Source organism: Corvus moneduloides, chromosome Z (genome assembly GCF_009650955.1).
Source record: "Corvus moneduloides isolate bCorMon1 chromosome Z, bCorMon1.pri, whole genome shotgun sequence".
Classification (NCBI taxonomy): domain Eukaryota; kingdom Metazoa; phylum Chordata; class Aves; order Passeriformes; family Corvidae; genus Corvus; species Corvus moneduloides.
Window position 1 is genome coordinate 17030310 of NC_045511.1, and position 71333 is coordinate 17101642.

General features: G+C 45.7%; 2 protein-coding genes across 2 annotated transcripts in view; both read left to right on the top strand.

Moving 5' to 3' along the window:
• Window positions 1–22140: 22140 nt before the first annotated feature.
• On the top strand, window positions 22141–35650 carry AQP3 (aquaporin 3 (Gill blood group)). Its single transcript, XM_032096977.1, has 6 exons — window positions 22141–22326; window positions 30569–30695; window positions 30855–30992; window positions 32332–32450; window positions 33154–33371; window positions 34066–35650. The coding sequence occupies exons 1-6, from the start codon at window positions 22219–22221 to the stop codon at window positions 34238–34240; spliced, it is 885 nt and encodes a 294-aa protein (XP_031952868.1). The 5' UTR covers window positions 22141–22218; the 3' UTR covers window positions 34241–35650.
• Window positions 35651–69681: 34031 nt separating this feature from the next.
• The window catches only part of LOC116438384 (phospholipase A2 inhibitor subunit gamma B-like), a 5463-nt gene continuing 3811 nt past the window's right edge, over window positions 69682–71333 (top strand). Inside the window, exons 1-2 of the mRNA XM_032097259.1 lie at window positions 69682–69809; window positions 70871–70987. Coding sequence (XP_031953150.1) covers window positions 69761–69809; window positions 70871–70987 — 166 coding nt within the window. The 5' untranslated portion in view covers window positions 69682–69760. The remainder of the gene's footprint in view (window positions 69810–70870; window positions 70988–71333) is intronic.

Below are 71333 nucleotides of genomic sequence, written 5' to 3' on the forward strand. Positions count from 1 at the left end.
CTCTGGCTTGTAAGGTTACCTGGACACTGGACTCCAGCTCCAGCTCTACAAGCAATGGAAAAAGCAAAATAATTGCTTCACATGACCCAATTCTGGCTCTCCTGTCCTTACCATCCACATGAAAGCCACCCTTTTCCCCTGGGCACTACAGACTTTTAGTTTGCTTTAATAAAGTAATTTATATTCTACCTGAGCCTGTTCTCTGGAGCCCTCCCAGACTCACTGTAAGGTTCCTTTCTTTTTCTGCCTGGGAATCAGTAAAAGTACAGACCAAAATGATGCCCAAGCCTGGCCCCTGTGTGTATTCTTTTGAGATAATCCTGTATTTGAGAGTGCATTTTGCAGAAGACAGTTTCCCATAGCAAATCTCTTTTAACCAGAACTGCAGCTGTACTCTGCTGATTTTGCGTTAGGATTTCATGCTGGAGAATGCAAGAGTGGTACTTCATTTCCCGCCTCCTCCCATACCACAAGATTATCTGACAGGAAACAGGTTTGATTTGATGTGTTTTCTCCTCAATAAGCCCATCTTACCTGCACCAATCACCTCATTATGTTCCCAGCACTTACAAATGGATCAGTCTACAGGGAGGGCAGGGGTCTTTCCCGGTACAGAAGGTGGCTTGACTGAGCTGGGATTTCTGTTGTCCTCCTGGGCCTGCTTTTTAAAGATGTTGTGTTTACCCTTCATCTGTCCTATGGGAATGCCAAGAGTTCTCAAAGATAATTACTAATGGGTTTGAAGTGTCTCTGCTTCCTTAAGTACCCCTGGTTTATTAAATTCTGCCCACTGGGATTCAACCCGTGTTTATCCCATTCTGGACTCTTCTCCCAGCCCTTATTAACCTTTTCTGTTGTTGGTATTACATCCCAGTTTAACCTTTTCCTACATCTGGAGCACGGTAAGGGATGTACCAGCTTTCACTCAGTCACACACTCATCCCAACACTGGAAAGAGTCTGCCCTCATACTCTGACACCTTTCCTTAAGATATTTGTAAACATTGAGAGATGTTAACATTTTCTTCAGGTTAAACAGGTCCAGCTGCCTCAGCCTTCCTCATAAGAAGAGAGGTGCTTCAGTCCCCTCACCATCTTTGTAGCCCTCCGCTGGACTCTCTCCAGTAGTTCCATGTCTTTCTTGAACTGGGAAGCCCAGAAGTGAACAGAACACTTGAGATGTGGCCTCACCATGCCATAGTAGAGGGAGAGGATCAACTCTCTTGACCACTGGCCACACTCTTCCTTGTGCACCCAGGATCACTTCCTGTGTGTTCTCATTTCCTGCTAAGAGTAGCTCTGCATTTCTTCGTCTTCCACTTACTTCCTATGTAATTCAAGAACCTCTTCTATAGAGCCCCTCATATATCCCACTAATTTCTAACTCTTGCAGGTACTTCAGTCTATCTGAGTTTATCCTTGCCTTCTCTGCCCTTACTGTCATAATCATCGTTACTCATAGGACAGCATTTCCATTTGTTATAAAATTCCTTTCTGATTCTCATGTCACCAGCTGGTGTCTGCTGTCACTGTCATCTCTCACTGTACTTCCTCTCTACCCTGCTCATCAGGACAGATTGCCTTTGTGTGCTTAATTAAGGGCATGTTCATGTGATTGCAAGAGAATTAAGTCAACACATCATCAGAAATTATTACCTGTCAGATGAAACATAGTAACTGACTCGCTTCATCTGTTTGAGCTTGTCCTGGTTGTGAAATTAAATGGGTGAGTTTAAACACCTTCGTGGCTGGGTTAAGCAAACTCTTTTAATCGCATTTGAAATGAATTAGTCTTTTGCATATAGTCAATTATTACATTAGTTGATTGGCATTAATGCCTTCTGATGCGCTAATTGGTCTCTTGTGATGAGTAAACACATCCACAATGTCCTCTGGTAGCACATAGGCTCTCTTTCACTTGCATTACTGATTTAGAGTTTTTTCCCTAAGGACAATTCCCCATGTTTGCTGATTATTCCTTTTGTTGAAATCTATGAACCACGTTTCAAATCTTCTCTTTGGAAACCACTGTCCTTATTCCATTACTGCTACACAGGATCCAGTAGTACAAGTGTGGCGGGAGGGCTGTTGGAGGACAGTTCAGTTTGAACTGGGAATGAAACCCCCCACACTATCTTTTCTGCTGTGGCCTCCTCCAACCTGCACAAGAGAGTGTTTCTACCTGGTGCCCTGAGTGCAGCTGTTAGTCCTGTCCCTTCTCACGCAAAAGCATCTTCCAATGCGAAGCCTTGGTCAGAACCAGTAGGAATCTCAGAGAGAAGAAAGATGTGGGATCTGATAGATGGTGGAAGATGAGGATTAAGTGGCCTCACCTTCACAAGCCCCCTTGCATTTCCTTTCTCCTTTCCTCATTGTGGCATGCATCTGCCTTACAACTTTCACTGTGGCATGAAACCAGCTAGAGCAGAGATCCATGACATGAGGGCTTCAGATGTTTGCAAGATTCCAGCCTATGAAAGAGTCTAGGACAGCTCACAGATGTGTTTTAGAGCAGAGATCCATGTCACGAGGGCTTCAGATTCTTGCAAGACTCCAGCTTATGAAAGAGTCTAGGACAGTTTGCCGATGTCTTTTGATAAAATGTGCCTAGGTCTGTTTTGCCACATGAGCAGATCTGTTTTGGGGAACAGAGGAATGCTAAAAATAGGTCCCCTATTAGGACTGAATCTGTAGCACTGGTGAGACCTTGTTTCTGGTGGGTGCCCTTGCGAGGGCAGTTGTGGGTGTTTGGCTTCTCTGCTATGAAGAGAGGTCAGTTTTTCCACACACATAGGGCCAAGGAAGGAGATACAATGCTGCAGAAAGTGTGAGAGAGTGTAAAAGTGGTGAGTGTGGGAGCTAGGACAAATAAGACAATAGATGCAGACGGGGTGGAGTTGCCCAGATGGAAATCTACCTCCTCTTGGCTAAAGATGCATAAACAGGAAGATGCTGTGACTCATCATTTATTTATTTATGCTTCTTGTTGGACAATAAAAGACAGATTGGATGTCTGAAATATACTTTTTGACTCTCCATTCATCAGGGACAGGAAAGTTCCTGCCTTTAAAGATCCCTGACATAATCTCAAGTTCAACACCCTGGAGTCAGGAGTGTTTATGGGTACTGGTATGTCTTCTCACAGGACCTCCAGGCAGAAGAGACAGCATACAATCAGACTCCAGGTCTAGAGTGAGGCACAACACCTACCTTTTAATCCATTTATTTCTGGCTAGCAGTTTAGTCCTATTTATTCTGAAGCCATTAAATCTGTTGGTTTAGGTCTAACGATCAAGCTAGTGTTACAATGTGGACATGACCCACATTAATTCATGGCTATGAAACAGCTCTGTTAAGAGGCTGCAGTAATAAAGTCTGCTCGTTAAGACTTAAATTTTTAGTCAAAGCTGTTAAATGTACTTATCACAAAGATAAGCAGCTGTTTTTGTAAGAAGGCAACCCAATAAATGCGGTTCATTTTTGTAGATCTGGATCCAGACATGGTTTTTAAGTGTTTAAAAGTTGGTTGTTGGAGATCTTTTGGAAATACATGGTTCCAGGAGCTTGAGGGATGGGAACAGAAAGCGCTATAAAATCGTTTTTCACTTCTGAAAAATAAGCCTATATTTAACTTGTTTGTTCTCTCTGAATGGTTGAAGTCAATGGAATCCTGACAATGCAAGAGCCTTAGCAGAACCTCAAAGGGATGATTGAAAGCACTAGGAAGGATATTGCTCCTAAAAGAGATATTGCTACCAAGAGCAAAGAGTGCTCCTGAGAGCACTCAGGAAGCAGCAGAATATGTCGTGATGTTCAGGCTGCACAGACTGACTCCACCATAGCCAGGAGTCATTGGGAAGCAATTCATGAAGAGCAGAATGGATATAATACACTCAAAGTTATCAGTGTGGTGGCTCAGGTGTCAGACAAAAGGCATTTGAGCTCCTGACTCTCTGAATAGCTTTGGGCAAGTACTCTGACTGTTCTGAACTTTCATCTGCAAAATAAGGAGACTTCCCCATCAGACTTGGGCCTTCCAGATTGATGATATCTCAGAGACACCCTGAAGCTTAAGTGTATTTTCTTAGGCTAGACTTCTTTATTCCAGGTGAGGATGTAATCAGGAGCTAGATCATGACACCAGGATTGGAGAGGAATGATCATTATGTCAGTGTGTCTCAGAGAACAGCTGTGATTTTCTGATGGGAGCTGCTTGCTGTACATCTCTCTTGTTAGAGGAGTTAGGCAGAAGTCATAAATCAGCAGCAAAAATGTTTGATGGTTGCTTTTAGTCTGGTTCTCTACCCTGGTGAATGGTGGATGAAATACAGGACTGCTGCACTGAGAGCTGCATTACATCTCCAGATCCCAAAATGGGGGCTCTAGGGAGTCCTCTGGCTTTGATCTGAAGGACGTGTGGAGGACATTGCATCATTGCACATTTTAGATTAGGCTTGCTTGATTTTGGGCTGTGGGTGGCAGAGAGGGAACAGCTTGAGGACCCCATGGACATGGGCATAAGCCAACTTTGTCCTGCTGATACTTTTCCATGTGAAGGGAGCTGCTGCCTGCTGCCATTGACCTATACACATTCCTGCTCTGTATCTTGGTCCCATGGCACATCAGGTGCCCCATCTTTCACCTCACTGAGCAGCATCAACTTGCATAACCTTCTTGGATTTGTATGTCATAGTCACTTATGTTATCTAAAGACCCCTGAAAGCAAGTGGGCTTGGACTTGTGGATCCTGCTTTTGTAGCTCCTAACCATTCTTGTTGTTCTAAGGACCCATTTAGGGAAGTGCATCCAGCTCCCCTGTGTGCATTTCCATGGGTGTGTGAATGGTAGAGCTGTTCTGGTTGCTGACAGTGGATACACCTGGCTCTGAACTGACCTGTAGAGAAAGTCACCATGGCCCAGAGGCTCCTGGAGCTCTGCAAGTGGCCAGGCAGGAGACTTTCAGGTCACCCTTTCAAGCCCTCAATTTTGCATGTCAATGGAAATGCTAGGCTGCAATTTGAGATGTTTAAGGATACTAGAATGCCTAAGAGATTTGGTAGGTCCTCTGAAGTCAGATGGTAATTTGAAGACATCTGAAAATGCCTGAAAAACTTTGTAATGTTAAGTTCTTCATCATTGCTGGCATGGATTTCCCAAACCCAAACTCTGCTCTCATTTTCCCAAACGTCTATGGTCTTCCATGTTTTCCGCTCCTCTCTTCCCCCCTGCACCTTGCAAAGCACAGTTCCACAGAGCGCTTCACCCCTCCTCTGAGACCTCAGCAAGCTGCACCAAAATCAGAGCTCCTCACCACTCTTCAGGGTCCTTCCTAAGCCTGTCTACTGGAGGTTAGCTGGAATTGTTGCTTTTCCAATAGAATCAATCCCTTTTGCTTCATCAACACAGTCAGCCCTGAACTGTTAATCAGAGGATATCACCTACGTAGCTCTTGTTTGTGGAATACTCATCCTGCTCCAGTCCTCTGACCACCAGCTCATTCAAAGCTCAACCCAAACCCCATTTCTATCATCCTGCAAGGGTTTGATGAAATACGACAAAACATTGAGCTCAGCTACCTCTCCATTTTTCTGTCAAGCTCTCCATTCCTGGATGTTGCTCTCCCTGCCTCTTTCTCTTTTGCCACTCAAGCAGGCTTTGGGATCTTTGACAATGAGGTTTTCAAGCACAGCAATTTTTTTAATCATTCACAGTAATTCATGACAGTTTTTTTAGAAGAGCTTTGGCTCTTCTAATTCTCTGTGACACATGGTCTCTCATGAACATCATTTTCAAACACATGAATCATTGCTAGACATCCGTTTTCCCATCTGGGTCTTTGGCAAGGTGAGTTCTTGCTCATCTCCATGAACTTTCAGCTTGCATGGCTTAGCCATGAGTATGGCCTGCTTTGGCCTGGTCCCTGCTGTGTCAGGTGCCTTTGCACATGCACACACACACGCACACACAGACATACATGTGTGTCACTGTACAGGCTTAACTGGACTCTGTACCTCTATCTTGATCAGCCATCATCTTCCTTCTGAGTCATGGCTGAGGAAGACAAGCAGCTGGTTTTGGTATTGGCTTCATGATAATAAGTAAACAGTAATTAATATTTTGCAATTATGTATGTCTTTGAATTGGATGATCTGAAAGCACTTCATTAACGTTAATTAGTCATCATTGCATAGCCCACATGAGGTAGATAAGGTTTTATTGTGCAGAAGGGAAAACTGAGGCGGAAAGAAATACCAGGATCAGGCAGGTCTAACATCTGTCAGAAGGGTTTGCAATGTCTTGGCACTTCTCAGTCTTGGCACTTGCTGCAGCCTCATTTTGAAGACACCAATGGCAAAATTTGGGCTAAAATGCAGAGGGCGAAATCCTAGATGTTCAGGACAGAGTCCCACGGGATTAATCAAGACCTTGATTCCTCACAGGTTGTGCCTGTCCACTGTTTTGGCTTTTCCTGCTTTTGCCGCTGTTTGATACTTTGCTAATCATCAAGACTCCAACGCAACAGGTGACATGGGCATCTAACAGAGCCAGAGCAGTGGAGTGGATCTAGACCCTTTCTGGATCTGGTCTGATATCTTAGAGACATTTTTTCAGTTGCCCAGAAAACGTTTACCAAACCATCCAATATTATTAGGTTATAAAGCCCTTGCAAAAACACTCTTGACCAGCCGGAGGACCAGACATAGATCAAAGCATTTGGGTAAAGGGAGATGTGTCTAGACATTGTGTGGGTTACCAAACTCACACCAGTGTCTCACATCAGGAGCTTGATTCTGTTACCTAAATGACCTGGATGCTCCTCCTGACCTCCAGATGACTTTTGGAAGGACAAGGGTCTCCTGAAGGTCTCATGTCAGATCTGCTGACTGGTTTAGGTACCTCAGGGCACCTTGAGACCTCCTTGTTTTGGATAACTGAATCATGCCCCAAATGTCCAGTTTTATGGCCTGTGTTGGCAGTGCATGCCCAGCACGTGTTTCACTACATCCAAGTCTTTCTCTAGGCAGGTAGCTCGATGCCCAGAACTGAAGAAATTAATCTGAGCACCCTCTGAAAAATCTTTACTGTTCTCTAGGTAAAAGAGTCTAAGCACTCTGTTGCTTCCAGTTCCTGTGTTTACCTCCCACTTTCAGGCCCAAGTTATTTAGGAACTTTGGAAAAGATCTCTATCTGCCACCTGATGCTACAGCTGTGCAGTAGGAATAGGGTCACTGCAGGATCTACTGTTCCCTCAGAGCTCTCAGACCCCCTGTTATCATCCTTAAGACTCACTGCATACTGAGTCTCCCCTCCAGTATCCTTCTCACCCCAATGCTGGCTCTGTAGAAATCAGTACCACCAGCAGGATTTAAAACCAAGTCAGACACTGTTATCCCAAGATCTTCACTCAATGGTCCAAGTTTCCTATAGTGCCAAGCAATTGGGTTTAATTAGTTGCTTGTGTTTATGTCTTTCCCAGTTAGAGCAGGTCTACATGACAATGGTGTGAAGAGATCAAGGATAGCTGAGTGTCCCCACACTTTGTAGCTGAGCACCCACAAGACCTGGGTAGATGTGCTCTCTTTTCAAGCATCTTGGTGGTTCCAACTGGACAGAGGCATGTGCCAGGGAACCTGCCTGCTGCGGTCAGGCTCTGTCTTCTTCCTCAGGTGTTTTATGTGACCTCAGTGATGTATGTGACTGACCTCCTCCAAGGGGGCTGAGTTAACAACATCTCTTTATGTTGCTGCTCTACACTGTCAGTGGTCAGTGCTGGATGTCGAGATAAGCTGGGCTTAAATGTGCAGCACTGGGTCCTCTGATACAATGGACGTGGGGAGATCAAATGGGGGACCTATAAGATTCTATTCTGTGCTCAGCTGAAGAGGGGGTGATGCCTCCCTCTCATGCTCCCCTCCCAAGCAGTGACAGGACTTGGAGGAGCTTCTCCAGCTGGAGAGGCTGTGACAGACCTGGGAAAACTGAGGTCATGATGTTGTCCTTTGGAGTGGAATTGAGGTGTTTGAAGACAGGTGAGGAGCAGCAGGAGGGAAACAGAAGATGCAAGATCTGTTCATCAGGTGAGCTCTGCCTGTTGTACACCCCAATGGAGATATAGTGGAGACTACAGAATCACGTGTAAACTCAGGGTTTTTAAATCCAAGGCTGTGTGGGTGAACTGCAGGCTGGCTTTTCTTGGTGGAGGGCTGGACTTTAAAGCTTTAACATGATTCTTTTAATGGATATATCTGGAGCAGTTCTCTGTGGTTGAAAAAAGCCACCCAACTGATCAAAAGCTGAGTCTTACTCAGTTTTCATTATTCATTACAGCCCCTCCCCTTCCTCCAGCCAGAACAGAGGGAGTCCAGGGTGACCAGTTGGTGGGAGGCCCTGGTCTCTTTATGAAGTGGAATTGAAACATGTTTTGCCTGAAGGTTTTATATGGGTATTTGCTGACAGCAGAGGACAGGGTGAGACTCATAGATCTTTTGGGTCTCATGGCAGAGCTTGTAATGGTTGATACATGCTCATTTCCCTGGATTAATTCTTTTTTTGAGCATCTCCTCCTGTCCACCCTAGTCTTTTTGCCCTTCTCAATGTTCTCCTGCCTGGTTCAAGGGTCACAGCCCCTTCAGCCCTAAGTTAGTTCTGTTTTTCTTTGCCTGTCTGCAGAGACATTCCCCCTCTCCCTCTCTTAACCTCAGGCCCTTTATCTGCTGTCTTAACTCGCAGTTCAAGCTCTTGTTTAAATCGCCTCTGCACACAGCTCACTGGCCCCAGTCCCTCTGCTGCTTTTCCTGAGTCCTTATCAGCTCCATGCATGCCTCCTCCCCATTCCCTGTTGCAAATGCTGTGTCTCTGATATTAGGTCTCTCTGTGACTCTCTCATTCATCTCCTGTCTCTTCCCATGCCCTCCACAGGCTGGTAGTCCCTGTCACCAGGTCCAGCCACCTCTGGGTTCCACCACCTTTCTGTCTGCCTGGGTTTCTCTCTGGGGAACCATGAGGTGGTCTCTCCAAGAATGGCTTCCCATGGCATCATACCCCAACACTACCCTAAACCCTTTTCTTTCCATCTCCATGCCTTGTCTTCTCCTCCAAACACCAGAGCTTCCCTCCACGTTCCCAGTTCTGTTATGACTAGCGTTCATTTAATATACCTCCCCCCTCCACCCCAATCTGGCATTGTTACCTCCCAGATAACCCTCCTTCTACCCAGACACCATCTCACAGAGAAAACCATCATCAGGGGATGTTGTCAGTCCCTGGCTTTCACTTCTGGTACTCCCTTTCTGTCATGGGGCCATCAGAAACCACCAGTATGAGGTGATGCTGCTTGAACAGGGAAGTTGGACCATGTGACCCTGGACTGTGGTCCCTTCCAGCCTTACCTATTCTGGGCTTCTGTGCTTCTGTGAGCATGAGGGAACAGATCCATTTCAGCTGTGGAGAAGATGTGGTGAGCGATCTTGTCCTCTCTAGGAGCTGCAGAAATTTCAGGTAAGAGGTGAATAACTCCCAAAATTTCTGAGAAGTATCGTCAGCAAAAATTTGCCAAGTATCTGCTGAGGCCACCTGATCTGCACTTGGACCACACTGGAAATTTTCACCAGTGGGCCAAAGCACTTGCCTACTTGCATGTCTGTCTTCCAGCCATCTCTCCAGTCCCAGAAACAAGGCAGGGCCACCAGGGCCATTAAAACTATGATTTTTAAGATGGGGAAAGCATAAATTTGTTACTAGCCTACTTCTGGAAGTGCTTGAAATAAATACATAATTGAGGTAAACAGCAAGTGAGAAAACATTCAACCCCCAGCAGTGCCAGTTTGGCAATGCTCTGGGCAAGCTTGGGAGCAGAGCAACAGGCTGTGCTGGCAGATGTGCCAGTGAGGCACAGTAGAGGAACTTGTGCAGGCAGATGTTTGGGCCTCACAGACAAAAACACCCCTGGCCCCTTTGCCCAAATGTGCTTGGTTTGAGACAGGTCCCTCATCTGCCTGTGGCAGCCAGGCTAAACACCACAGCACAGGAGAACCCAGTGCATCCCAGTGCCACCCTGGTGGTGCAGGCACAGCTCAGCTCCCAGTGCCGCAGGCAGGACGCCCACTGCTCCCTGCCCAGCCCTGGGCTGTGCTCCTGCCCTGCCCCTGCCCACTCAGGGCTTGGGGGCCGGTAGCCCTGCACCAGGCAGTGGAGGAGGAGGGCAGTGCCTGGCATGACGTGCGTGCTGGGTGCGTCTGTGCCGGCGCTGGGCACCGGCTGTGCCTGGGGCAGCATGTGGGAGCGTGTTTGTGTGGCTGTATCCTCCTGGTGCAGGCAGTCTGTGTCCCATGACACATGCATGGTGTGAAGGGGGAAGGGAGGATGAATGGAAGATGACTGTAGGAGCCTGCAACAGAGAGGATAAAGAGGAAAATCAGCTAGACCTGCTGGGTTGGTTGAAATTCTTGCTTTGGGCTTGGATAAGGTATTAAAGCACATTTCTCATTCCCTTGTGGGATCAGAGAAATGTCACCCATCCCAGTGCATGGCTCTGCAAATGCATCCTGCCCTTCACGCAGGGGCAGTGGGAGCTGTCCCTGCCCTGCCTTGTGGCAGGAACTCTCCCCCACCTTGGGACCCTGTTCCGTGCCACGCAGCTCCGCAATCAGCAAGAGATGACTTGCCCCTGGGCACTGCCATTATATAAAGGGACAGGAGGCAGGTTTCCCAGTCATAAAGGTGTTGCACAATTAATTATTCTGGCTTGGCTCCGGATCCCTGAAGCTCAAGGATGCCACGCTACATGACTAGTGCAGCACAGGCTTGGCCTGGTGAGCCTCAGGCTAGTAAATCACTTCTGCTCACGTCTCTCCCCTTCCCCTCAAGTGTATGCTCTTTTAAAGGGGGACTTGATGGAGCATGCTCTAAAGCAGCAGCACCTGCAATCAGGGGACAGCCAGAAACATATTCCAGCTCTTTGTTTTGGTATCTTCCCTCTCCCCCAAGGGACACCCCCATGCTGAGTCCCCAGCACAAAGGAGAGCCAGCACTGCACTGGGTAAGAGCAAATCCCCATGCCTGGGCTTCTTGTTTGTATTTGCCTGGCTCAAGGTTAAAACCCATTTGTCTTGACATGCCATTCTCCTGGAAATTAAAGACCTTGTATTTTTCTCCTCACAGTTGTATCGTACCCTATAATCAAGCTGCCTCTCCATCTTCTCTCTGAAAGGCTGAACATGTTGAATTCTCAGTTTCTCCCTGCAAAGTGTTATTTGCTTTAGCCCTCAGGTGAATTTCCTGGTGCTGTCTTCACTGTCTTTAACTTTTAAACATCTTTCAAAAGTGCAAAAACACCTGAAACCCTACAGACCCATACTCATCAGGGCTGGGTGCAGATATTCCTGTCTTGTTGATCTGTTGCCATATGAGTTTCCCCTCCCCTCCCCTCCCCTCCCTCCCCTCCCCTCCCCTCCCCTCCCCTCCCCTCCCCTCCCCTCCCCTCCCCTCCATATCCACTACATAAGCAATATCTTAAGTGAGCTGGTCATTCACATTTCAGTGAAAACATTTCCATTGCCATGGCCTTTCAAAAACTGGTTCATGTGGCCAGGCACATTGCAGGGCTGTCCATCTCTTGCAATTAGATGCTGGTGGATTTGGCAGTCCCGGTGAGAGATGGGAATGCAGAGCCAGAACATCATTATGGTTGGTCATCCAACACTAAGAAACGCATCTTATGTTCATACAGACTCCTGAGCAGGGGTCTTTGAATATTATTGGAGCTAAAGTTTGTAGCCAGCTTTGGTACACATGTATCTCTGCTTTCCTTCATCTTCTTTGATGTGAAAGGAGGCAATAACCCCAGTATAATCCCAGGCAGTGGCCAAGGCTCTTACACATGCTAGGGCAGAGCCCAAACATGTCTGAAACCACCTGTGGTGTTGCTCACAGATCAATGGTGCAGAATGCAAGCAAGGGAACATCCCAGCACCCAGGGCAATCAAGTTTTAGGGGCTAAATTCTCTACTGCTGAAAGCTGAAGATACCTCAGTTTACTTGCATGGAAGATTTATCCTGGCATTTGTTGTTACCCAAATTAGCAATAACCTTGAGGTGTTAGCTTGGGGCCCATGCATTACAGGATGCATTGTCCCAGAAACTGGATGGAAAGTTGCCTGTTTACCAAGCGGCAAAAACAACAGTGATGAAAGACAGAGCAGTGACCTGAGTTCAACAGCTCCAGCAGCGGGAAGTAATAATAACAGTTGTGATCCTTTACCACAGAGGTCCACAAGCTGGTTTAGAGTTTCATGGCCCAGAGTCATCCTAAGGGCACTGTACATTCCAGAAACCTCTCTGAAGCACCTTACAGTAAGTGGAAACAAATAGAAAACCATCGGGGCTGGTGTTGAGGGAGCAGTGTTCCTCCCAGACTGACAAAACTCTGTTTCAGAGAGCAGAAGTTAATTCCTTTCTCAATATGAGGCTTTGGGAAGAGTTATTACCAGCAATTTGCCCTGGTTCTCAGATTGCTGTGGTCCAGATTGACGTAACCCACCAGGTTGTTTAGCCCGAGAGGATGTACCTCCCTTCTGGGACACCACTGCTGTAAAGGACTGGTGTAAGGGATAGGACATGTGTCTTGATCTCCCATTTGATATTTTTCTGAATGATATGCCTGATCTGAGGGGTACCTTGCCTCTAGAGCTTGGGCAGCATCATTTGTAATGAGTACACACTGCTGAAGACCTGTCACTTCACTGAAATGGGCAAAGTTTGGGTCTGTTTATGAAGGAGCAGGATTAACTGCTGTGACCAATCTTGGGAACAATATGAGATGCTGCAGCGAAGGGCTGTAATCCCAGAAGCAGGTCACACCACCACCAAGACAGTTCCCTTTGCTACAGCTCTGCCCTCTTTCATGCCCTGGGTCTGGATCCTTGTGGGCTGCTCAGAGCCCACAGCCCTTGGCTGAAAACCCAGCAGCTATTGCTGGCTCTCCACATGAGCAGACTCTGGACAGCTCATGGTTGGGGGCCTGCTGAGCTCAACCACCACCCTTGCACCTCAGTGGTGTTTCCACAGGGTATCAGGGATGCCCACTGGAAGACATGCACGGTGCTCTGCTTCCTGCTGTGGAGCCACCTATTCCAGCAGTGGGAGAGTGGGAGGCATAGCTCCTGCCTCTTGGGAATCTCAGAAGTGCTGGGATGTCAAACCCCGCCTGAGGAAGACTGCCGCCTCTTCTTCCCCTCACACACACCTTTGCTCTCCTAGATGAGAAGCAAGGCAAGAAGTTTCCTATATAGGTTAATAATAGTCTCAAGTTCAGACTTCCTGTGATTTCTGTGGCAGCCACTGGGACCAAGTATTCCTGGCACATCCCTTACAGAAACCTGCCACAAATGACTGGCATGCTTTATTCCTCTTCAGCGGTCCACACTGGGATATCCCACCAGGTTTTCCCTAGCTCTTTTACCCTTCCCTTGTCATTGCTGACTTGATGTGCCGGTGGGAAGAATGAATGAACACGACAGCCATGCCAAGCCCCACTCCCTCACTCTGTGCATTGTCATTTCTGCCAGCTGAGTGTATTCATCATGGGAAGGGTGGGAGAGCATGTGTGGAACCAGGGTTGGTGCCTCTTCGTAAGGGTTTTGCAAGGCTGAGCGGATGCCCCAGCTGGGTGCCTGCAATAGATCCTCCCCAAGCCACAAGCAGGATGAGTGTAAGAGATCTTATCTTGCTTTTCAGTAATAGGTATCCAATTTGCTGACTCCAGTTGCCCAACTCATGTCTGATTCAGGTCTCTGGGCTTCCTGCAGAAAGTGGTGGGTGCGATGTCTGAGTGGCAGGCTCAGGAAACAGGGCACATCAGAGATCCGTCACCTGCACCTCCCATAGCAGGCTGGAGGGTTCAATACTCCCACCCTCGAGCTGAAGAATGGGTATATCAGTGTGTAGGTTAACAGGTAAAGCAAGAGAGTCTGTCCCCAGAGGATCCAGAGCTCTCTCCTAGGAAGCCCCAGTCACACACAAGAGACTTTCATGGACAATTTTTTCTGGGAAATGATTTCCCAAGTGGGGTGTGTGGCAAGACACCTTGCTACAGCATGAGCATTTTGGTGCCTTGGCAGTATTGCCCTGCTCCTGCCACCCTGCAAACTTGGTGCAACAAAGTGCCTGTGATGGGAAGATTTGGGGGTGCTGCCAGCCTAGGGAGGGGTAATCTCCTCTCTGTGTTTTTTGAGCTCCCTGGGTGACTGCTGCTCTTGCCACCTTCCCATTACTCCTTCTTCTCTAGTCTGGAAGTGAACAAGAGCTGTGGTGGGATGGGACTCCACTGTTGGGATTTGCTGGGAGATATGGGCTGCAAGGACAATGGTAACCGATTGCCTCTGCATCCCAGAAGGACACAGAGACACAACAGCTCTCCGTGGGTGGAGGGAGAGGATCTCCTACTTGTCCCCTACAAGAGCTGTGGTGGGATGGGACTCCACTGTTGGGATTTGCTGGGAGATATGGGCTGCAAGGACAATGGTAACCGATTGCCTCTGCATCCCAGAAGGACACAGAGACACAACAGCTCTCCGTGGGTGGAGGGAGAGGATCTCCTACTTGTCCCTTCAGAACACCCAGTGCTTGCCTCCACCTGGTGCTCCTTTCAGGCCTCATGCTGCTCTGACTGGATGCTGGCAGCTGACAGGGCTGGGGGTTTCCTTGCCTAAGGGATAAAGAGTGTCTGACCCCAGGAGGAGATGGCTGGGACTGGAAGCTGCTGCCAGCACTGGCTCCAAATGCTCTGGTGGCTCAAGGGAAAGCATCTGTTCCCATCTGCCAGCTTCTCATGCCTGGCCTCCCATCCTGTGCCAGGACAGGCAGATCCTGTGGCTGCTGGCCTGGTTGTTCTCAACACCCAGCCCTGCCCTTGGGTGTAAGTGGTACAGGGAGGTCCTGGACTGCCCGTCTGGGGTGGGATTGCCTCTGCCATGTGCTGCTCCCTGCTTCCACAAACTACTTCGACTTGACTCTGGGCTTCTCAAGATCAAAAACCACCCACCCCTGAGCCATGAAGCAAACCGGGGCTTGGACTTCCTGTGTCCACACACAGGAACCAAGGCACAAGATTAGCTCTGTTTCAGTGCTCCTAGTTTAGGACTGAAATTCTGAATATCTCCTGGATCCTGATTTGGAATCTGCTTGCTGACTCTTCTTGGGCTTTTCAGCGTGTAAATCCCCACTTTAATTCCTGCTGGTCAGGCCAAGAAAAAGAGGTCAGGACATTTTCATAAGGAAATGTTGGGTCTTTACTCTTGGGGTGTTCCAGGTCAGCCACAGTGTCTGTCAACCATTGTAACTTCATGCTTGGGGAGTGAGGGAAAAAGAGTGGCTCTCACCACAATGACTTTCAAGTTCTCTGCTTTTCTCCTCCCATGAGACCAAGACTTCCTTGAAGATTCCAGAACCAGTTTAAAAGCTATTGCCTCAAACCAGCTCATGTCCCATGCCCGCTGATGTCTGTGAAGGAGCTGCCAGTTCAAGGACATTATTCCTTTCTTTGGGAGAGGGACTCTTCTGGTGGATGAGGAGGTGGGTGCCTGCTCGTGTCTCCTCAGACTTTGGGTGTTGCATCCACTGCACAGCCCAGCCCTTCTGTTTACAGCCCTGTTATCTCCACACCCGCAGGCACTCGTCTCAGGTGGCTTGTCCATGCCAAATCCCTGTTTCATTATGGAATCTCAGAAATGCCCATTACAATGCAGTTCCTTAATGCCTGTTTGCTAAAGGATGATGTTTAATACTTAAACTACCCAGGGGAAAAAAAAAATAGGTCATTATGGAAATTTCCCCAGGATTCAGGCTGGTTTAAAATCAGCTGGAGGAAAGAATATCCCAAAGAGGACAGCAGACTCTGTTCTTGTTTGAAGCAAGTGTAGACAAGCTCACTTTGCTTTTGCAGAGGTGGATTTAGGAAGCGTCCAGGTGAACTGATAGTTACAGTCCTTCAACAGCCCTGAAGACACAAGAGGGAGAATGTGTAGTTTGCTCTGAAGGTGCTTTTTCAGTTCAGGAGCCCAGTTCTCTTCTCTGAGGGTGCAGGTTAGAAGGAAATCCCCTGCAGGGACCATGAGAGACCCAAATGAGGTTTGGGGGTACAGAATTAAGTCAGGGTACAGAAACTGGGGAAAAAGAGGAACACCACGTGTCCTTTCAGATTTAACCCTCATACTTTCTGCCTTTGCATCTCCTGGGAAGGAAAAACATGTTACTTGAATTGGAAAATACTCAATATCCATGCTTCTAGGGTTTCTACTCCCTAGCCTAAAATTATCAACAGCTGGTTCATCCCTAGTTGAAACACAACACTTCTTCTTCTTCCTGATGTGCCTACTGGCAGCACTATGTCCCAGCATGGTTTTGGGTTCACTGCCTTACTTTATTTGAGCCCTTCTGAGCCATACTGGAATGGTGAGACTCCATTCACCCGTTTGTTGTTCTGACATTCCTTTGCACCTTTTCCACTTTCAGTTCACCTTTCTTGAACAAAGGTGATCTGGAATTTGTGTGGCATTGCAGAGACACCCCCTGACGTGAATTGTGGAATAGTTTTAAAGCTTTCCTGATCCTATTGCAAATACCTCACCCCACCTGTAGTAGAAACATCTTTGCATCTTGCAGGTCTACACCCCCTTAGAAACTGGGGTGGGTTACACCAGTTATGTGTAGCTTTCTCCACCTGGGATAATTGCTTAAGTCTTCCTTTGTAGCCTGACAAAGAGACGCTCCTAAAGTGATCTCATGGAATACATGTCTAAAATTACATCTAGGTGGGTTCTTCTGCTCTTAAAGTGATTGTTTCTGTGCTGAAGAACAGCTCTAGCTGTGGTTAGATTGGAGAGCAGGCACACTTTCCATTCTGGGACATGTCCTCATCTGGTAGGGAAAGTTCTTGTCATTGCTCCTGACTCACACTTTGGGCTGGTGGAGTTTCACACCATTTCTGTGTCTTCTGCCTTTGGGGTCTTTGAACTCTCCTGCTGTGGGCACAACAGCAGCAGCGCCTCCAAGTCAGGACTGGCTCTGCAGCTCTCAGAAGAATGACTGTCTACACAGAGCAGTTTATGAGAGAAGCCCTGAGAAGTTTATGAGAGAAACCCTGTTTCAGGAGGGCTGTTTGTAATAGCTTTCCCTTCAGATGTGTTATTAAAAAGCTTTCTTCTGGAGCAATTGATGCTTTTCCAGTGTGGAGTAGTTATTCTGGCATGCAACCACTGAGAGTGGAAAATGGCAGGAATGGCATGTGATGTACGTTGTTTATTCCTGTAAATCAGCACAAGCTTCAGGGTGAGGAGGGAACTAGTCATGACAAGGAATCTCCAGTGGCATGGGTTGTAGGTCCATGTCCAATATAGCTCTGGGGGATCCATACCTATGAGATACTGCTGAAGGATATGAGGCATAGACTCATCTCAGGACACCCTTTCCTTTCCTTGGTCCCAATTAGTGGACTTCATGAAGAGCTATTTAATGGAATTTAAAATATTATTCTCATTATTATATAGTAATTCAAGTCCAAACCCAGTTTGCCGGGTCTCAGGAACCCAAATCAGGATTGCAGTTTCATCTTAAGTGTCTCCAAAACCAGGTGTCATAAACAACTCTGCTGTGTAGGTTATCATTCTTTCCTGGAGGAATTTCTTCATTTTTCTAACTCAACTTGGAGGGCTAAGCAGACCCAGATGTGAAAAAAACACCTGGCTCTGCAAATCTGGAGATTCAAGGCAGGATGTTGAAATCTCTGTGCTTAACCCTCCAGCTAGAATGGCTTAGAAAGCTTATAAACTTCCCACTCACTTCCTACCCGGCCTTGCTAGGCAAGCTATAATTTTTATTTTTAATGAAATCTAATGAACATGTCACCATACTGCTCTGTCAAGTAGATCACGGGAAGGAGATGGTCCCAGGTATCTTCCAAAGGGAGATTTCACAAGGATGAATCCTGCCATGCCTTGACACAGTGACCTCTCTTGGCATAACGGCTTTTGCACCAGGTGACCCTGCCATCAATGCAATGAGTGACTCATTACAGAGTTCAGTGATTCACACTTTTCTCCCTATTGGATTGCACCATCCCTCGTGGGATGAGTGAACAAATTTGGCTTGGACAAGCTGTGGAACCCACCAGTCCGGGTTTATCCATTCATTTACTTAAGAAAAAGTCTTGTTACCTTGTTAAACTTGGATTTTAATAGGAGAAATTGCATTGCTGGGGGGTGATTCAGGACTCTGCAGAAGCCAAGGAGTTTATGAGTCTGAATTTATTTTGTGCCACTATAGCCAGTAGGAAAACAGCTGAATGGGAGCAGACGGGAATTAGTTCTTCCTTTACAATTTCACCTGTATCTTTCCCCTGGTATGGAGCTATGAGGGACAGAGCCAAGTGGCAAGGTTGAAACACAAACAGCACACTTGGAACCTGGGTGTTAGTTTTGGATCATGTCTAGAAATAACAGCCCAAGCACACAGTGAGTTTCTTGTGGCACATTGCACGGTTCTGCTGGAGAGAAAGGAAGGGAATGAGAAAGTGACAAACGTCACAGAGAAGTGATCCTGTTGGACCAGGATCAAAAGACATAGGTTCCAATTCTGGATAATTCCAAGGTACGGCTGTATTTGTTGGTCCCAGAAGATACTGGAAGAAAAGGTTGAGGTTTATGGCAGGAGCACAACATAACAATGTTGTCTCTGACTTCCCTGCTGAGTTGAATTTCCTTTTCTCTTGGAGTTTCCTCTAGGCAACCAGTAGATTCCATAAACTGGAGTGTTTCATTGCCTTGATTTTTGTCACTGTACAGATTGATAGGAGTAATTCGTTCTAAGTACCTTAATACCTGATATTTGAATCATGCTTTGATTGACAAGAGAAATCCCTTGCTTGCACTGCAATAGCTCTGGCACAACCATCAGGAAGTCAAGCACGAGTTCTTTGTGACAGAGTTCTGGAAATTTCCTTTTGTTGAGGCTTTGTGCTGTGAAAGAACTTCTTTGGATGTTCATGCAAGGCAACCCTAAAGGCATGGACGTCTTTCCATGTCCACCCAACTCTAGGAGAGCCCAGCAGCTCTGAGGTCCTGTCTCATTATTCTTAACTGCTACATCCTACCTTGTTTACTTCTACCATCCTGCAGATTTATTGTAACCACCACAATGGGTACAAGTACCCTGTGCACCAGTTATTGCAGGAGATGGGCTTGCTTGGAAATCTATTGCTGCTCAAGCACATCTTTAATTGATTTGTGCTTAGATCATGTGTTCTTAAGTCCAGTGGATTGATGTGGCATGGCAATTCCTGTATTGGCACAGAGAAGCTCCAGCACTGGGATCTTTCAGCCCTTGCCCACACTGTGATTAGTTATTGCTTCTGAAAGGATGTCCCGCTTCTTCTAGCGTTGCATCACTGTCCTTTCCCCAAGCTCCTTCCTAGATAATAACATGGCTGCCTGTTGGGAAAGCAATTTCATAAGTCCCTATTGCTCATTTTAAGTCACTGGATCTTGGGCTGCAGTGATTCACCCTCACAATGCCCCAAGAAGGGAATCTGATATCACTCTCCAATTTACTGACAGAGAAGCTGGGGTGTGGAAAGGTGAAGGATTTGCTTGGGGTCAGGCAGTGACTCAGGCAAAGAGCTGGTGTCAGGGCACCCACCCCACCCCAGCTCCTCAGGCTTGCCTCTGTCTAGACTTCCCCAAGCACCAGCTTTGATGCTGGTCTTATCACCATCTTTTACCATGTCGTGGTTCAACCCCAGCCAGCAACTAAGTACCACGCACTGCCCCCTGCTCACCTCCAACAGGGAAGACAATAGTAAAAAAATGTAAAACTTGTGGGTTGAGATAAGAATAGTTTAATAATTGAAACAAAATAAAATATACTACTACTAGTAATACTAATGACAATGAAAAAGAGAAAGATAGACAATAAAACCCAAGAAGGGCATGTGATAAACAACACAATTGCTCACCACCCACTGACAGATGCCCAGACTGTTTCCCAGCAGTGATCACCTGCTGCTGGTGAATTCCCCCCACTTTATGCACTGGGCATGATGTTCTATGGTATGGAATAACCCTTTGGGCAGTTTGGGTCAGCTCTTTTGGCCATGCTCCCTCCTGCTCACTGGCAGAGCATGGGAAACTGAGCAGTCCTTGATATTTAGGGTAAGCACTGCTGAGCAACAACTGAAACATCAGTGGGTTATCAACATTATTCTCATACTGAATCCAAATCACTAGTAAGAAATAAATTAATTATTCCAGCCAAAACCAAGACATATCATCAACCTTGGAACCTCGACATCTCCTTTCCCTTCACCAGTTTTGAGAAAATGCCTGTATCCTCAACTTGTAACAGAGGGCCTCAGATGCCACAGACAGGAGAAATGTTCCTACCTGCTTGGAGAAAATCACAACCCTCCATGCTTTTTGCATCTCACCTTTCTCTCTGGTCTGACATCTCTGTTCTCACCACCTGGGAAGGAATGGGAACTAGCCTAAATAAATCTCAATAAAACTAACCCACGGAACACAGTCTACACATTGGTGGCCACCTGTTTTAGCTTGGAACTGCCAAAAGGGTAAAAAATCCAACACACAACCTAATTTCTGGCTGTGATAGCTTTGACCGAGCAACAGGGTGAAAGGACAGGGAAGAATATAAAGGAGAGGGGAGTGCAGGAGGAAGTGAGGAGCCTCCATGGCTCTGGTGATGCACTGCAAGATGTGAGGGGAGAGATATGGAGAGAAGGTTGAAAATGAGCATCCTGAGCACTGGTTTGCAAACCCCAGCCACAGCAAGCAGGCATGGGGCTGATGGAGCACTTGCTGTAGCTCAGAGGACCCCATTGATGCTGGCAGTCCTGCACTGGGCTTGAGCACAAAATAAAGTTTCCTGCCCCTGTAATTATGTTTGGACTTGAGTGTTTCCCTGTATTTGATTCCTCACACGTTACTGCTTTCTTAGCCACATTCCTGACTGCTTCTCATGTTGGCTGCAGTTTCTGTACAAAATAAAGGCCCATTCACCACCGTACTAAAAAGCTCTGGTTTTTCCACAGGAAAGTTGATGGTTAAATAAGGGGAAGAGGAAAAGCTGGGCATCTGTGGCTTTGCAGAGAAGGTGGGGGAACAAATCAAGGAAAGGGGTCCCTTTCAGTCCTGCAAATTCAGCCCTGCTGCTCTGCATCAAGCCCTGGTGAGTCAAGGAACCCAGGGAATTTTTACTACTCACTTAATAAAAACCAGATGCCATGAGTTGCACATGTTCTGTTAGCAGTCTTCACCTCAGATGGTACAGACTGGGACTGTTTTCATCCAGGACATCTTGTGGAATAGTCCCAGAGTGATACAGGATGATACTAATGATGAAAAGACAGCAAGGTTTGTTCCCTTTGTGGCTCAGTAAGTCTGTGGGCTCCTCACTGAGGTTCTGTGATGGGGATTGCCTCTGCACGGGGGGTCTCATGTTTTCTTTACAGCTTTCAGGGGGACTGGGCTGCAAGGGCTCTCCCAAAGCTCTGTGAGGGTGAGACAACTGTAATGACATAAAAGAGTTTGGACCCGAATGTAGATTTCCATGGAAAGAGGTTTGGTCTTGTTCGTGGTACCAGCTTCAGCTGGGCAGCTGCTGGAGCTCAGAGGAGCCTTGGACTCAGCTGTAGGGGTTCAAACCCTTCTGCCTCCCAGTTTTGCTGTCAAAGCACCTACAGCCTCTGAATTAGCACAGGAGCACACATCACTTTGCCACCCTGCAAGAGCTTGGGAGGGAAGGAAATCTGAATGCTCACACAAATGGGTAAGGCACTGCTCAATCTATGCACTTAGCTGAAGCTGGAGAAGGGCAGATATGGCCCTGTTTTTTAGGTGGTGATGAAAACAGCAGTGGCTTCAGCAGGGCACATTTAATTCCTTCTTCTTATGAAGCTCCTGAATCTTTTGCTCACCTATGCAAGCAATAAGGAAAATGAAAAAAAACACCCACGCTGTCTCATGCTGGAAAGCAGGAAAAAAAAAAGTTGGGTTTGAAGAGCGGGTGGAAGGGGTGTGGTTACCCAGGAGGTGTGTCAGGCATCGATGAACTTATTTATAAGCAAAGGCAGCTGTGCTGGAGAAGAAACTTTGCTGAGGCTTTGTCAGCTGTAGCTTTTTCCTGACACCTCTTGAGTAGCACCTCTACTGCGATGGGGCGGCAAAAGGACATTCTTTCTACCATTGAGGAGCACCTGAGGATCAGAAACAAATTAGTGCGGCAAGCACTGGCTGAGTGCCTGGGGACACTGATCCTGGTGGTGAGTTGGGGGCTGTGGTGTGGGGATGCTCTCTAACCCATGGGTTTGGGGGAAATTGTCCTGGTGAAAGGACTGTGTTGCTGCCAGGGTTTGCGTTGGGAATGAGCCCAGATCTGGTGCAGCCTTCTGCAATGGGTCTAGAGGACAGTCCCTGTGCACAGGAAAAAATATTCATGCAGATTTCTTAAGGGTGGATGTTGGGGTTTCTCGCAAAGAGTGGGTTCTGAAGAGCTTGTTGGGTGTATGGGAGATTCTGTGTATCTGTGAAGTGCAGGGACCAAATCATCTCTGTGTAAGCAGTAAGTGTTTTGCTAGAGATCATACAAAACTTCCTTTCTGTCTGCCCTGGAGTATTTTCCTGGCTCCGAAGTACTGCAAGTGTTATCACCCGAGGAAATGAGAGCTTTTTTTTTCCACCTCACTTTGCTTTTCCTGTGCATCCCATAACAAAGAAGTAGCTAGAATTTAAATTGTTGCAGTGTCCTTTTGCTGTCAGCCGTTGATTCTCCAGGGTTTGTCAGTGGGGCTGCACGATACCGTGGTAGCTCGTGCTGACAGCCAGCTGAGACCTGGTGCTCGCTATCAGTCAGTGTGTTTTTCAGTGGTCAAAGTAGATAAAACTCTTCTGCCTGTTTCAGTGCTCAGTTTCCAAAGGGGTGGAATATAGGGGATAAATGTGTGTCTGAGTGCCTTAGATTGCAAATGTTTTGAGCGGCTGGAACTTGCTTTGAAGTTAAAAGCAGATGTGAACAGCTAGGACAGCTGTGTATGAGCTGTGGGGAGTAAATACTGGTGTAGAAAAACTGTGACAGGGATATCTAGCTTAGAGCATCTGCATCTGAAAACACAGGACTGCCCAGCTGGCCACGGGTTTGGTGCATAGATACTGAGGCAGAAATGAGTCGGTGTTTGCACAGTGAATATCTGCAGGTTCAAGTTCCTTTGAGATGGTGTAAATCCAGAGCAATCCTGGAGGTTTCAGTGGGGTGACTGTGGGTTTTCACCTCTTTGTAACTCATAACTGAACTTTTTGGCGAGAAATCTAATGGTTGGTGGAGTTGAAGGCAGAGGAAGGCTTCATGAACTTGCATGTCTACCTGGGGAACACCACAAAAAGACTGACACAATTTTATGCTTTAATAAATGAGATTTTTTTTTTTTGATGATGATGAAGAGAGGATTTCTGAATCTTGCACAGCAGCTTAGGGGACTCTGCTAAGACTGTGTAAAATGCTACCACTCTTAAAAGAAAGCAGCTTTGCACAGTGCAATGGCTTTATTGTCAGAGCGACCCAGCTTTGGTGATTTGCAAACAAGTCCTGTTGATTTTTCCAGGAAGGGTTGTTTGGAATTAAGGTGGGTAGAAGGTGATAGGAAAACGATTAACAGTTAGAAGATTGCTGTCCGTGAATCACTGAAGTTGCTGCTGTTAGTCTCAGGATTGAAACAAGGTAAATCTTGTAAGGTGGATTAATGCCTCCTGATAGTGAAGTTAATATTGCTGAGAAACAAGACAAGCCTTTAGCCACGTGGATCTGAGCTTTCAGAAAGGCTCACGATCCAAACCCCATTAGTCCATTCTCTGACTGTAACAGTTGGCACAACAGCAACTACTTTTTCTTACAGCCTTGCCTCTCCAGGCAGAGAGGAATTGGGATCTGCTCAGAGCTTGAGGAAGGGTATGGTCCAAAATCATAAGCAGCCTCCAAAATGACAGTCGTAATGGGCACCCATCAGCCATGCTGGATGCTGCATTGGCAGAAGTGGGCAGCACATACTTTGTCCTCAGGAGTGTCAAACCTGCTCTGTTTTAGTGTGTGTGTGTCTTAATTTTACAGGCAGAGCCCTCACCGTGTTCAGGAGTTCCTGAACTGGTTTTAGTGGCACACTCAACTCCATCTTGTAGTACTTGCAAACTTCCTTAGGATCTCCTGCAGCAACTCTGCAGTGGGTAGAGTGCTGTGGGCATGTGGGAGGACGTGGGGTGGGCTTGTGGGAGAAAAGAGGAAGTCCCAAACTCAGTGAATGCTCTTGCATGGTCAGAAGTCCAAAACCAGCTACACAAGAGGGAAATGGGTTCCGGGACTGCAAGCTTGAAATACCCAATCTATTCAATCCCTTTCCAGCTTCATGCTGTCTCAATGTATTCTTCTTAATGAAGGGAAACTTGCAGTTTTTTCTTTACTGCCACCCTGATTCCTTTTCGTCTTTTTATTATATCACCTATGTGAAATAGAAAGGGTCTTGAAGGCAAATTCCTTCCCCTTTCAGCTGGCCTGGACAATTGTTTGAATTGGATTCTCTCCCAGGAGAGAAATTGTCATTTTGTGCCTTGCAAAAGTCCCTGCTGCCCACCCTGCCAGCAGGTTGAGCTGTGCGTGTGTACATTTAGATGTATTGTACTCCAGTAAATATGTTATGGGCTTCACATAGTAAAATGGCTGAGGAAAGATCTGAATCCATGAAATTTTCTTCATGGGAGATGGTGTTGACTAAACACAAATATGTTTGAATGGAACACTTACCAGGGACGGATTTAAGGTATGATATTGTTCACACTGAAATCAACTTCCTGAGCCCCAAGGGAGGCAGACTGTTTAAAGTTTGCAGCTTACTTTAAATTTCACTGTGTAATGTAAAACTTGTCCCACTGTGGATATTGGCACCACTTCAGTTTCTTCCCTCCTCCTTTTCACTTGCATAATGACTGCAGCTCTCTCAAACTCTTCTAGACAAAAGCTGTTGTAGACCTCTGCATAGTTTTGCTGCCTGTAAGAATGAACCTAGTGCTTGATTTTATTTATCTCATTTTTTTAAACACATTGTGAAGGTAGAATCATAGAATGGTTTGGGCTGGAAAGGACTCTTAGAATAGTGCCTCTTTTTTTAAGATAAAAATAATCCAGCTAAGGTAGCCAAGCCCTGAAGAGTGCCAAGATGAGTCGCTGTCTACTTGCGAGCCACTTTTGCTGCGTAGAGCACCTTGCACAACTTTTATTTAGTCTGTGGGTAGTGTCTCTCGTTGCAAAAATAGTAATGCTGATTCTACATTCTTTTCCTTTGATACTTAAATTGGTGTTTTCCCTCTTCAAATTTCACTTTCTGAGTGGCACATTAGACTTGAACTTTATACTTATGTTGAAAGCACTGCTTGCTGGCAATTGTTAAGCACTACAAATGCTGAAGGCATTTTCCCAGTTGCTTGCTGTTTGTGTTATTACTGTAGCAACCCACTAAAGACAGATTTCCATGGTGGGTCTCTGTGCCTCTCTTAAGGCTCGGTTTGTTTGCCTTGCTCTGCTAGCTCTAAGTACCAAAGCTGGCTCTGTTTGTCTTTTACATTTGCAGGAGAAGTAACGTGCTGCTTATGACTGATTTCTGAGTGGAACTCGCTGTGATTCACTGCTATAGAGGCACAAAGAACAAAACAATTCCTAATTGCTTTTCAATTGGTGCTGCCGTGACTTTGTGGCTAGGTGGTAGCTTTCCACAACTATCTGGGGCAGCACAGTAGTTCCCGCAGTTGCTGTTTGATTTGGGGTTGTTTGCTTAAACTCAGCTTGTCACATTTGGAAAATGTGATTTTATTTTATGTATGTATATTTAATTTTGTTTAAAATTTCTTTTCTTTGTTAATGCTTTGCTAGACTGTAAAAGGGAGTGGAAATCCTTGCTGTAAAGATGTTGAATGCTGCTGATTCTTCCTTGCAAAGGGTCTGTGCTGCTGGGTGCAGGGACATGGGATGTGGCAGTGCTGCTGCTTTCCCTCAACCATTCCACCAGAAGAGGTTGAAGCTCTTCACTGATTGTCCAAAACTGTCCCTTCTTGCTGTCTCTCTCCAGGAGCAGTACATTTCTCCTTCCTACAAACAGGACAGTTCAGGCACCAAGACTTCCTGTTGGTGGGAAGGAAACTTGCCCCAGGAATGCCCAATCTTGTGACCAAACTTCCACCAGTTGTACTGGTCTTTCTAACAAGTACAACCTCTTGATCTGAACAATAGTAGAGGCATCAGAATAGGTATTTTTCCTTCCTTGTATGTGTGAACAACCTGAACGAGTGAATTTCCTCCCAATGCTCAACTCCTCTGCTGAAGGTTGCTCAGGTTTCCTGAGCTGAAAGAGGCTCATGTCTCCAGCTTTGTGCAGCATTTTTTCTAGCACGTGATGTATGTGGGGCACAATTTTCTTTAGAATCTCTCATCTCTCCAGCCCCACAGCCCTGCCTTGGCTCTGGTTCAGTGGGTGGTGCATAAAGATCTGTAACATAACAGACCATCTGCTGCTGCCCTTCCCTGCTGCTTCTGTACAGGCTGCCTCCAGCTGTGCTGGACAAAAAACTGGGCTGTGGGGTCTAAGCTTTCTCCTTGCTTTGCAAATTGAGAATGATGACCAGCCTGGTTGTTTGAGATATGCTTTGAGGAAAAGCATAAAGGATAGTGCTTCTCGCATTGTCTTTTTGGCTGATGAAGGCCATCCTACCACATGAGCCGCAGAGTTCAGGAAGATCTCTGCATGCTGCCCTTGCTCCCTGCCTTGCTCCCTGCCTTGCTCCCTGTGAAGAGTGGCACCTTTGTGTGTCCAAAACTTAAAATCATCCATCAGTATCTCCAGGTCTTGTCTTCAAAGCAGACTCATGGTTTGACTGCCTTTCCAGCATCTTCCCCACTAACCAGAGGACATCAAGGGCTGACCAGTCTTTCCCATCCACCCCAGGGTGATTAGGATAGATTTACAGCAGGCTTCTTGCCTAATCCCTGGTTTATTTGATGGCAGAAGAGTTGTAATTCAGGTAATTGCACTCCTCCAGGTCTATGCCAACAAAACTTCCCCATCTACGTTTAGAGATCAGTCTGTTTGAAGTCCAAGAGCAAATGCACGCAGGCCTTTTGTGTTGCACTGGAAGGTGTAAAAAAGCACAGGCAAAGAAAAGAAGAGGCAAGAAAGGAAAGAAACCTATCCCTTGTGCAGAGGAGTTCTGAACACCACCTTCCTCCTGAGCCCACGTATGAAGCTGTTTTCCACAAGGTCTGCCTAAATAGGCTGCCTTCGGTAGCCTTTGGTTCTTCATGAGCTATTGCAACTTTTTTATCCTCCTAGGTTAATTCCTACCAGCCCTTACTGGCTCCTAGTCTTTCATGTGTTCAGACATTGAGACAGGGTGTTTTTATCTTGATAGACAAAGCCACCTGCTCAGTCTCCAAACATGCCCTGGGCACAGGGAGCTCAAGGTTTCCTGAGTGTGAAGGATCCCCTGCAGCATGCTACCTTTTTCTGTTTTTTGCTGCTGCTTCTGGCTGGTGCCCCCTTTGTACAGGGGGTGGATCTTCTCCCGTCTGGAGTTTGTCAGCCCCGCCACTCTTGAACCGGTTCCTGCAGAACAAGGATTTAGTTCTTTTTCACAGTGCAAGGAGTTGAATCACCCCATAAGCAGTAAGAAGCCTCCCTTTCGGCAGGGAAAGCCATCAGATTTGCTGGAGTCAGTAAGATGAAATTAGGGAGCAGACTTCCATTAACCTGGTTAATAGGTGCATTGACCTCAATTCCTTGGAGAGTATGTTTAATACATCGGAGTGATGCTTTATTGCAAGCATTTTATTAGCACTTTAAAACCACTTTTGAACTTGGCTACTGAATCATGGGTGTTTAACAGTTTGACTGCTGCACCTACTGCCATGTGAGGTGCTAACCTGGGTTTCTGTTGGCTGGATATTCTCCCAGAAGTGGTTTATTACACAAAAACGAAACCAAAATACAGCACCCCTATCCCCCCGCCCCCAACCAAAGCCAAACAAAACAAAAAGCAAACCAAAAAGCCAACAAATGCAAATGAAAAACAAAACCACAAAACCAAACCTGGTTAAGGCAGGTTATTAAAATCAGAAGAATGTGGTGTCATCTTCCCCTTCAGTGTGCACCACTGTCCCTGACCATAGCAGTACAATATTGCCTAAGAACTCTGAAAGACATTGCATGGACTTAAAAAGACTGGGAAAAATGTTGAATTGCTTTTATTTGACCTTCCTTGCCTTTCAACCCAAACTAGATGTTCCTGAACAGTTCTCTGTGAGCAGTGGACAAACAAGACCTACAAAATGAAAGCTGGGGTTCTCCGGTCTCATCTGACCTGGGAAAAGGAATTGTAAGGAAAACTTGCAAAGAGTAGAAGTGAAAGTGGTGTGATTAAAAATTGTAATAGCTACTACTACAGCAAAACTGTGTAGCATCAAGGTACTTGCCACAAAAGCCTGGGTGAGCATAACTTGAAATGGTTCCTTAAAGTCGAATGCCATGGAAGGATGTCATGCATGACACTGTATTTTTGTGTTTAGTGGACTCCACTGGTGCAGGATGGAATTGAACACATGCATATTGAAGTTCAAACCTGTCCCTAAGTATCACTGCACTCTTTTTATCTGCTGAGGGTTAAGTTTCCTACTGTTACGCTGAATTAAGCCAAACAGTGCTCACGGCTCATCTGATAAGCAGTTGTAATGCTCCTGTGGAGTGGCTCCGGGGTGTTTTTGCACGGCCCGTAGATTCCCTTCTGAGGAAAAGCTGGAGAGCTACTGCCAGGTGTAGGATGGAGGAGAGGAGGATGGGGAATGACCTCTTGAGATAACCTCTTGAGAAATGGCAGACCTGGCATTCCTCCAGCTTAAGGGAAGACCTTTGTGGGTGATCAGGGAGGTGGAGGTGGGAAAATTTTACTCTGTGGTTTCTGCAACCAAAAGGTATGTGGACAACGAGCCAACCACCATCCACCTGCAGAACTGCCAGTTCTTACAGAGTGAATAACACAAATACCTTCATCACTAGGGGTCACCTGGGCTAACCTCCACCAAACTCAGGTTTTGTGGGCTTGTCCCCTCCCTGGTCAGACTGACGTGCTGTGGCCTTCGAGAGGTGAACACCATGGCCATGTACTCTCCGAAATCTCTCCAAAGCATGCTGGGGCTTGTCTGGGGAAAGGGGAAAACCAGATTCACCCTGGTCATTGCTTGTACTTATTTGCTCAGTTGGAGCTATGCTTCCCTTGGTGGTTTGGCATAGCTGGTTCTGTTTGCTGCCAATAAACAATTCATCTTTTCTGCCTTTGTCTTGGAGTCTCCTCTGCCATGGTTTCCCAGCTCAGTGAGGACATTGAAGGAGCTGTTCTGACTGCACCCAGTAGAGAGCGGTGCTGGCTGTTCCTCACTCACCAACGAGTTCAACAGGTTCCTTTGTTGTTTTTACACAAGGTCCTTGTGTTGGGCACCTGGTTCCTTGTCAAGAGGCACCTATGTACAGAGTGTCCACCTCATGAATCAGCCTGCAGCCTGCTTGGCTGCTCCTTTCCAAGCAGGCTGAGTGCACCTTTTGCTTTGTTAGCCATTCTTCAGTTGTCAAGGGAATGGGAGGGGATGAGTTACATGTGTTTTGTCTTTGCCTCTGATTTGGATTGTGTGTTGCTCAATGGGCATGTCCAGTGCTGGCTGAAGAAGTGAAGACAGCAAACCCTGCTACCTTGGTGCCTATTTGGTGGCTTATCCTGTAGGAGTGGATACCGCCTCTGTGGCAATTGAGTAATTCTGGGATGATGGAGTTCATGGAAGCAGAAAGTCTTTGTGGGGGTATAGTTATGGGTATGTGGTCAGAAGAAATAAGTCAAGCCTTGATCCCTAGATTTGAGCATCTCATGAGTGACCTGTAATCTCTGTCCTAGTTTAAGGATCCTCTCAGTACCTGCCAATGTGGTAACTCCAAGTGATAATACACCAAGGGTCCGTTCAGGTGGAGCCAGTGGGGGATACAAACATACAGATGGTCAGGTTTAGGGCTCTTTAAGTTACATGGTGGATAGTGGAAAGACCTGCCAAGATAGAAAGCCTGCTGTGTTATAGTTGTACTGTGAATACCTCAGACCAGGATGCTATCTGGCTGATCCTTCTCACCTGCCATCTTAAAATTAGATGTTTGGACAAAGAATTCCAGACTTCTGTAGATCCATCTTGCTTTTAATTTTGCCTCTGTTTTCAGTCCATCCTGCCAGGAGATAGATTTGTCTGTGCCCTGTCTTCTTCCCTCCCATCCCTACAGATAATGCCTGGATACTTTGACCAAAGATTGAAACAGTAAAGGCTTTGAGTTGTGAGTGGAATATGAGGGTACATGAAGGTGTTAAGTGGAGGCATTTGTCAGCAACTGGCCCTGATGTGAAGCAGAGAGGGTAATTTCAATCTCTTTTTTTTTTTCCTCCTAGCTCTTCGGCTGTGGCTCTGTTGCACAGATTGTGCTCAGCAGAGGGACTCATGGAGGTTTCCTGACTGTCAACCTGGCCTTTGGCTTCGCTGTAACACTTGGCATTTTGATTGCAGGACAGGTATCAGGTACGTGTGGCTCCATGTAGGCTGAGTTTCACTTGTGTCAATTGCTGTGTAGGCCTATTTTTTCTGTGTGGCACTGGTATGGAAGCTAGTGTCCCTTGGCACAACTCTGGGACCTAAATTCTACCTGTAAAAGTACACTAACCACCCACCTCTCCGCAGGTGGACACCTGAACCCAGCTGTCACTTTTGCCATGTGCTTATTGGCCCGGGAGCCCTGGATCAAGCTACCAATTTATGCTCTTGCACAAACCCTGGGGGCTTTCCTTGGATCTGGCATAGTCTTTGGTCTGTACTATGGTAAGTGTGGAAACTTTGTGTGTTTTTTGAAGTGAGACTACTGTGTTTGTGACTCACTGAAGGGAGGGAGGTTTCCAGATCAGAGAGGAGCACTTTTTTGCAGAGCAGAGATCCAAGAAACCTCCTTACTGTGTTTCTGGGATGACTTTCCCATTCTCAGGATGATGGGTTCAAGCCTCCTCAAAGCAATCTGAAGGCTAACCAACATTGTCAAAGTGCAAGTCTTTGCCCTTGAGTAATGACCACTGGACCTCTGGATGGCCCCTTTTGTATCTATTGGTCTTCCAGAAAAGTCAATGAAACACTAGCAGTGATGGAGATTTTATATCTGTTCACTGTTCGAGAACCATTTCTCATTCTTGGCTTAAAAAAAATGAAGTCTTCACTGTGATGTCTTATGCATTGTCTTGTTAGCTTTCTGATAACATGACTTTTAGCAGATTTTACTTTTATCAGAGTGATTCCATACCTTGGAAAGCATCCGAGAAAGCCAGTTCCTCCTGCCTCTGTTCCTCCTGTGTGTTTTCCATCATCGTAGGGAGATGCTCAGTAGGCAAGAACTGAATCTTTGTGCTGGCCCTTGCTCTTCCTTTAATATCAGGTGTGACATTTGGACTCAGACTTTGCCTCCCAATGTCTGTTTCTGGCAATAGGAGTGATGGTCCCTGTAGCTGAGTGGAACATCTGGGTCACGGTTATTTCCAGCTGGAGGGAGGAAGCTGCCACCCCAGCACTAGCAGGGGTGCTTTTCACTTTAGGAAGAAGCAAGGAGACCTACCTTCCTCTCAGTAAATATCATGGTTACAAGTTCAACACCAATTACCTTTCCAGTTAGTGGACTGAAGCCTCCTCTTCAGAAAGGATTTAACCCCATATTAACTACCTAACCCATGGAAAAGCTGCATTCAGAGGTGTCTGGTTTTGTCTCCACTCATCATGAAGGGAATACAGACCCTCCTAAGTTAGTTATCCAGCTTCTACACAGTGGTTGGCAAGGTGATGGTTGCTCTAAAGACAAGCTTGCAAGGTGAAACTAAGAAAAGTGAAAGAACAGCCCAAATCCTGTTTGCTGATCCATATCACTGTGTCATGTCTTCACACCAAGACTGATACCAGAGGCATTTTGTTACCTTTGGGAGAGAGTTGGAGTCACCTTAGTGTTTGCTTTGTGGCTCTCCTTCCTGATGCCTGGCAAATAATAATTGTTAGGAACAGGGACTAATGCCACCTGCCTCTGAGCTTGACTGGTAAAAAACTGTGGTGGATGATGGCCTAAGTTTTCCAAATGAGTGTTTTCTCTACAGAAAATGTTTTTTTTCTTCTCCTTCCCTACCTCTAGATGCCATCTGGGCTTTTGACAATAACCGTCTCAGTGTACTAGGACCAAATGGCACTGCTGGTATCTTCGCCACCTACCCATCTGAGCATCTGAATGTTGTGAACGGCTTCTTTGACCAGGTAAGAGGGTGCTGGGAGGATGAAAGTCCATTTGAAGAGGAATCTTTTGGGTGGTTCTGGGCCTCGCCTTTAGTTAGAAAATGAATTGCAATTTAAAGATAAGATATCCAGAAAGGTATTTTGGAGTTGACACAGGTATCTCACTGGCCCATAGAAAGGACCTTAAAGCCAGAAGGCTTGTGCTAAGGCATTAACAAGTGATACAACACTGGTCAGGACACCAAAGAAAAGAATGCCATTTGCTCGTAGTCCTGAGTGTGAGGAATGATGGCTCTTCCTCACTCTCACACTGCTACTGTGGTTGTGGCACAATCCAGAGGTCAGCTGGGTGTGGGGTGGTGGTTGCTGTTGAATGTGACTGTCTCTTAAAGTTGCCATCAACAACAAAAGGGACAGCTTCTACCCAGCCGTGGCACATGGGAAGATGATGTTCCCAGATTTTCTGTCTGCCTAAACAGCTATTCATAGCTCTTCTGGGAGAAGGGAAAAAGGTGCAAGCTTGATTGAGATTATGGGCTGCCATAATCTCAAGAGAGGAGCATGGTCCACTCTCATTCCCATGGCTGCTGTGGTCTGATAATGTCATGGGATGACTTGGTGCACCTCTTCCTGTTAAGAGAATTACATCCCAGAGAAGTTAAAAAACTTGGTTAGAAGACTAATCTGGATTAAATTAATGTTTTTCTTCCCCATCCCTCTCCAGTTCATTGGTACTGCCTCCCTGATTGTTTGTGTCTTGGCTATTGTTGATCCCTACAACAACCCCGTCCCCACTGGGCTGGAGGCTTTCACAGTTGGCTTTGTTGTCCTCGTTATTGGAACCTCCATGGGCTTCAACTCTGGCTATGCTGTCAACCCCGCCAGGGACTTCGGGCCTCGTCTCTTCACAGCCATTGCTGGCTGGGGCACTGAAGTGTTCCGGTAAGTGCTTGATGATAAAAACCTTGTGCATTAAGGGAAAAAAAAAAAATTAGGAGTCCAAATAGATGGTAGCTTTGGCACTATAAAGAGTCTTGGCAGCCATGAGGTATTTTTGGATTGTCTAAATGTTGCTAAAAGACACTCTCTGCTCTTTGACTTCTTAAGAAATTGTAGAAGCTGGGCAGCTTCCAGTGGTGAGAGCAAATGACATAGCTTTGCTATCAAAAAGGAAATCTGGGAGCATCCATGAGAATTTCAGTTGCACCTTGAACACAAGCATTTCATGATTTTTTAATGGTAGAAAATGAAAAGTTTGTTCTTTTTTGAGACAATTAAGAGAGCCCTGTTATCAAGGGTTGCTTTCCTGCAAGCAGTGGGAGGGAATTGAAGGTGCCTAGTGTAGACACTGCAGATGCTTCTCACCTTTCTTGGTGGAGAGACAGTCTTGAAAGTCCTGAAAGTAGCTGTTCTGAATTGCTTGTCACTGGGACTTAAAAGTGTGTGTGTGTGTGTGTGTGTGCGCATGGCAACGTCTGCCTTGGAAGCTCTGCAGATGTGCACGTGGCATTGTCTTGTCCAAGTGAGTGGAGATGGCTGGAGAGGGTCAGATCTTGCATTGCTTCAGATCCAAGTGCAAATATCCTAATGCTTAGGCAGCAGTTCTTACCTTGTGCACTTTCTTTTCATTTTCCAGGATTGGTAAGCCGTCCCACTGGTGGTGGGTTCCAGTTGTTGCTCCTTTCCTTGGCGCAGTTGCGGGAGTGATTGTTTATCAGCTGATGATTGGATGTCACGATGAGCCTTCTCCACCTGCCTCTGAGCAGGAAACAGTCAAGCTGGCTAATGTGAAGCACAAGGAGAGGGTCTGAGGAAGCTGCCACCCAGCTCTGGCAGGTATTCATTACTCAGGACTGCCGCTGGCAAAAAGGAGAAGTTAAGAGCTTCAAGAACAACAGGAAGTTTTTTACCTGTCTTGAGATATTCTAGTAATTTTTTTTCCTTTTTTTTATATCCCTGACACATTTGCTTTTGACATTTCCCTGTGAGCCTTCCTCCAAATGCAGTATCATGTAATCTTTTCTTAATAGAAGGGGATTGAGGACTGTAGGAGTCAGGAGAGAAGTGGGCATTGTTGTCCAACACTAATCAGGTGTTCAGGAGTCTGAGCTTTTTTGAGCTATGTTGCTGACATTGCCTGTGACCTTGGCAAACTGCTTCCCTTCAAACCTGTGTTCCAATCTGTAGAATGGGGATCATGCAAAACTAAAATTGTTTTGCTGTCATGGATTGGAAACTCCTATGTCCTGGAGGAAATTTGCCTGTGATTCTGCTGTGGATCAAATTGTGCTTGATGTTGCTCTAAAGTCAGTACCTTGACACCAGGAATTAACTTGTCTAAAGGATTTTTATTGGCCAAAATTTTGTATCTCCTATGAATTCCTAGAATTCCATAATGTCAGTCCATAGAGTAAGAATGCATTGGATTTTCATTCAATATTAAGACAAAATGTTTACAAACAAGTGCACCCTGGTGTTATAATCAAAAATTTTAATATTGCCAACTCCTAGAAGATCACACATAGGAAATCCTTATTCTAACCAAGGGCTAACCTAGACAGAAAGCTTGGCTTCCTGAAGCAGCCTTTCTAATTAACCAGCTTTGTATATAAACTGCAAGCAACTAATAGCCAAGATCCACTGGAAACGCAGTGTTGCTTAAGTTGTGTGTGTTTGTGTAAATTTTACAATGGTGTTGTTGGGGTTTGTTTTTTTTTTTAGTAGATTTATATATAAATATACTCCTTAAAGCTGTTACTTAATACCAAGGTTGGGATGAGTTAATTTAGAGATGTGTGGGAACTGCCGATTCTCTGTCAGCTTTGAGATATTATTGGATTTTCCTGGGGTGGTCTTGGAATACGGCATTGTGCTTTTTTGGAGCACCTCCTTTTCTACCTTGCAGAGTAACTGGGATATCCCTGGTACTCATGGCTGAGGGACTGAGGTCAGGCGCCTCCTGTACTAGCAGTACTGGTATCTCAGGGGATCTCTGGCTCTCCCAATGCCATATTATTACCAAGTATTTTGAAAAAAAATATTATTGGTTGTGAAAGAATTTGTAAATCCCGTGCATTAGAGAAACTTGTTCAAAGCCTGTTTCTTTAATGCACGAATTCATTGAAAAATGTAACTTTATACACACCTCCAGCCACTAAAAGGATGTATTCTTCTTTTTTTCCTTTTTAAAAAAATAAAATGTCAATACCTACACTGTAAAATGCTAGTGTTGGTTGTATTTTTAAGCAGCTGTCAGCAAACTTCACCATGAAAAGGAAGTCATCTATAGCAATAGCTTCCTCAAGCCCTTTTCCTCTCTAGCCTGAGCACAGGGGAATTAACCCTTTCAGGCAGTCCACCTCCATGCTCCGTTGGTGTTTTATTCCTTTCCCTTTTGGGGCATGATTTTGGGGCATGTGGGAGGAGATGGAGTAGCTGTACACAGTATAGTGACCAAGGTATGGGCTGGGAGTGAGAGTGTCCTGCTGTCAGGTATCTTATTCTTAAGGCAAAAGAACCACTGGGTAAGTATTTGTCCTTCATCCTTTGTACAGTTTAATTTCCCTTACTAATCTCTCACTTAACATAGTTCTGAATGTGCAATCCTACCCTGCCTTCATGTACTGTTCAGCCCCATCTAGCATATTACCCGAGTCACCTTTTTTTTTTTTAGCTATGCCAGGCAATGAAAAGTGCTACAGACCTGAACACAGTGCTCACAGAATTAGATGAGCAGTTTCCCTATAAATAAAATTCTTGTTGCTCTTTGGCTGGTGTGTGTACTGCTGTATTCTTCCTGTATTGATTGTGCAGCCTTAAAATAACTCCTCACTTCCCACATGGTGCTGTACTGAACAATTCAGTGAGGTCTGGATGAATGTGGTTTCCTGCAATTCACCAGCTAGGAATCAAATAGCTTTTGGGAAGAAATTTCCCAGGTTTGTTGTTGCTCTGTGTGCAGACAGCACATTGTTTTTTCCGTTTCTAACATGAAAGTTTATCTCTCAAACTCTATGTAGCAGCCTTGTATATTGCTGGGATCAACTAACATAGCTGCAGAATTCAATTATCATTTCTCTTCAGGACTGTTAGTCTTTTTTTCTACTCTTCCACCACTTTGTATCTTCAACTGGCTCGATCAATACATGAAGATTCTTGCTGCAGATCTTAAGACTTTTGATTCAAGGTGTAGTGTGTGTTCTGGTTTGTTTGGTTTTTTCCCCTTTGTTTGTTTGTTTTGTGGTTTTTGTTGTTGTTGTTACTTATCATATACTTTTTTTATATCCCTGCCTTACTCCTGCCTCACTGGTGTGTTATTACCCTTATGAAAATGGCAGTAAAATGTCATATGAGTTTCAGGTTAAATTTTCTGTCCTAACCACTGTGTTAAGTTTTGGCTTTGCTGCTGGAGAAGCACCAAGCACTGCTGAATAGATCCATCAACATGAGAAAAGGGGCAGGCATTGCCTGCTATCAGTGGATGGGGAGCTATGGAGAACACAGCCTCCAGAAGGGTCTGGTCCGTAGGAGACATGATTGTGTCTTTGCTCTTTGCTAGCCGTGTAAGGAGGACAGTGCACAGCACAGTTTGAGACACCAGATTTCAAGAGCTCTAGAAGTGTATTAAAGTGTGGAGAGGGAAAGTTGTCTTCCCTGGTAGCAGACACCCTTAAATTGCTATGAGTTGTGGTTCTGCTTGTTTTCAATTTAGCTGCCTTGAGAGACCTTCTGGGTGTTGTTCACCTGGCAGATCCATGCAAATCCAAACTTTTTTTTTTTTTTTTTCATCCATACCTAAATTTCAAAGGCAATGAATCACCCTGTAGTGCCTCACCAGAGAGGTAAGACTCATCTGGCCAAATATAGTCATCCGGGTTTTAGGTCAGATGAACTCCAGCTGTCAAGCTATTGAAATATGCTTTGTAGGAAGAAATAAATCTAAAATTTAAACTATTCATGCTTGTAATTTGTTGTTGGAACAAAGTGTTAAAAGTTGTTGTGGATTCTCTATTGTGTGAGGTTTTCAAATTAAGACTGGCTGTCTTGCAGAAAGGTCTTTCAGTTAAACTGCAAACTGCAAGTCCTGCTGGAGGAAATTCCCAGACCTCTCCATTACAGGAGGTCAAATTGACAGGATTTGTCCCTTCTGACATTAAAACCTATGACATTTAAGAGGCAAGATGAAAGTGGCCATGTGTTCAATTCCTCTAGGTTCTTGTCTGGCCTAAGCTTTTTGCTGCAGGTGCTTTGATATTTTTGGTATATCTTGGGAAGCTCTTCCAGGTCTGTTTGCTCTATTCCATCTGTAAAACGGCAGCAGCAGTGCTGATTTCTTCCAAACCCTGCTCTGTTTCACCTTGTGGGAGCATGAATCAAAGGTGGCTTGGCACTGTAGTGTGGATGGGAGAATTGCACAGTCTCCCTTTGTGCATCCCTTCTATCCCAAACAGACTTTCAGCTCTCCATTTAGCAGTGGCAGGTGCTGGGGATGCAGGAGCTGGTTGCATTTGCTGAACACCTTCGGGTAGGCCTGGTGGAGCTGTACCAGGGCAGGTTTCCACATGTGCCCAAAGCAGATGAACATGGACAGATCATCTGCTTGCTGTCTTCCCTTCTCCCCATCACCCACACTTTGGTGAAGAAGAGAAAATAAATGGGAGGAAGACAACAAGGAGAGCAAGCTGTCAGGCTGAAGATTTCTAACTAGGATAGACCTCTGAAAATATAACATATATGCTGCCTGAGATGGTGGTTTTGTTGGCTGCGGGATCACCAATTGCCTTAGCCCTTTTCAGGGAATTTGCCTTGTTTCCATCTACCAAATCTGCTCTCCCTCCTTCCCAGGATATCTGCTTGCATTCTACTAATTTCTGCTGCTGGCCTGGAAGCAGCTGAATGAAACCTTTTGGGATCTGAGAAACTTCCTCTAAAATGTCCATTACTCCTCTATACTTTGTCTCAAGTGAAAGTGTCTTTGACTACTTTTTCTTGCTTGCATAAAATCTTGCCATTAAAGCACCCATACAGCTCATCTGCATCTCAGTCCATGAGTCGGGCCCAGACCAGCTGTCTCACAGGATCTGCTTGGCTGTGTGACACCCGGCTTTGCAGCTGGTGGCATAAGAGGGAACAGGCTCCCTTTGAATGCAGGTAACCACCCTGCACCGAGGGCTTGGAGTATGGGGTGAGACCTTTCTCCTGCCTTCAGGACAGCTAAAAAGATCTTACCTACTGCCCCTGCTTGCTCACCAGCCAGTGCCATGCATTCCCACAACAGTTACTTGGGTATTGGGATATGGCTTGGTCCCCTTCATGTGTTACTCTGGTGAGAGCCAAAAATCTGCAATCTGGATATAAGATGTGAGACCCAAGTATAACTCATTAGACATTAGAACTGCCAGTGGGCTCCCATCTAACCACCTTCAGGAGGGAAAACATGTCCCTGAGTCCTGTAACATTCATCATATGTGGTGTGGATGTAATGTCCAAGAATAGGATGGGATAGGATACCTGGGGCTCTGGTCAGGTCTTGTCATCCTAAAAACCCTTTTGCTTCTTGAAAAGTACCGTGTATAGAGTAGCTATATATCTGTGAACAGGACCTACTCTCACCTAATTTGGGACATTCTGCATTTACCCACTTTTCAGTGTCTGTAATGCCACTAGCTCTTTAAATTAATCACTCTGTCCCTGGTGGAAACACGAGATAAGAGAGTCTCCTCTATCTCTGAGCAACAGGGCCACAAAGTGACACATTGCCAGAGCTCTCTGTGTCTGCTGCCTTCATAGTTCATGCAGTCCAAGTGCTGAACAGACACTGCAACCCAGCCCTGTGCCTACCCTGATGAACAGCTGAACTTGAGAAACATACCACTGGGATGAATGTTCCTGGTACTGGGATGATATTTGTCCTTCCAGACAGAAGGGAGAGATGATGGTGTCTCCAGACTCCAGACTCGAATAGTGAAACACTGAGAAGATTTTTGTGTTGTTTCTGGGGACCTGAGGGTGTAAAGATGACTGTGTAAGGCTGTTGGAAAACCCATCAGAGGGGGCAGGTGCAGAAACTACCTGAGGGTGTAAAGATGACTGTGTAAGGCTGTTGGAAAACCCATCAGAGGGGGCAGGTGCAGAAACTATCTGAACTCTGCAGCATAAGACAAGCACAGTGCGAGAGGGACAAAGAGCAGCAGTCTCTTCCCAGAGAGAAGTCTGGGAGCCCTGGACTCTGCTCTGACTGGCAAGTGACAACAAGAACTTTCCCTGAGTCCACCTGGAAAGGAGAACTGAATTGCTTCATTGACTGTGCTGACTATGGGCTCAACTCAGATGACTGGGTGCAGGGGTCACAAAACATTTGAGATGCCCTGGGTCATCCTACCTGGTTCTAGTTGACACTCCAGAGGGGCTGAGATCTCCTGCAGGCCCCATGTCACATGTCCAAACCCCATGCAGATATCTTTGAGAGTCCTATGTGTGTGCAACTGGGTCAAGTCCTGGAGATCACTGAAGTGCAGTGGAATTCCCCCATGGAAACGATGGCCTGGGCAGAGGCAGAAACTCAACAAATCTCCATAGTTCCACTGCCTTTGTGGTAGTGCACCCATTTCCATAGAGGCGTAGGAGTGGCACAGGGAACAGATGAAATGTCTGTCTGCCCCTGCACCCAGTCTCCAACAACAGGTGCTTACACCTCTGTACCCTCTTTAGGAATGCTTCAACAGGGAGCAGCAAAAACCACATGGGTGATGTGTCTTTTGAGCTTCCAAACACTCTTGGTTTGGTTTGTCACAGACTTCATTGAAACCAGCTCTGTGGAGGAGCTGGAATAACACTGCATTTACCCAGTAACTGAAAGGAGTTTGTTGGTTTATATGGGGAGAGGCAATCTCATTCACTATCCCAAGGAGAAGTACTAATGCTGTCTCGTAATTAATACTTCTTTTTTTCTAATTTTCTCACCAGAAGACAACTTTCCTGCCGGGCAGGTTTAGCTTGTCCCAGGAGATCCTCAACTGTTTTAAGTTGTACTTGGGAGTACAGTAACACCTTCCTGAAGAACCTGTCAGGGAACACCCCAGATGTGAGGTTTCTGGCTGCTACCAGTGGTAAATGGTCCCAGGTGGATGTTCCCTGCCAGACACAGCAGCTAAGGCTCAGCCTGAGATACTGGAGTTAAAAGAAATGTAGTTTGAGTCAAAGAGATATACTAGTTTCCTTGTCCTATCTGAACTGAGCACTCTCAAGTGTCAGTCACACAAACATGTCATTTCACATGACAGGCTCTTATTAAGACTTTACCCTGTCCCTGGACTGGAGCCTCAAACCCAGAGCACTAATGCTGAAGGCTAATATCTGGATAACATTAGCTCTCAGGTATGAGTCATGGGGACAACTTGTAATAGCTGTATTTTGTGATTTGACTGGTGCCAGCTTAGAGCCTGGAACAATTACATTTTCACTTAAACCTTCTGGGCTCTCTCTCTTGGAACCTCTGAACTCCACCCAGCACAGAAAGAGTTTCTGTTGCCCTTTAACTTCGCTTTCCCTTTCTTGCTGCATTGCTTTAGGTAATCTTCAGGCAAATAGTTGCCTCTCTGAGTCTTTTCATTTACTTTGTGCTCACTCAGGAAATATTTACAGCTCTATTGGCCTTCCAGGAGGAAAGACAATGATGGGAGAGGAGAAGCCATGCTGATAAACTTCCTCTGAGCCGGTGGGACAGACATATAGGTCCACAGGAGAGCCACAATCCAATAAATCCCATCTCAGCTACTCCCTGAACTCTAGGAGCAGCGATGCTGCTGCTCCAGCACATTTGGAGGATCACTGAGTCCAAGATGAATAAAGCTGGAAGGGACCACTGGCTCGGTTATCTGGTCCAATGTCTCTGCTCCAGCAGATTGTGCAATACCTGCAGTGAGGAAAACTCCACAACCAGGATCCCTGCCCAGAAGAAGCTGGCCTTTGTATCAGTCTTTCTGAGTTTCATCACCTAAGTGGGGCTGTGAAGGGCTGTGTGATCCCTGACTACCAGCAGTGCAAGGCATGGGTAATGTGGTCTTCCACCCTCCCTGCTTTTGGGACTGGGATTACTAGCAGGAAAAACCTTGTGACAAAAAGCAGAAAAGCAAGAAAGACCATGATCCTGAAGGGATGATAGCAGCAATAGTTCTACTTGATTTCAGTTCAGTGATTTTTAAATCTTGAATTCCGCACTCAATGAGAGTGGCCAGAATGAAACCATTAACTTAAAACCAGGGCTCTTGGGTCTATCCTGAATTGTAGAACCAGGGAAAAAAATTATATTTTGTGTGTGTAACCAAGGGAATAATAACACAGGATGGAAAATCTCAAGGACTGCCCTTGGTCTCAGGAGACGGGAACTAGTTTTGGGAAGGGTGGATCTCCCTGTTTGTGCCATAGGGCACTTGTGTGTCTCCTGCAGTGTGAATGCCAGGTGTCTGGAAGCAAGGAACGGTGATGCAGAGCTTTCCCACGCCTGAGACCCTTTGCTGGTCTGGGCATGGGCCTTTGGGTGTCTTTAAAATAGAGAGAGAGAGAGAGAGAGCAGCACCACCTTGCCCCTGGGAAGGCAGGAAGAAGGTGCACGCTGAAGATAATGTCGTGCACTGAAGGAGACAGCCTGTGCACAGCATTTGCTATTCAATCATTTTGGTTAACTGGCTTGGTATTTTCCCTTCCCATGACCTTTTCTCCACTCAGCCCTTTTATGTGCCTCTTCTGCATTTTGGTGTCTCTTAGATTAATTTGTCTTCCAGGTTTTGTCCTGTTCCTCTCATTAAGGCACTCTTCCTCCTCTTCAGTGCTATTCCCTCTGCTCTCCTCCCCCCTGAGTCCTAGCAGAACCCACCCCCAGCACCATTTATACTTATGAGTGATGGAGGTAGGGGGCAAGGACCAGCCTTGATAAAGCAAGCTGTGAATTTGGGGGCACAAGGAATCTGGAAGCTCTTGCTCCAGGCTAGCAGCCAGCCACATTTCTCTGAAGAGCTTTCATAAAATCTTCCCAGCATTTTATCAAAGAGGTGATGCTGTCATGGGTTTGTTTATTATTTCCCTTCAAGGCCTGGCCTCTTCATGGCTTCTTCCTTTCATTTTTGAGGAGGAAACATTTGCAGCTCTGTCAGCCCCTGGGAGGAAAGTAACATACAAAGGGAGCAGGGGTAATGAGAGCCTTTTCCTGAGCCAAGGTAACACAGCTTTATGGTCACCTATGCCCTAAACATGTGGGAATGGAGCTCTTCCCTTAAGAAATTTAAGCCAGGAGATGGTCAATGGAAGAAAGAGCCATGGCAGTAGTTCAGGGACACAGCCTGTGTGCTGTCCCACATACCCTCCCAGCTCAGTTCCTCCACCTTGGACCTTGACCAGGCTTCCCTTCCTACTGTGCCTGAACCTTCCTCTCTGTGAGGGTCCTCAGTGTTTCCTCACCTCCCAGCCAGTGCAGTCACTCAGACATTTCAGCCAAACCTTGGTAAAATCTGTTTAAATCCTTCTGTCCTCCATCCTCTTCCCCTCCTGTTGAAGTCCACCTCCATATGGATTTCACTGGGCAGAGGTGATCAGGGACTTTTCCATGGTGGAGGTAGAAGGAGGGACAGAATCAGGTGAGTACCCATCTCCTGGTGCCTGCCTGTTCCAGCCTTTGCTCCACATGTACCATGCCATCGCCTTGCCTGGGACACCACATGAGCGTGGGACCAGATCTCTTTCAGGCGACACCCTGGTTTGTGCTTCTAATGTACCTGCCTGCTAGCAGAACATTGGAAGCTAAAAACGTCCTGGGTTTAGGATAAACATTACTTAGCAACAACCAAAACATCAGTGCGTCATCGGTGTTCTCCTTATACTAAAGGCAAAACACAGCATTGTACCAGCTACTGGGAAATTACTATGAAACTGTACTCTTAGCCACAGACTTATCTAGGTGAAAGTCCACAGCTTGCAGACTAAGGCTTCAGCAAATCCAGCTACTCATGCCAAGCAAGTAAAGCTAAGAAAACAGCACGCTAAATCACACAACACTATAACTCTGTGACTCATTCTTTTTGAAAACCCAAGTGAAACCTTGCCTTGGACTGTTGATAGAGCACTGCAACAGAAAAAGCAGTTGATCTGCAGTGGACTGCTGGTCTCTTTCCCTGATTTTTCCCACTGAAGTTATGTATTAGACACAAGCCATTGGTTAGTCCCTAATGCTAACAGAGAGGACCACCAAATTCCTTGAGTCACTTGTGGTTACGTTCAATTTGTGCATAAGTACATCAGCACATATATTATTTGAGAGTCTCAATCCTGTCCCTACAGAACCAGCTGCATCTCTTTTTGTTCATCTCGAGGGGGCAAAGGTTTGCTCCTACAGCCATGCTCACCATCCCACAGAGGATGTGTGTAGGAATGGTGAACAGGTCAGTTTGACTGTAGAAATACCAACTTGTCTCATCAGTTCTACCTGTTTCAGTGACCGTGAGGGATTAAGTAATACCTATTATCCCTATGTGTTTAAGAGCATAGTTCAGATATCCGGGGGGTCAGCTCCTCTCTTATTAGCATAGTGGAAGTCGGATTCATCGCGGTGGGGAGAGGGACTGTAGATGGTATTGAGTCCATTTTTTCACAAGGTGAAGTAGTTTGTAGTCTGCCAAATTCACTATTAACTTCCACATAACACCTGAAATTAACAACTAGTATGACCGGAACAATAAGGTCTAATGTTTTTTACTACCTCTGTCACAGTAGGATCATATGCCTTATCTGATTCACAACAAAAAATGAGAGTCCCTTCTTCAGATTCCTCAAGAATTTGGAACTTGAACCCTGTATACTTTTTGTAGATTTCTTCTTTTCAAATTTATCACTTTTCCAGCACTTTGTCTCATTCTTTCTTTTTAGTTTTCTACTAAGCCATGCTGTAGTTGTCACCAGAATCGACAGTATCAGGAGTAGAGTAAGATCCCCTTTCATTCTTTGTTGGTTTTCCAGATTCTGTCATCAGCCAATTGGCTTGGCTATGTGCTACTCGTTTGATGTCAGAATGGTGTATCCAGTTTTTTTTCCTAGCACTTGGACAGCAAAATAAGAATGCAATAAGACAGCATATGGCCCCTCCCTTTTGGGTTCAGTTTTGATTTTCAGAAAAATACTTTAATTAAGACTTTGTCCCCAGGTTGTTTATCATGTATCTGCATTTCAGGTGGTGTCATTTGGCACCACTGGGCATATTTCCTTTTATCTTTAACCCTTTTTGCGTATATATGTCTCACTGGAGTGGGACTTGAGTTCCAGCAGTTAAAAGTCTCAGGTGGTATGTGTGCAACTCCTTGAACAGTGTGACAATGCTCAGGCAGAGGCTTCTCCTTTAACACGTTTAATCTCTTTTTACTTCCTTACTCTCTTTCCCTTGTGCATATTTGGGACCATCATGAAGTACATCCCTTAGAAAATCCACTTCAAAGACAGGAGGAAGCATGAACAAGGAGATGATTGAAAAGTGTGTCTGGATCTTCTTTCATGGTGTATGTCCTTGCTGGTAGCTTTGGTTTCCTATTTTTCCCCCTTATGGCATCACAAATATCCCATGAAGGTGGCAGAGTGGTGTCTCTGGGGGAAAGTTTGTATTGCAGACTAGCTCTTGGCTGTACCCTGTCTCATCAGCTGTACTCCAGATAGACAAGCAGAAAATTCTTGCTATTTTTTCCTATGAGGTTTTGTTTAGCTTCTTCAAAGGAAACCCAGGAAAAATCTTCCAGAGTGATCTGTGTGCAAACAAGCTCTCATCTTCAAAACAAGCTTCACCTCTGCCTTGGATCCAGAGCTCACATGATACTCTTCTTTGTTTTTAGCATATGTGTGCTCTGCAGGCAGGGAAATCTTCCCGCACAAGATGTCTTCTCTCCTGCAGGGGATAATTTTATCCTTGGAGACATACAATGAGATGATTACCCACTTCTGTCTGGTTTCCCCAGGAGACCAGGTCTATGTGATCCTGCAGCAGGGGTGTGCAAGAGGGTGAGTGCATGCATTTCCTGCATCTCTCGCTTCCCCTGATACCTTTGAACTACTCGAGAGAAGGGCCAATAAAGCAGGAGTGAAGAATTCCTACTGATTCTATAAACGCCTCTGTCTGGATAGAGAAATGAAATAGTATTATTGACCCTGTTGAGGGGACGTTAGTAAGCATGACAGTTAAACTATGACAGTCTCCAAGGACTGGAGGAAGGGAAGCAGTCACCTGTGATAACAGGATCCTAGAGCTGAGATAATATGTAAATTATTTTCAATTTCTTTTTAACTTGGAAAACAATCTTTGTTTTGAAAATTTCTCTAGTTTAAAATGGAATCAGCAAAGGTGACTGTGCTTTTCAGAGAGGAAGGCTTGTTTTGGCTAAGCAGGTTGTTCTGCATGAAAGTCCCTTTTGGTTAGACACAGTCCCCTCCATATTCAGCTGCTGACTGCTGAAGCTCAGTTCTTGTTATTTTCCCATGTGTGGAAATATAGCTATTAAAAAAAAAAAAAAAGAGGAAAAGGAAAAAAAAAGACTAAAGACTTCTGGCTGTTATGGGTGTCATTGGGCAAACCAGGCCCAAACACCAAACCTTGACTCATTGCTGTAAGTCAACTGATAAAATGGCTGTCATTCTGTGCTCTTACTCATTTCTAGGAAGGCAATTACATTGGTTTCTCTGGTTTTCAGGGCAAATGTGTGCTGTTCCAGGGAGCAGAGTTGGCGCCTGGAAGTTGGATGGTGTAAGATCCCAGCACAGTATTGTACCCGCTGCCCACCAGCCAGTCCTGTTAAATGCCTGGACCTGTACCCTTGGCACTTGGTGACCATGGACCAGATTCCTCATCTTGTGTGTTGTCAGTCATCTTTGTTATTTTCTCCCTTGTGAGAAAACAAAAAAGAGCAATGAGGACAAGGATCAAAGCTGCAAGGCCCCGGAGGAACTGTGGGTGAATCACATGGATTCTCTCCAGATATGAGGCTAACACAATCAAGTCATCAGGGCGCTGCAGAGATCCTGCCGGGAAGGGGCCAGCTCTTTGGGGAGGTTAAAGTGAACTCAAAGCCCCAGAGTGGGGAAGGAAGGTGATTTTCTTCCAGGGCTGGTTCTTTAGCCAAGCCCTGCTGTGATGCTCAATTGAGGAGCTTGGAGTTGCAGAGTGGATCAGCTGCTCTCCTGGGTTTGTTCTCCCAGTGGTGTGAGTGCAGCTGGGGCAATGTAAACCTTTAATTTAGATCCTATTTACACTAATGTATGGAAAGCATTACGGCACTGCAGTTGCCAGGATATAAAAGCCAGGAGCATAAACCACTTCTGTTTCTCAGCTGCATTTATAACAGAAAAATACTTTTATGAGGGAAGTGTTTTTTTTATTCCTCACTTCTTTTCCCATTCCTGGATGCAACTCCAGGGTGTTCAGTCTTTCTGCCCAAGGCATGAAACCTGTGATTTCCTGCTCTAGGGGTTTTTGTGTCCCACAAACCCACAGCTCAAAGGGTAATTTGGCCACAAGGCTTTTAAACTCTGTAACAAGAAGCATTCATGGTCTGGAAGGGGTAACACAACAATGCCTATAGTTATTTACTGCGGCCATGGTTCAGTGAGGATTTTAAAGAAAAATGAAATCATCAGGCACAGACCACAGGGGTTCACCAAGGGAATGTCCTGTTTAACTAATTTGTTATCCTTCTATGATAAGGTGACCCACAAAGTGGATGTTCTTCTGGATTTTAGGAAGACTGGAAGACTTTTGATCCTGTCCCTCAGAAGTGTCCAGCTGTGGGATGAGCAGGTTCATGGTGTGCAAGGTGAAGAACTGTCTAAAGGAAGGGCTCAAAGGGTGTAAACGAATGGGGCCACATCTGGCTGGCAATCAGTCACCAGTGGTTTTCCTCAGGGATCAATTCAAGGACCACTTCAATATATGTCAACAATCTGGATGCAGCAGTTGAGTGCACCATGAACAAGTTGATGATTGCTGTAGGTCCCTTCCAACAAAAATAGTCTGTTCTATTTTTCTGATGTAAGGTGACAACTACTGTTAACAAGACTTCCCTGCCTGGCCATCCAGGAGCCACTCTGGCCATCACACTTGCACTCCCTGAGCTGAGGCCCCTTCTCAGCTACATGCCCCAGATTCACACAGTCAGACTGGGTTTCCTTATTGGCTTGACTGCAGGTTTCCCACAGAAGCAGAGTTTCAGACATCTTGATCCTTAAAATAATTTGATCATGGTGCAATAACAGAATAACAAGTCGAGCTGGTGCCTCTGATGAAGAACCCCAACAGAGAAATCCCTGTGCTTTTTTACCCTCACAGATTAAGTGTGGGGAAAGCCTGGAATCATTGGCTCCTAGTGTGTCTCTGAAAGCCCAGTTCCCTGCCCAGGCTGCAGGTCCCTGTGCCCTTTGCTATGCAAAGGAGTAGCAGTTCACATCCTCTTGCCTGGGGCTCAGCCTCTGGCTCCTGCTCTGCAGAGCTCAACCTGCAGCTTGCACACCTAGCTGCCTGTGTTAAATATATTCCTCAGCACTATCCTCTCCTTCCCCTTCAATTTTTTTCTGTTTTTTCTTACCTGATCTCTCTTCTTATTCTTTGCCTTTCCTATAAGAGCAGGTCTAGCTCTGGCTCTCACCATCTTCTATCTGTCAGTTGCTATGGTTCCAGGGTCTCATAGAAAATAAATGTGACATACAGACTCGGGATTAGAGACAGCTATGAGATGACTCATGTTGTGTCTCCCAGCCTTGTCAGTGTTTGAGGCAGGGCTTGTCCTCCCAGCATGGTTTTGTAGGGGTCTATAAGGGCCTGAACTGCAAGCCAGCAGGAGATTATGGTTTCCCTAGAGTGACTGTCCCTGGAGAGCATCTGGTTTCCCTAGAGTGACTGTCCCTGGAGAGCATCACCCAACTCCCTCTGCACTGAGATCCCACATCCCAGAGACTGTCACTGGAGAGCATCACCTGACTCCCTCTGCACTGAGATCCCACATCCCAGAGATGTGGGAGTAGTTAAGCATTTTGCAAAGGCTTGCCATTTCCTAAGAAAGCCATATTTGGCTGAAAAGCAAGTTAAGTAAGAACAGTGACTGACTGTACTGTTAGATGTTGGCCCTATGACCAAGGAGACTTTGGGATTCCTCCAGAGCCAGTTTTCCTAGAATAGTTTTATACTGCTTATGTATTGCTTCCCCGCCTCCTCCTCTTTGTTGCCATAATAGAGAAAAGTGACCTAATTGTGGGTATGGACTCACTCCCCTGTGCCTCACTTGAGGACACATGCCTAGCTCATAGTGGTTATAGTTGATACCAGACGAGCAACAGCTGGATGAAGAGCCAGGGGGGTAGAAGAAGGAAGCGAGACTCTAAGGATCCACCTGAAAAATGATGATTTGAACACAGAGAGGGTGTCAGAAGGTGAGGGACAAGGAAAATTCCCTCAAGAATGATGAGCATGGGATAAAAGATTAAAGCACACATTTGAAAACCAGCAGGCAATACAGGATACCTGGACTACCTGGATTGGGACCCAAACCCTTTGTGGTTACCACTGATGGAATCCCATACAGGACTTGACCAATTGAAGGAAGTGCTCACACATCCTGGTGATATAGCACCCCATCAACCCAGTGTCTGACAAATCCTTCCAACTTTGTGCTGCATCCTCGGCTCGATCGTTGTCAAGTTCCTTGAAAGTAAACTCAGAACAGGTGCTGTCACGCAAAGGCTTTGCTGAACTTGTGAGGCACCATTTGCTCTCCATTGACTTTTGTTCCTCCTGCCCTACTCAGACACTTGTTCTTTGAGAATTTTCCAGCTTGGAAAAGTATTTCTAGAGCCGTTATTAACACTGCATAGTGCAGCTTTGCTGCTGTTGGCTTATGGTTTTGGTCAGGTAGCAGATGTGGGACATGATGAGAATTTGGATTTGCTGATTTTCCCTTCCCTCTTGGTACATTCTCGACTATGTGCACGAACAGAAGCAACCAAGATATTACAACTTAGGAAATTGTGGTGAGCTGCAATGATTGGGTGTTCTCAGTCTGTCCCATCTGTATAGATATTTGTAACCAACTCTTTGGCCATGAACCCACAACTGTTAAAAATTATCCACTATTCCTGGGTTAGGCAATGCTATTATTCAAAAGGAGGGAAAAAGAAGAGGAACTGGCTTAAACTGAGGAAGAGTGTGAGACCAGAAACACACATTTTGTACCTTGACGATATCCCAGAGGGAGCCAAAGTCACTGCAGGTCACTGTAGGACTCACAGTACAGCCTTCATAGGGGAACTCAGAAACTCTCCCCATTGTCCTGCTGCACTGCAAAGGACTTTACTGGAAAAGCCTTCTTTTCCTGGAAATTTCTCTCTCCATTTCCTGCCCCCAGTGTGATCCATGCAGGTGAGTGATGTACAGGTCATAACCCTTCTGTTTCCTGGAGTACTGCGATATCATGAGCATGAGAGAGCATTATCACACCCACTGGCAGTTGATTCTCAAGAACTGCAATGTCACTCAAGCTAAACAAAACTAAACAAAGAATTTGTATGTGATAGCAAACCAACCAGAAGAGCTTAGTGTGCTGGAAGAAGAGACAAATAAGAGAAAAGCACATTTTGTGTTAGTCATCCTAGGGCTGGCCTGCATCACCTGTCTTACTGCGCAGCACTCAGCCAGCCCATGACCGTTTCTCTACCTGTCCTGTCATGCTTTTCTTAGAGAAGCTACATAGCCATAAATTTTTCTTCATGGAAGCAAATGCACATTTCAATATGTATCTTCCTTTTGTACTGAAACTCAGTGTAAAATTCCGTTCAGATTCAAATCTTGGCTCCTCTCCCCACAAACAAGCTCTTTCATAATTGATGTGATTAGGAGGCAGTCTGTTGCCTGTGAATTTACTTACACGGAATTGTTATCATAAGATGAGGTGGGACTTCTGTTCTCCTACATGCACTTGCACATGGGGCTCATTACAAGCTTGGAACTGGGACTGACAACCAGTAAATCAAGGATGATTTGGCCACGACTGGTCCCCGACATGCAACATGGGCATGAGTCTGCCTCAGTTAGGAAGCCAGCAAGCTGTGTTAGTCCCAAAATATAAATTACTATGAAGCAGAGGTTATCTTAGATTGTCAGTGGTCCTGTACACATTTTGTTGGTAGTGGTGGCAGCTCAGATAGTTTGCCACTGACCACTCATCACAGCTCCCAGGCTGGCATAGGAACTTCTAGAATGTGTCTGCCTGAAACAGATCGTACTTTTCTGGTTTATTTTTCAACTAAAATAATTCACTGAATGCCTCTGTGCCCACACAGAAAGTCAGCAAAGCTGATGGGAAGGCTGTACCCAAGAAGCTTTGTCTTAACACATCTTCAGAGACCCCCACTTCAGTCTGCTGCTCTGACTAGCTGGGCTATCCCCAACACTTTACAAGGCTGGCCACTTTACAATGGCTTTGATTTACCTGTGTCCCGGAAAGCTCTGAGTATGGAGATAACTCTGGTGATCAGACCCAGAGGTGTTCATCCATCCCAGCTGTTTTAAGTGTAAAATAGTGTAGAAAATGCAAAGCTCAATATGCCATGAAGCCTGCAGGTGGAAGCATGGAAAACAGATGGAGGTCTTGTGGTTTGTGTCACCATGGCATTGATGCAGGGGATCATGGAGTGAGGCATAGGCTGCCTGGTCTTGTTCTCCCACCCCATATCCAAATGCCAAGTACACCTCCTATCAAGAAATATTCTGTACAACGTGCCCACAAAGAATGGAAGATTTGACCACAGTCCCAACCACAGCCCTTTGCACAATAATGGTTAACAATGTATAAAAAGTACCCCAATGTTGCATTTAACCAGGAGATGAGAACTGGACATGAAATTGCAGGGATGGGTTGACAGATTTGTTCCCTTCACCCTCCCTGGAAGGGACACCTTTTGGTAAGCCTTGTGTCCTCAGCTATGTGAGTGTAGACATGAGATATCAAGCTTGTGACTGCAGTCGTATTGTTGGTGCTGTATGTAACTACTCTGCAGGTACTGCATTGTCTCTGGCAAACCACAAAACCCTGATGTGCTGCATTTAATAAATCGTGTGATTTGTGAATCCCACTGGCTCTTTTGATGTGACTCGACCTATAGGTCATTGACTTTCTGCATCCAGTGTTGGACCTTTAGTTACGCTTTTGCAACACTAGCTAAAAAGTTTTTCCTCAAGTCCACTGTGGCCCTCCCAGAGCTCATTTTGTTACTCCTTCTTATATGACGTGCCCCTGCTGAGAACAGCTCCACTGCTGTAGTTCAACTATTGTTTGGCTCCCGTTAGATCTCCCCTTCAGACTCCTCTTCACCAGACTAACCTATTCCAGCTACCTAGACTTTTAGGACATGTGCTCTGTCTCCTAGTCTTGGTAGTCCTTCTCTGCTCCTTCTCCAGTTTCTTGATAGCCCTGTTAAACTGGGGACCCAGCACTGGAAATTGTAACTCCCTTGCTCTGCTTGTCACAAAAGTCCTAATACAGCCTGATCTGTGGTTTGCTCAGTTTGCAATGGGAGCACATCTTTGGCCTGTAATCAGTCTGACGTTAACCATAGGAGCTGGGCTTGATGATCCTTATGGGTGCCTTCCAACTCAGAATATTCTGTGATTCTACGAATATGGTAAGACATCACAGTCAGGCCAGGGTAGGGCAGGAATATCCACCATCAGTACCTGCACTGATGATGGACCTTTCCCATGGACTCAACAGTGTCAGTGTTCAATTTGCACACAAAACTTGGCTCATGTCAAAGGACTGTTTTCCAGCCACCTGAGAATAAAAAGGCTGTAGCAGCAGACCTGCACTCAAAGAGATCTCAAAGGAAAACTCTATTGCTTTATGATAGAGAGGTGTGATTTAACTTCTTTCTCTGACTTACTCTGAAGCCCAGTGTCCCAAAAATGTATTAAGGAGCAGTGTGGGAAACACCATAATTTTAAATAATGACTGCATTGCTTGTGGTCTGTAAATATCTCATCAGATATTGCTGAGGATCTCAGCTCTGATACCCTGGGAAAGTTCCAGCACAGATAATTGCCTCCTGCCTAATTCAATTCACATTTAATAGAGTGGCAGCACTCAAATGATTGCTCTGGGGTGGATGACTGGTGGGAATCAAGAGTGCACAAAAGCACATTAAGAAACAGAGATGGAAATCCATTGAGAATCAATGTTTGGGGAAAGCCCTCCTCCCTTGCCTCGGGAAGTCCTGAGCCAATTTCCCACTTTCAGCTCCACCAGCCTGAACATATGGAAAGACACCTTGGGTTGTGCTTCTTCTAGAAGGGTGGTGTCATGAAGGATTATACTGGGGATTGTGGCATGAGGGGTGCGACAATTCTTTCTGCAAAACTCTTAACAAACCTCATGTTTTCTTCAAACCTTGTCAGTAGGTATTATAGGGTCCACGGACCTTTGTTTCCATGTGCTTTCTGCCCCTCCTGTGGAAAAGGAAGGCATCCTACTTGCCACCAGTGGCAGGTGGGCAGCAGTACTGTGAGCATACAACTCTTGTAATGTGGCTGTTGGTGTACACTGTACATTCAGAGCTGACACCATTTATATCCTGTGTCCATCTGTGTCCAGTATTCAAACATGTCATCTGCAGAGGAAAAACAGACATATTGCTAGGATAGCTGGAGATAGGCATGTCACAGGGACAAGAAGACCTGTCTGGTTTAGACATGGCTAAGCTGACACTTGCTCCTCTGTTGCATGACCTTGTACAGTCCTTCCTCCCCACACATGAAGCAAACTGAAATTGGTTGGCTTTGCTGAAGAAAAAGAAAAGTTTCCTGTCCTGGCAGAAGCTTCCTTCTCTGCTCTGTGTTCTTTGGGATTATATCTGCTAAATTTATTAGTCTCCTTAGCAGATTGACAAGTTTGCTGGGCTCCAGGTTCCTCCAGGGCAGGTGTTGCATGTGCACCTAGTGAAAAATTTGTCAGAGATCCTACAGCCCCAGGCAGGTCAAGGCAGGACAAGAAACAGGTTCTCCATATCAGGTGACCATCCTTGTTTTTTGTTACTCAGTGCTGCACGGAGGCACAGAGGGATGCAGCTTACTTCCATTTATCTTTGTTGTGAAAAATTACACTACTACAATTCCTCTCCTGAATGAAAACCTGGAGATCTCAACTTCCTTGCTGTGCTGAGATCCTTCTGTTTCCAGGTGTCCTGGGAGGCACCTGGCTCCCAGTGGTTTTCCTCTAGATGTCAGGAATTTCCCTTCCTTTCCAAAAATTTTGTTGTGTCTTGGGGCTAATCTCAACTGTACATTTTACAGTCAAGTTTTGAGTGTCTGAGCATCACCCCACTGCAAAACAGCCCTTCAGATAAGGCCCCAAGAAGAAGAAGCACAGAATCATAGAATTGTTTGGGTTGGAATGGAACTTAAAGGTCATCTTGGTCGAATCTGCCTGCTGTGGCCAGGGACATCTTCCACTAGACCAGATTGCTCAGAGCCCCATCCAACCTGGCCTTAAACTCCTGAGGAATGGGACATCCACAACTTCTCTGAGCAACATGTTCCAGTGTCTCACCACCCTCACAACAAAGAATTTTCTCTTAATATCTGATCTAAACCTTTCCTCTTTCAGTTTGAAGTCAGTCCCTGTTTTCCTGTCACTACCTTATCTTGTCAACAGTCTCTCTCCCATCATAGAATCATGGATTTTTTTGGATTGAAAGAGACTTTAAAGATTATCTATTTCCAACCCCCAATGTCCTTTCCATCTGTGCAGTCCTGGGATTCCCTCTCCCAACTCTCTGTTAACAGTAAGAGAACAGCTGCTAGTGAATCCCAGGTGGTGTCCCTCAGCCAGCCGACCTCAGCAGGGAAGTTATCCCAGAGCCTTCAATTAATCTCTGAGCCCTGAAAACAGACCTGCTGCAGTCTGTGAAAGTACAGAAGGAGCAAACTGAGAGTAGGACCCAACTAGATTTTTCTGTTTCAATCAGAATGGAATCAATTACTCATCCAGCTGTGGTTTCCTTGTTATGTACTTAAGGGATCTTCTCACTTAGGTGAATTCTGAGCCAGAGACTTTTTTAGAGGGTGTGTTATAATTCAAACAGCAAGCTGGGGCAGCTCTCTCTGGCAAGCTGGAGGTATTGAAAGGATCTTGGCTTCAGTAGATGAAGATAATTGGGGAGATTGGACAAAGCAGAAAGAAGACAGGAGAGAGACCTCATTTCATCCAGTTATGTATAAAAAATGTTAATCACACAACGTGGTAGTAATTATTCATCTTGGTGACGTCTTGTTAAAGTTCTGGGCTAGTTGTGTCTTGCATCCATGCTCCAGGATGCAATGGGGATGAAAACCATTCCTGGCTTAGAGTGCTGGTTAAATATTGCATGAGGGACTCAGCTCTTGAGGCTGACTCTGAAGGGGTTAATGTGCCCCCTGGGTGGGGGCTTTTGAACTGGCAGGAGCAGACCACAGGTGGAGGAAAGTATCTGAAATGAAGAAAAATATGCTTGTAGGCAGTGGAAAATATGGGGCTTTGCCAGCAGGCTGCTTTTGGCAAAGTCTGTTCCTGCCAACTGTAACTTTGGCAGAGACCACATACAAACCATGCACACGCTAATTCTGCTGACATTAATTAGACAGCCGATTCCTTTTGGGCCAAAGGCATTTTGGATAAGCATGCACTGGCCTATTGTCCAGGATTACTCTTTTTTAATCCTGAATTTGGTTTATACAGACTTTTTTCATCCCTCTCGTGGAACCTCTGTCTGCAGTCCAAAAGAGGAGCAAGCAGTTTTCTTTGGCCATGACATGATGGGCCCAAAGTGCAGAGCAAAAGAAGAAAGAACCTTTGCCCTGTTGATGTGAATGTCAGCCCAGGCTGACATTCACAACAATACCGTGGTGTTATTGGTGACAAGATCAAGTGTCATGACCTTAGCTTGAAATGTATAGAAAGCCAAACTCTGGACAGCCTGGGGCAAAGGAAGGTTGAAGAAATGGGAGTCACCAGATCATTCCTGGAATGGGGATGTCATAAGTATTGAGTGATGTCAGTTGAGCCCCATGTGGTGAGGAATTAATTTCTTAGCTTCCTTTGTAGGAGGTTTACTGAGTTGTTCAATCCATGATGGAGGTGTGCCCACATCCCTGAAGATGAACCTGAGATTCTACAAGAGGTCCCAGCAAAAAAAGACAGGAAGTGCATGACTGAAGGAGGGGGTTTTTCTTCCCTAACCCTCCATACCAGGTCTGTGTACTTCTGGGTCATGTTACAACACAGATTGAATCAAAACAGGGTTTGAGTCCTGAATAAATTTAAATTCAATTAGCCAAGATTCATAACACAGACTTTAGGCAACAGATATGTTTTTCTGCGTGCCGGACCGAGCACATGCACAAAGTTGGTGTGTGGCTCCCTGCCAGTGTAAGCCAAGCTAAATGTGGACAGCTGCAACCTTGTCCTTTCTGTCCATGCCAGCTTGGCTGCATGGCCTGACCACATTTACCATTTCATTGCTGGGTGACTGTCTGACCTGCTCTATGAACTGCCTTTCCAGGGGAGCACAAGAGCACTAGCAGTGGCACAAGGGAGAAGAAGGAGGAGGAAACAGAAGGAGAAGGAGAAGAACACCCAGAGCAGACAATATAGGAGAGGCAAGATGTGATCTTGGCTTAACTGCCACAATGAGATACTATAAGGGCTTAGTGCAGTCAGATGACACCTAATTTGACCTAGAGACAGCACAATACAGTCTGTGCTGGATCTGATCCAGAACAAAGCCTGCCATATCAGAATTAATCCTTGGAATACATTTCTGTCAGCAGTGTCAACTTATGCTGCACCACAGCTTTGCTTCACATGGCTACAGCTTCTTTTTCTGGCACTAGGAGCCCCTTGGACTCCTAGTGGAGGGCAATAGCTTTCTGCTTCCCCAGCTCCATACCAAAGAACAATTCCTCTCTGACAGGCCAGTATGGCAGAAAAAAATCTGTTCCTTGGCACAGACAAAAGGCAGGTCAAGACGTGTATCCCCACAGTGATTTTCTGCCTCATAAATTGCAGGTCTTGATGGTTGCAAACCCATGTGAAGCACAAAAGCTATTCCCTTAGCAACAGGTAGTACAACAAGAGATCAGAGTAGCTGGAGCTACCTCCATATGATACTGTGTCTTGCCTCACCTGCACATTGCTTTCAGGGTTGGTGAGACTTCTGACTGTCTCCAACCTTACCACATGGGGTTGTCACCACGATGGGATTGTCATGGGGAATGAGTGATGCATGTACAAGCAGCAGGTCTTTGGCAGGGTCACTTTTGGAAGGGTACTTATGCTGTCCAGGAGACCATGAGGAAGTCACTTAGCTTACTTGTTGTTACAAATGAGTGTTTGAAATTGATGCCTTAGGATTTTAGCTTTTATATTTTCATATCCTGTAATGCTTTAGTGTGTAACTCTAAAACTCCATATAGCCTGTTAGCTGCTGTTCTCCCATTCTGGTCAGATGAAACAAATCCTCTCTAGGCCTGAAACTCACGGACACCTTACTGTCTCAGGTCCTGAAATACATAAACAAAGTGGCTTAAGGGGGGAACAAATTTGGGGTAATGACTTCATTACCTGCAATTGTAATTGGAGGATTAACCCCAATATGCAAATGGACCAAACTTATAAAAGTATGGAAAACTAATGAGCCGTTGTGCATTTTGGGTGTAGCCCCTGCTTCTCTGACTGCCCAAAGTGTACCTTGAAGGCCCTTCAATAAATATACCCACTTTTATTCTCTTAATTTTGTCTAGCCTCTGTATTTAGGTAGCCCCATCAAGGCATCAAAATCACTTAAAAAATTACCAGCCAGGGTATCAGTAAAAACCAGATTTAATATTAAGCGACAGCACGACAAAGTTCATTGGCAAGATTCACTCTACTACTTACTGGACAGTTAAAGCACACCAAGGAAAAACAAGCAAGGACAAAACCAAACAAAATCCAGCCAATTAAAACAGCAATGAGCTGAGAACTATCTATATGTGTGTGTGTGTGTGTGTGTGTGTGTGTGAAAAAAGGATAGTGAGGGCAAAGATAAAAAGGAATATGGCCTAAAAGCTTAACAGCACTCAACCTTAATAGTATTTAAGCTTAACTTACAAGTTAACCTTAACTTATACCTTAACTTAGAATTTAACCTTAACAATTTAACAGAGGAATAACTCTTAACAACATTAAACCTAACTTATAACTTCGAAGTTAAACTTAGCAATTTAGCAAAAGAACAACACTTGGCAGCTTTTAACTTAGCTTATAACTTATTACTTAATCTTATGTATAGGCCTAACTTAGATATTAAGGTACTTAAATATCTAAGAGAGCAGCATTTCTCCCAGATTTGCTATAGCACATGTGCACATGCATGCACACAGACAGAAAGAGCCAGTGCAAGCAATGTACATGTGAAAAATTCCCCTTGAAGGTAGGGAAATACTCACTTTGGATGTCTTTGCCTCTCCCCCACAGGCCATGGGTTGGGCCCTGAGGAGTAGGGGTGTTGGCCTAGGATTCGTTGTTGTCCAGCGATTCTCCGAGTATGGCAAACATGAGATTTTGCTGGCTCTGAGAGGCCCCACTCAGAGGGAGGTTGCTGGTTGCAGTCTGCTGTGGCCCAGGAGAGCTCCAAGGGTCTCATTTTGGACTGCTGTTTACAGGGCCACAAGAAAGTGGACTTTAGTCATGTTTCATCCTGGCCACGGTTTGGGTCGGCACTTCTTCTGAAAGTGTGAGAACAGGTATGTTCTGCTATTCAGGGAAGAAAAATAATTTCCAAGGCTGTTCATAAAGAAAACAGTTGCTCCTTAGACAGCAGCAGTTCCTGGGAGCAGTCTGTTTCTAAGAAGCTCAAGGATAGCTGAGCCCAGGTGCTATTTGTCATGGCTGAGGTCTAACGAGCGTTCCTCAGATGGCAGCATGGCCTCGAAAAGCTAGTGGGATGCACCACCACACCTGAGTTTAGGTCTCTTCACTAAGGAATTTAGGACCTGGTGTTGCCTCTTTCTAGGCATACACACAGTGCTGGCATAACTGGATCTGTTGCAGTTATATTTCCAGAGAGATTGTGTCATGCAAAGCACAATCAGAACAGCTCATGAATCTGCGGGTTTTATAGCTTTGGATCGCCTGATATGGGGAAAATTGTAGGGATAATGCAAAGCCTGAGCTCCTCAGGTGAGATTGAACTTGCAGGCTAAGACTGCAATTTGGGCAATCAAATGCGTTTAGGCACCATTTGAAATGCTCCACAGTATCTGAAAAATCCTTGTGTGGCTGTGAGGCTTGACACAGGAACTGCAGCAAACCCCTAGGAGCAGCTTCACATGGCCTTTCGAAGGCAGCATTCAACAGATTTGAACCTGCTCCTGTTTGGCCAAATTTGGAAATATATCCTCTGAGGGAAATATGACCTCTGAGGCAGGTCACAACCATCCCTCCCCCACCAGGTTCGGGAAAAAAAAAAAATTTCCTCAAAGGAAAGTGAAAGAGATAAAAACTATTTATTTAACAAACACACAGGAAAAGGATAATGATGCTAAATAATAAAACCTCTCGCTCTGCGGAGAGAAACCCAGGAAAATTTCAGAGTCCTTCTGTAGATCTCTTTCTCCCCCTTCTTGGAGCTGGGACGGGGCGGTGGGCCCACCTCCAGGGCCAAGGCCTTGGTGAAAATTCCTGCCAATGTATTCTGATGTTGAAACAGTCCAGTAGAGGGAAAAAAAAGAAAAAACAGAGTCCCAGGAAAAACAAAAGTTCAACTCTCCGTCTCTTTCCAGAGAAAGAAAAAGGAGCTGAAAAACTGGCGGAAAGCAAGCCAGGTGCCTTCCCCACTCTCGCCCCACTGCCGCAGCTGAAAAAAAAGTCTCTGTGTGACCTTGAACAAGCTGCAAACTGCTTTGAAGAAGTTTTGTTCAGGTTTTCCTTCCCTCTCTCAGGCTCAGTTTAAAGGCACAGAAAGGCACAAAATTAATTCCTGGGCATGGGGCAGTGATAGGGGATTGTTGGGGTTTTAGGAGCTCTCCTGGATTTTTTTCTGTTAAAGGAATTTCCCCATATGTGTTGCTAGGGGGACAAATTGCCGGGTACTTCAGAAAAACAAAAGACCTAGCCATTGGAGTGGGGTGAGTGGGGTGCATCCAGCTACTCTCTTGCTTCACCTGGGTGTGTGGACAGTTGGTCCCCGGTGTTTGGACAGAGAGGGAGGCTGCTTCTTTGGCTGCTTTTTCCTTCTGCCAGAGAAACTCCATGATCCCAAGCCTGCCTTCCCTGCCCCGCTGGGAGCCGGGCCATGGCCGTCCTGCCCCCGCCGTTGCTTTGAGTCTTCGCTACGTTGTAGCCGTGCTCACCCTGCCTGCCCAGACCTCTGGGAGGTTCCCACCGCAGCTCCGCAGTTTGGATACATCGCATCTGCCACCTGGGATTTGTGCTTGTCCCTGACGTTCCAGCCTGCCATTCCAGCCTGCCGTTCCAGCCTGCTGTTCCCGAGGGTCCGGCCGGACACTGGGATCAGCTGCCCAGGGGTTTGTGAAGCCTTTGTCCCATCCCTTCCCGGGATCCCAGGGCACCGGTGCCGCGTGCTCCCCGAGCTCGCTCCGGAGCGCCCCCTGCAGCCGCGGGGGAACCATCGCACCTGCCCTGCTCACCGGGAGCCGCCAGCGCCCCTGCCGGCTGCGAGCGGAACTGCACCCGAGGGGAAAGGGCCCGACAGCCGAGAAGGCTGGGGCTGGGTTTGTGGTTGTTTGCTGGTACTGCCATAGGTATTGCTGTTTGTTTGACTGGGTTATACACATAGAGATATATAATAGCAAAGAACTGCTATTCCTATTTCCCACATCTTTGCCTAAAAGCCCCTTGATTTCAAAATTATAGTAACTTGGAGGGAAGGGGGGTTGCATCTGCCTTTCCAAGGGAGGCTCCTGCCTTCCTTAGCAGACACCTGTCTTTCAAACCAAGACAGGGATACACGTCACAAAGTCACCCCAAGACAGAGCCCTACATCAACAACTCTGCTTGGGGTCCCTTACTGTCTTCAACACTATGTGCCTCAAAACTGATCTTCACCCACAAAACTGACAGGGTTTGGAAGTCCAGATCCCAATGGTGGGCTGTGCAGTCTATGCTTGATTTATTTCTCTGTTTGGTCTTGGGATATGTGATAAGAACAGTGTGTTTTTCTCAAAGCCCCAGCTCACCTTCATTTTCATCTTTATTTGCAACCTTTTTTGCCCTGCAATCTAGAGTGAGGTGACCCTCATAATGGGGTTTTCCACATAACCAGTGAATGTAATTTAGGCATTCTTCATACTGAAATACAGACAATCTGAAGTTCTCCTTAAGAAAATGCGGAGATCTGGAACCTGGCTGTACTCCTTAACCTTTCCCTCTATGTTCATGCAAAAATTAAAAAATAAAGATGACAAAAAATTTATTGAAAAATATTACATTAGGGATTTTGCTCTTATATGTAACTGCCCTAGTATTTAATAATCTTATAATCCCTGTTTTAAATATCTGCCTTTCTTCCTTACATTTGTTTTCATTTTCATTCTGTATCCTCCTGATTATCATTTCCATATACTTCATATCACTGGGGCTGGAATTTCCCATGTCTTATCTGTATGGCATTATTTTTTATTTTCTCATTATACTGCATTATTAAGTTGTTATGTAAAATTCTTTTAATCTGTTTCCATAAAACCTAATGTCTCTGGGGCAGGCTCATTAAAATCTTGTGGTTTCCCAGGCGGTTGCTTGGGGCCTAAAAGACACACAAGCACCAGCCATTTGTCAGTATATCACCCCTATCAGGTATATTTGTAACATGCCAGGTTTGAAGAAACAAGGCAGACTGATTAAAGACCACATTTGGGGGGATTTTATTTGCATATATGTCACTGTTAAGAAACTTTTTATTGGGGATATTCCTGTTGTAAAATTTTGATTGCATATAGTCCAGGGTATCTGTAGCCTAATCTCCTGACTTGCTGAAACCAGTGATCTTTAGGTTGGTGTAGCCGAGTGAGGGCCTATCTGTGAAAACGTATTCATTATCATACCTTATGCTCGAGAGAGCTCCTTGCCAGAATGTTTTTTATCCCCACAATCAAGATGTTTGTTAGTGAGTGAGAAATTCTGGTCCACATTCTTTTGGGATGAGTAGGTAAGCACATGACATAGAACCATAGAAAGACTTGTAAAGGTTGGAAAAGACTTCCAAGATCACCAATTCCAACTGTCAACCCACCAACACCACCACCTAACCATGCCCTCACATGCTACATCCACATGTTTTTTGAACACCTCCAGGTACGCTGGCTTCACCACTTCCCTGGGCAGCCTTTTCCAGGGCTTTACAACCCTTTTCATTGAAAAAAAATTTCCCTGTGTCTAATCTAAACCTCTCCTGGCATGACTTGAGGCAATTTCTCCTTGTCCTGTCACTTGTTTCTTGGGAGAGGAGACTGACCCAACCTGGCAACACCCTCCTGTCAGGGAGTTGTAGAGAGGGATAAGGAAGCCCTGAGCCCCCTTTTCTCCAGACTAAACAACCCCAGCTCTCTCAGCTGCTCCTCATCAAACTTGTGCTCCAGACCCCTCTGCTCCCTTCTTTGGACACGCTCTAGCATCTCAATGTCTTTCTTGTAATGAAAGGCCCAAAACTGATCACAGGATTTGAAGTGCAAGTAATGGAAAAGTTTGATTATCCCTTTCAGGGTCACTCAGGCGACTTGGCACTTTCTACCTTCTTTCCAATCTGTCCATCTGAGGACAAGCATTACAAAGGTCATTTGTCTTGTGGCATACACATCTCTGGACACTGGCCAACAGTTGGCTGCCACTGGTTTCAGAGCTCCCCAGCCACTGGTGCAACCAGATGGGATGTAGCAGTGTGAGCACCTCCATGCCACACAGGACATCTCCTTTTGCTCCAGATCCTGGAGGCCAGCACGGCTCCCCATACCCAGCCTGCTCATGGGACCTGATCCCATGTCTCCACATGGCACTGTGTCATGAGCTCTTCCAGCTGGTGCTGAGCTACTCCAGGCCCCTCCGCGCTAAGTGCTCTGGAGTTTTGTTTGGATCTCAGCCCCTGCCATTTACTGCTTGGTGTTTCTGGATATTTATCTGATGTTTGCTGTTTGGATTGGAAGGGACCTTAGAGATCATCTCATTCCAACTCCCCTGCCATGGGCAGGGACATCTTCCACTACACCAGGTTGCTCAGAGCTCCATACAGTCTGGCCTTGAACACTTGCAGGCATGGTGCATCCAGCTTCTCTGGACAACCTGTTCCAGTGCCTCACCACCCTAACAGTAAACATTTTTTTTGTAGTATCTCATCTAAACCTACTCTTTTTCACTTTGAAACATCCACAGTACTACAGCTTGTCAAACAGCTGTTTTGCCCGGAGGCCTGCCTTGCCTTGGGTGATGGACGCTTTTTCTCATGAATGTGTAAGAGAATGAAAGAACAGCCAGACAAACCCAACAACAGATTTTGCTTTCTGAAAGTCACTGATGATTAAAAAATGCCCAGACCAATGCAGGCTTTAAGCAAACATGATCTTCTTAGTGCTATATGTCACAGCTATTTGGGAATACCTCTATTTTGTGATGCTTATCACCCAATGAATAATGTTGGACTGGAAAGGGATGGGAAAGATGAGCATCATTTGGAAAGCTGGGATTATATCTCCTGGTGCTGCAGGGCATGGCTTTCCGGGTTCTTCCTTATGCGATGTGTTATGCTTCACAAGAAAGGCCTGGAAAGAGGAGACAGGAACTGGTACTGCAAAGCACATAACACCTGGGTTCACTGGAAATGATGTGTGCACACACAGGAAAAATCATGCAACAGAAAAGGATGGCATTGATGGAGTAACATCATATTACTCAGAGATGGGATGCCAAAATGTGTAAGGAGGGTTCAGTCAGTTCCAGATCACTTCAGCTTAATAAAAAGTGTAAATGAGGTTGTCTGGATCTTCACACTACAAAGATCTCCAGTATAAACAGACAGGCTGCACCTCTGTAAAGGTTCAAAGAAATGCCTGCTTTCAAATATGGAGAGTTTGTAGCCACAGCACAGCCTTTTGTCTCAAGCCTAGTGGTAACAATTTATTTTTCTTTTTCTTGATTTGGCTGCATCTGTCCATTTCCAAGGCAGGTCTTACTCACCTGTAACTGCTGCTTTTCATGACAAAATCTTGTTTCCTCTCAGTGGGACTGGGTTAGTAATTGACTGAAGACGAAGAGAGGGTGGAAAACTGATAAGTGATATTTTTCAGAATAAATGCAATCAAGGGCAAAAATTAATCCCTTTGCCAATTCAATTTTCCTGTTTCCAAGTACACAGTCTGTTTTAAGGAGGCTTTTCATGCCAGAGGTGTGCAGATGGGTGCCGTGGATAGCCAGAGGGAAGGAGTAGATGAGTGACTGAATGGATCTTTGTCGTCCAAAATCCCCCAGCTCAGCTTAGCACCTGCAGTCTATCAATGCCTCATCACCAGGTTGTCTTCGGCTGACTCCTTTTTTCCCCCCACAAAATTAGGCTTTTAAAAGAAGTTTATAGTGTTTTCACTAATTCCTGCACGAATTCCAGTGTGACGCAGAAGGCTGCCACTTGTACTTCTCAGGACTCGGGACCTTCATCATCAGCTCCAGCTAAATGGGAGGGAAGAGTTTTCTTGAAGAAAGCAGGAAAAAGTAAAGCCATCTAAACACATTAAGTTTCTAGGGGCTTGGGGTCAGGCCACTTTTTCAAGGGACAAGAGCAGAGCCAAGTTGCTTGAGAGCCCACATAGACATGATTCCTGAAACACTGAATTTCCATTCCATTTTGAGAGTCCTAACCACTGCTGCGAACAATAAATATAATGTGTGGATATTAATATTGTATTAAAAGGCTTCATCTAATGTATTCATTGGGTGTTTTCAATACCAGACCATGGCAGCGTTATCTGTGTCTTAATGTACCAGCTACAACTGGTAAAGTGGTCTGCCTCAGCTGCCAGCCTGGAGCACTCCTAGCAAATGAGCTCTGCTGCTGGTAAAGCTGCACGGTGGAGCACTTCACTGAAGAGGAGGTTGAAATATGAATGTCTAATAAGGGCTGTGAATGTCTAATAAGGACGTACTTTCTACATCATCCACCAATGGATTAAACAGGTGCTGTTTTCTTGAATGCTCAAAGATGGCATTGCTGATGACTCATGCCAGAACAGGAAGCTCGTTGAACACACTAATGAGTGCGCAGATCTATCTTCCTTCAGGATGCTTGAAAAGCAGTTGGACTCCCTGGCAATTATTCCAGCCGAAAAAGTAATTACTGGCCAGGGTACCAACAATTCATTAATGTTAAAGGCATAAATGGTGTAGTGTCAAAGGTAAAAGAAAATGTCCCTTGCACTCCTTTAAATGTCCTGATATCTTGAAGGATGAAGTTTCATGATTTGACAGTATTCAGTAATTTGATTCTGTGTATTTTCTTAAGAGTGCTGCTGCACAGGTGCAATAACATGTTAGCGACCATCTTTTTAGCCACAGAATAAAGCATTTTAAACAGCAGTTATATGTTATTACATTCATGTTATCTTTAGCCTTCAGCTTCTCTTCCCTGGTTCACAAATTCTTTGCCAACAGGAGCTCTCACCTTAAGGGACTGACCAGGCTGGAAACTGAACCCTGAAGGGTATTACTGGGTAAGGCAGACCCAGCACTGGCTGGAAGAGAGAGGGAATCCCTGTCTGGGTTTGACTGATGGGTGGGTTTGATTCTTCTTGTATAGCTTTTTTTATGGGCTGTGGATGACTTCACCATTGAAATGGTGGCTCTGTCTTCTTGCATCATGCTTAAAGAGAGGTAAGGAGACACCTTTGCTCTAGTGCTCGAACAGAAGCTGTGCCTGTAAAGTCTACATGGAAAATTAATGTGTGACAATTGGCACCCTATTACAGGAATGCTGCTCTTCCAGACACGTGGTTACTTCCTTGCTGACAAACCCTTGGTTCTGTGATTCCCATGAAGCCATAGGTGTGACTTTGCTCCCTTTACCACCTGGGTGCCTCCAGCTTTCCCTTGCCAGGTTCAGTTTCAAGCATTGACCCTACATCAGCAGTTGGTGGGGATAGGCAATAAAATCCCCTCCTTTCTGGCCTGGACTTATTTGGTGAAGCACTGGAGGGAACACAGCGAGACGGTGCCTTGGGAGGCTCCTCATGAGGAGCGGCATTTAGATTTATACTGACCTACCACCACCTGACTGGTTTATTAATTTGTGCAATCACAACTAATACAAATGACCATAAAATTGACCTGGTCTAGTGGAAGGTGTCCCTGTCCGTGAGAGTGGGTTGGAACTAGATGGACCTTAAGGCCCCTTTTAACCCAAACCATTCTGTGACTCTGTGAAAACTTCCTCAGCCTATAGTCAGCCAGCACATGGTGAGACTCTTCTTGCTCTCACCCTTTGGGACAGGTACACTAATCCTTTCATGGAGTGGTTAGAATTGCTGTCTTATGTTTCCTTGCCTGGTTAACCAGACTGGCAGGTTTTGCCAATCTCTACTGTGGAGAACAGGGAATCAGCTCAGAAAATGGGTGGGTTTGATTCTTCTTCTATAGCTTTTTTTATGGGCTGTGGATGACTTCACCGTTGAAATGTCACAACAGGTTGTGGCTCTGTCTTCTTGCATCATGCTTAAAGAGAGGTAAGGAGACATCTTTGCTCTAGTGCTCACACAGAAGCTGTGCCTGGGCTTTTGGGACACTGTTAGGCTTTTGGGACACTGTTCTTTTACTGGAGGTGTTAGAGCTACAAGGTCCTGAAGCCACAGACAGCCCCATCTTAGCATAGCTCAAATGTTAGCCCATGAGGCTGGCAAGTTAGGACTGTCTTCTAAAGATAAGAAGAAAAAGAGACACATTGTGGTTAAAATGGCTATTTTGGATGTAATGGTCCCTCCAGTCTTTTTCAAGAGCTGTGTCCTGATAACGTGGGCAAGGGGTGACAGCCCTGCTGTGGCTGCCAGTATGATGGGCAACTCTTTTGGACGGCAGCTGAGCACCCAAGCCTTACAATGACACTGTGTACAGGGCTCCATCCTGACCACCAATTTGTCTGCCATTGCAGAAAGTTTTGCTTTGCTGGCTTCTGGCTGCCGGGAGGGGAGCCCTTGTCACAGTGCTGCAGTGACTGTGAGGGACGAGGGCTGGCAGCGACAGTGTGCTTGCCTGGTTCCAGGGATCGGTTGGATTTGCCCCTCACCCAGACACATCCTGTCCTTCTGGTTCTTCCTCAAGAGTTTCATCACAGAAAGAGGGTGCTCCTCTTGGCCGCAGCTGATCTCACCACCAGAGGATTTATCCTTAGGTCTGATCTCACTTCTGCTTTTTTAAAGCTGTCATTGTGATTCTGTGTTAGGAATCCTCCCTTTCAATGCCAGTTAGGACTGCACAAGGCTTTCTTCCAGTATCTCCTAGCAGAACTGTGCCCCTCAGTCCTTTCAAACCTTTACTTTCTTTGTCACATTTCTGCCATTTTTCTTTCTTTTTCAGGGCTTTCTGACCTGGGTTCTTCAGCTGTGATGTAAATCGGATATATTATCTTCATGCTTTGAAGACATACCTTTATGTTTGGGCTCTTGGAATGGGAGAAATTAGGTTGTGCCATGAGAGATTTATACTGGATATTAAGAAAATTTTTTCACAGCAAGCACTGGAAGAGGCTGCCCAGGGAAGTTTTGGTGTCACTATGCCTGGAGGTATTTGAAAGATATGTAAATATTTCACTTAGGAACATGGTTTATTGGTGGGCTTCGCAGTATTGGGTTGATGGTTGGACTCAATGATCTTAAAGATCTTTTCCAACCTAAACAATTATTGGATTTTATGAAACCCACTGGAATTTTCTGCTACAATTCTGCAGGACAAATTCACATATATTTTTGTAGATGTTCTAGCCTAGATGGGTGTCTTTCTTCTGCTGATCACCACATAGCATGATAGCATCATCTTCCTTTTGATCTTACCCCTTTTCATCTCCCCTTCCTACCAATACTATTTTCAGGGTTGGATTTTTAACTTTTCTCCTCTCATAGATTTCTCTGACCTCCCCAGCCTCTGTCTCACCTCCCTGAAGAGTGTGACTGCTGTATTATCATCCTTCTCTTCTTCTGGAAATGTGAATACGCTGCAGAAGACAGGCACTTCATGCACACCATGAAATTAAAATATAAGAATCAATTTAGAGAGAATCTTGAGAGAGAGCATCTAATCCATCTCTCAGCCCTGGAGCATGATCCTATCAAGTTAAATAATTCCCTAATAAGTACTGGTCTAGTTTGTTTTCCCAAGCCACCCAGGATGGAGGATCCACACCTTCCCAGGCAATCAGCTTCACTGTTGTCACTGTTTGAAAATTCCCCCAATGCCTAATCTAAGCCTCCTATATCAGTTTTTCCTATCCAGCCCTTTTTTCTGTAGACATATGTGATGGGTGTCCCCTGAGCACGTTTACTGTTTTCACCTTCTCTAATAAATCTTCTTTTCCAGGTCTCTTATTGCTGCAGATTGTGCCTTCTCCTTGCTATGCTTGGTTTCATCTCTAAAAAAGCACATGAAAGGAGCTTCACACCCTCCCTCCATGAGAGGTGGGAAACAGGTGAGTTCTATATAATTCAGTGAGACTAGTGTAGTCATGTTGTTCAGGGAAAGTCCCCCAGGCACTTCAGTAATCATCTTAAATGAAAGGGCATGAAATTAAAATCACCAGAGAGAGTCACATTGTCTCATCTCCCTATCTGTATCTGCAGTCCCATATGTAGCCAAATGGCAGAATCACCCCAACCTAGGTACCCCAAACTGCCTGGGGACATGGTTTTATTCTGTCTGAGGTTTAAGACCATAAGAAATTAATTTTAATCCTGAACAGGCCGCAGTCAGGACTTTGATTTCATTTTAACATATCTACTGTGGCATGAGACTATTTCTAACCTGAAAAAGAATTTCAGGGTGAAGATATAACTCTCCCTTGTTTCCTTGTGATATCAGCTTTATGGACAATGGGGGACTAAAGCCCTCACCCAGTGTGATTCCCATTCTCTTAGCACTTAGCTAAGAAGTGGTCCCACTGGACTACTCAATATACTGGTAAATATCAAAATACCACTGTCCTTTGAAGAGGTTAGTTTCAAATGGGAAGGGGGCTTGTGGGCACTTCAGTTCTTCCTGGCTGTCAATGCAAAAAAAGTCCTGGAAGGTCTGTGTCCAGTATGGTGCAGGACAAGAGGATATCTTCAGGGTAGAGTATGGTTTCAATCAGGCAGCACATCCTGATAAAACCTGCACATGAGACTGGGAACCTGTGAGCCAATGGCAAATTGGTCACTGCTGCTTGTCATTAGCCCATCATGAGATGCCAGGGCATGGAAAACCTGCTATAACCTTACTTAATATGTGACCAGGCTGTCTCAGAGCCACATCAACGCTTTCTCTTTGCTGACTTGGTTTAATTTAAAGCCCAGAAGGACAATAGGATGCTTTCTTATCAACTTCCAAGTGTTTATTATCAAATCCCAAATGCTGGAGTACTGGCATTGCTGCTCTGACATATTCAACCCCAAGAATCCTTGACCGAGCCTGCTCCAAGTTGTGCCTTGGCAGTCATTTTGCAAACTGAAGCTGCACTGTGGCTTGGAGAGGAAGCTCACTGCTCTGACACTGTCTGCTTTCCTGCTGTACTCTGGGCGTGAGAGCCCCTGACGCTATGATGGGAATGATGAGATGGGAAACCAGCCATGAAAAACTCAGCCACAAGGGAATTTCCCGGCTGGTCTTTGCTATACTTTGCTTCTTTGGGCCTAACAGTGAGAACACAACAGGGCTCTTCAAATGGTTTATTCTCCATCATTCATATGGATGGCAGAGGCTGAACAATGCTCAAAGTCTGCACCAGAGACATGCCTAATACCACCAGGAAAGCCAGTCTTACCCCATGGGCTGCTCACTCTGAACAGGGGAAAGACAAACAGCATCACTGGTGTGAAGAAAAAAGGAAAAACCTGCATTTTAAAAGAAAAAGCAAACACTGGTGTTAGTGCTCAGCAGTATATATATTCTTCAGAGAACTTCCCCAACCTCCACTTCCCCAAAACCTCCCCTTTCCTTCCAGTTTATAAAGCCCTCGTGGCACACAGTGCTGTGTTGGGCAAGACTTGGCATCTCCCTGTGCTTACATCCCACAGCATGAGAGTATCCCTTGGACTCAGCTTCCTCCTGGCTTTCCTGGACCCAGGTGAGTTTTCAACTGGGACCTGCGGGGTTATGAGACATGGAAGAGGCTGGGAACGGGATGCTTTGTGTGTGAGGCTATCGCTGCTGTCTGAGCCATAATCCATCTTGGCGGATTGGCACTGCAGAGGGGAGAGGGTGACCAGTCTTGGGGGTCTTTGGTCTTGTGGGCCAACGTGCCCATGTGCTGATGAGGGTGTTGGCATTTACAACGTGAGCCTGCAGTCTGGTTTTCTGTGGTGCTCACAGGTGGTGCAGCCAGGACAGTCATCAGAGTGATTCAGGTTACTCTGAGGCAGCCAGACTTTTGGTCAGCTGAATCAATATCCAGGCTCATTTATTTTACTCATGTCCAGGGTTGTGTGACATTTTAGACATAATCTCAACTCAACTGTCCTTCAGCTCTGCTCCAGAAAAGCGCAGCTGTCTTGGAGGTCTTGGGTCACACCGGCCACTCCAAGTAGATGCCACAGCCACTGCAAGGTGTCTTGTTTGGCACCTGGGTTTAGGGAAGTGACATATGTCCTGGACCTGTTAATCTACATGCTGGACTCTTGTGGGTGTGTGTCATGGAACAGATACTGTTTGTCTTCTGTTGAAATACATGCTATTCCTTTCTAAGTGTTTCCTGCTGACCATCTGATATTCTGGTCTGCTTAAAGTATTACAGCAGGTATCTGGTGAAGTGGTTTCCCCTAATGCCCACAAAGAGATATACGAAGAGATAATGCTTACAAAGGGAGTCTCCAGTTTGTACAGAGTACACTCAGTACCTGCTGGCAGCTCTTATTCCCCAGGCACTCGGGTGCCCTTGTTCACTGCAAAGAGAGAATTTGGGGTCTGTGAATTCAGGGACACTTGAGTGCCTGCCAGGATGAAGGGATTTGTAGGGCTGCTGCCATCAGCAAGTCCAGGAAAACCCTAACACATATTGCACAATGAAATAGGAAAAATAAGAGAAGAGAAATATGGAAAGTGCTGATCAGTGCTGAAATCAAACATCAGCAAAAGGAGAAGTGAGATCCCTTATGACTGCTGCTCAGGAATGTGTCCTCTTCTCCCCAGGGACCTGCCTCCAGTGTGAGATTTGTCACAGCATGGGAAAAAGCTGCTCTGGCCCCATGAAAACCTGCACTGGTGCTGAAGACACCTGTGGCATTATTCTGCATGAGGTCCTAATAGGTAAGACATCCTCTATGTGTGCCAGTGTGGCTTTCAGAGTGAGGCTGGCTGGGGCACTTTTCTCTCTCCCCACTTTTGTCACTGGTAGTATGGTCCATCCTTGGATAATCTGTTCATTTTCCTTTTACTGACAGAGGTCTCAGACATCAGTATAGTCTGGGACAAGAAAAGCTCTTTATTCCTCTATTTTGAGAAGCAGTTTCCTGCTGGGAGGGTTTGATTCTTAGTTGTGGAGGGAGGGACCAAAGCCTCATAGCGGGAGGAGACACTGGCTTTTAATTCTGGCTAAGGTGAATAGTTGAGTCAAGAGGCTGAGAGGCTGAACCATGACCTACACTAAACTACT

Excerpts from the sequence above, each read along its gene's own strand:
- AQP3 (XM_032096977.1), top strand. The coding sequence starts at position 22,219 with ATGGGGCGGCAAAAGGACATTCTTTCTACCATTGAGGAGCACCTGAGG. Across the intron at positions 22,327-30,568 it reads TGGGGACACTGATCCTGGTG|CTCTTCGGCTGTGGCTCTGT; the intron begins GTGAGTTGGGGG and ends TTTTCCTCCTAG. Across the intron at positions 30,696-30,854 it reads GATTGCAGGACAGGTATCAG|GTGGACACCTGAACCCAGCT; the intron begins GTACGTGTGGCT and ends ACCTCTCCGCAG.